This window comes from Anomaloglossus baeobatrachus, chromosome 6 (genome assembly GCF_048569485.1).
Source record: "Anomaloglossus baeobatrachus isolate aAnoBae1 chromosome 6, aAnoBae1.hap1, whole genome shotgun sequence".
Lineage (NCBI taxonomy): Eukaryota > Metazoa > Chordata > Amphibia > Anura > Aromobatidae > Anomaloglossus > Anomaloglossus baeobatrachus.
In genome coordinates, this window is record NC_134358.1 from 17,411,655 (window position 1) to 17,483,743 (window position 72,089).

General features: G+C 46.9%; 1 protein-coding gene across 2 annotated transcripts; it reads right to left on the reverse strand.

Annotated features, from left to right (window-relative positions):
- Positions 1–6,820: 6,820 nt before the first annotated feature.
- Positions 6,821–36,601, reverse strand: LOC142243886 (E3 SUMO-protein ligase ZBED1-like). 2 transcript variants are annotated; one of them, XM_075316086.1, is made up of 3 exons: positions 36,155–36,598; positions 30,580–31,858; positions 6,821–7,288 (listed from the first exon to the last, which is right to left on the reverse strand). In XM_075316086.1, the coding sequence occupies exons 1-3, from the start codon at positions 36,480–36,482 to the stop codon at positions 7,282–7,284; spliced, it is 1,614 nt and encodes a 537-aa protein (XP_075172201.1). In that variant the 5' UTR covers positions 36,483–36,598; the 3' UTR covers positions 6,821–7,281. The 2 variants fall into 2 exon arrangements, with proteins under 2 accessions (XP_075172201.1, XP_075172200.1); XM_075316085.1 differs by lacking the exon at positions 6,821–7,288 and adding an exon at positions 27,429–28,109 and having other exon boundaries at positions 36,155–36,601.
- Positions 36,602–72,089: the final 35,488 nt, after the last annotated feature.

Below are 72,089 nucleotides of genomic sequence, written 5' to 3' on the forward strand. Positions count from 1 at the left end.
TATAATACAGGAGGTAACTCAGGATCAGTAATGTATGTACACAGTGACTGCACCAGCAGAATAGTGAGTGCAGCTCTGGAGTATAATACAGGATGTAACTCAGGATCAGTAATGTATGTACACAGTGACTGCACCAGCAGAATAGTGAGTGCAGCTTTGGAGTATAATACAGGATGTAACTCAGGATCAGTAATGTATGTACACAGTGACTGCACCAGCAGAATAGCGAGTGCAGCTCTGGAGTATAATACAGGAGGTAACTCAGGATCAGTAATGTATGTACACAGTGACTGCACCAGCAGAATAGTGAGTGCAGCTCTGGAGTATAATACAGGAGGTAACTCAGGATCAGTAATGTATGTACACAGTGACTGCACCAGCAGAATAGTGAGTGCAGCTCTGGAGTATAATACAGGATGTAACTCAGGATCAGTAATGTATGTACACAGTGACTGCACCAGCAGAATAGTGAGTGCAGCTCTGGAGTATAATACAGGATGTAACTCAGGATCAGTAATGTATGTACACAGTGACTGCACCAGCAGAATAGCGAGTGCAGCTCTGGAGTATAATACAGGAGGTAACTCAGGATCAGTAATGTATGTACACAGTGACTGCACCAGCAGAATAGTGAGTGCAGCTCTGGAGTATAATACAGGAGGTAACTCAGGATCAGTAATGTATGTACACAGTGACTGCACCAGCAGAATAGTGAGTGCAGCTCTGGAGTATAATACAGGATGTAACTCAGGATCAGTAATGTATGTACACAGTGACTGCACCAGCAGAATAGTGAGTGCAGCTCTGGAGTATAATACAGGATGTAACTCAGGATCAGTAATGTATGTACACAGTGACTGCACCAGCAGAATAGTGAGTGCAGCTCTGGAGTATAATACAGGAGGTAACTCAGGATCAGTAATGTATGTACACAGTGACTGCACCAGCAGAATAGTGAGTGCAGCTCTGGATTATAATACAGGAGGTAACTCAGGATCAGTAATGTAATGTACACAGTGACTGCACCAGCAGAATAGTGAGTGCAGCTCTGGAGAATAATACAGGAGGTAACTCAGGATCAGTAATGTATGTACACAGTGACTGCACCAGCAGAATAGTGAGTGCAGCTCTGGGGTATAATACAGGAGGTAACTCAGGATCAGTAATGTAATATATGTACACAGTGACTGCACCAGCAGAATAGCGACTGCAGCTCTGGAGTATAATACAGGAGGTAACTCAGGATCAGTAATGTAATGTATGTACACAGTGACTGCACCAGCAGACTAGTGAGTGCAGCTCTGGAGTATAATACAGGATGTAACTCAGGATCAGTAATGTAATGTATTGTACACAGTGACTGCACCAGCAGAATAGTGAGTGCAGCTCTGGAGTATAATACAGGAGGTAACTCAGGATCAGTAATGTAATGTATGTACACAGTGACTGCACCAGCAGAATAGTGAGTGCAGCTCCGGAGTATAATACAGGAGGTAACTCAGGATCAGTAATGTATGTACACAGTGACTGCACCAGCAGAATAGTGAGTGCAGCTCTGGAGTATAATACAGGAGGTAACTCAGGATCAGTAATGTATGTACACAGTGACTGCACCAGCAGAATAGTGAGTGCAGCTCTGGAGTATAATACAGGAGGTAACTCAGGATCAGTAATGTATGTACACAGTGACTGCACCAGCAGAATAGTGAGTGCAGCTCTGGAGTATAATACAGGAGGTAACTCAGGATCAGTAATGTATGTACACAGTGACTGCACCAGCAGAATAGTGAGTGCAGCTCTGGAGTATAATACAGGAGGTAACTCAGGATCAGTAATGTATGTACATAGTGACTGCACCAGCAGAATAGTGAGTGCAGCTCTGGAGAATAATGCAGGAGGTAACTCAGGATCAGTAATGTAATGTATGTACACAGTGACTGCACCAGCAGAATAGTGAGTGCAGCTCTGGAGTATAATACAGGAGGTAACTCAGGATCAGTAATGTAATGCATGTACACAGTGACTGCACCAGCAGAATAGTGAGTGCAGCTCCGGAGTATAATACAGGAGGTAACTCAGGATCAGTAATGTATGTACACAGTGACTGCTCCAGCAGAATAGTGAGTGCAGCTCTGGAGTATAATTGGCCAATACTTGAAAGGGATGTGGAATTAAGAGATGTTGTGGGTCATCATTGTGAGTCTAGAATGTGGCTCCAATCAAGACCTGTAGGACGTTATACATGCAGTGACTGCGTGGCTTATCCCCATGGGACTTATAGAGGCTTTACACGCTATGATATCGTTAATGAATTATCGTCGGGGTCACGTTGTTTGTGACACACTTCCGGCGTCATTAATGATATCGCAGCGTGTGACCTTAAACGACCTCAAAAATGGTGAAAATCGTTCAGCATGGAGAGGTCGTCCCAAAACCAAAAATCGTTAATTGTTTATTATTGATGTTGTTCCTCGTTCCTGCGGCAGCAGACATCGCTGTGTGTGACACCGCAGGAACGTCTCCTTACCTGCCTCCACCGGCAATGCGGATGGTGAGAGATTGCAGGCGGGGGGCGAAGCCTCCGCTTGCGGTTACAGGGCGGGGGGCCGGCGTCCGCAGCGGTGAGGCTCCCGGAGGTGTCCGCAGCGGCGCCTGCGGGGCCTCCGTGCTTGTCGGCGGTCAGGCCCCCTGAGCTGTCTGTAGCCGTGCCTGAGCGTCCTCGGAGATCCCTGAGGCCCCCTGAGGTGTCCGGAGCAGTGCCCGCGGGTCCTCCGGTGGGAAGACTGGGGCGGCGCTGCCAGCCTACAGAGCGGAGGGGAGGCAGGGGCTGCGGGGCCACAGGTGCGGCCTAGCGGTAGCAGGTGCGGCGTCGCAGTCCCAGGGGATGGCTCCGCCCCCTCCATTCAGCGCTGGATTATCAGGAGTCTGGAGCAGTGCTTGCCCTGGGTTGGCATTACGTCACCAGGGCAAGGCACTTAAAACAGTGACCAGCGGTGGGAGCAGCAGGACAGGTCCAGCAACGGCCGGAGGGCTGGAGCCCCCGCAGGCCTCTGCAAACGCAGGCATCGACGACATCCAGAGGATGGATCGGAGGATGAGGGAGACACGACAGCGGATAAGGACGGACTTCCAGACGACGGTCCCCAGCTGCGATCCAGCGGCACGGCTGTTCCGGCATCGGTCCAGAGTCAGCCTGGTGTGAATCCCCATCTATGCTTGTCTTCGTCTTGTGTGTCTCCTGTGTCATCTCTGTTTTCTGGTTTGAATGAGAATAGGGTCATTCCGTGTCACGTGGACCAGTGGTCCCCACTCCACGTTCTCAGATTTTGCTGAAAATTTAAAAGGATGTACATGTATGTTTGAAAAGAGGTTCTGTAAATTTTTAGGGCCAGATCTCAAATAAATTGGGCAGTGTTGACCTTTCACTGGAGGCCCCCCCCGAGCCTGCGGCTTCAGCTAAGAGGATTGTGCACACTTTGGCACATAGCCATTAGAGTTCTATACTGGCTATGATGCTGATATTTGGCATACTTGCTCAACTTTTGCTGCTAAACGCGATAAAATTATTACCGGCTATGACAAAACAATATTTCGGCCGCAATTTTGTGTCAAAGTAGCTTGCAAAACGCCTCGCATAAAATTTATGCCAAACTTTGCCCATATATAACTCCAGACCAAAAACCAATAGGAACTGGTGCTTTACCCTGTACAACAAACATCTTCATGACTTTGCATTGCCGCAATATCACGGTCAAAGCATATGTATTTGTGGAAATATTCACACCCACATATGATGAAAAACTTAAAAACACCGAATTTTACCTATTTTTGGGTCAAATTTCCCAAAAAGGGTACCCCTGAGATATATTAATTCTGTTATCATTTGAAAGAGCACATTTTTCTCTACAAGGATCATTGGGGGTTTTTTGGAGTCTCTCCATTTAAGAAAAGAAAAATGCCACTGAACATAGATAGCATGTGAAATTATTATGGAGGCACAGTGTGGTTGGCACTGCCATGAGTCGCATGTGTGATTGGCACTGGTTTAGGTCACATGTGTGATTGGCACTGGTTTAGGTCACATGTGTGATTGGCACTGGTTTAGGTCACATGTGTGATTGGCACTGGTTTAGGTCGCATGTGTGGATGCCACTGTTATATGTGGCACATGTGATTGGCCCTATTATACGTGGCATGTGTGTACTGTGTAGGAGTAATAGTGGCATTCAGTGATTATATCACAGTGCCATAATGTGTATAAATAACAGTGCCATACAGTGTATAAATAACAGTGCTATCCAGTGTATAAATAACAGTGCCATAATGTGTATAAATAACAGTGCCATACAGTGTATAAATAGCAGTGCTATCCAGTGTATAAATAGCAGTGCTATCCAGTGTATAAATAACAGTGCCATACAGTGTATAAATAGCAGTGCTATCCAGTGTATAAATAGCAGTGCTATCCAGTGTATAAATAGCAGTGCTATCCAGTGTATAAATAGCAGTGCTATCCAGTGTAAGAATAGCAGTGCCATACAGTGTATAAATAGCAGTGCTATCCAGTGTATAAATAGCAGTGCTATCCAGTGTAAGAATAGCAGTGCCATACAGTGTATAAATAGCAGTGCTATCCAGTGTAAGAATAGCAGTGCCATACAGTGTATAAATAGCAGTGCTATCCAGTGTAAGAATAGCAGTGCCATACAGTGTATAAATAGCAGTGCTATCCAGTGTAAGAATAGCAGTGCCATACAGTGTATAAATAGCAGTGCCATACACTGTAGGAATATCAGTGCCATTCAGTGATTATATCACAGTGCCGTAGGGTATAGCAATAACAGTGCCATACAGTGTATAAATAACAGTGCCATACAGTGTATGAATAGCAGTGCCATACAGTGTATGAATAGCAGTGTCATATAGTGTAGAAATAGTAGTGCCATACAGTGTATAAATAACAGTGCCATACAGTGTATAAATAGCAGTGCCATACAGTGTATGAATAGCAGTGTCATATAGTGTAGAAATAGTAGTGCCATACAGTGTAGGAATAGCAGTGCCTGGATATTATTACACAGTGTATGAGGAATGACCCCAGAGTGCCGCGTCTGGTGTGATCTCCTCGGCTCAGTCGGTGTCATCTTTGGGCTCGGTCGGTGTCATCTTTGGGCTCGGTCGGTGACGTCGGTGTCTCTGCAGTGAGGTGAGACGAGCCGCTCCTTATTGAGCCTCACACAGCTCTGCCAGTGACCACATCAGCGCTTTAATCTGGACTTTCATGAGAACAATGCCGAGTTCTCGGAGCCGCGCCTGCCATAGATCCGGCCGCACATACTGCAGAAGAACAACAGCCTCAGAGGGACGGGACTGATCAATGCTGTAGTGCTGCGGACTGTCACCTGCAACATGGCTGCTGTTTAACACTAGAAGGCCCAGAAAATTCAAGCTCCCCCCTGAAGTCCCGAATGAGGGTCAAATGACTTAGTCCAAGCTATTATCGAATACAATAAACTGAATAGAACTAACTAGAAACTAAATGGTTAAACTCAATGGAAAACAACAACCTCCTGTGTGCGACAGTAATGGCCTTAATTACAGAACAAAAGACGGTGATTATAGGATGTAGCTAAAATCCTTCAGGTCATTCGACCCGACTCTGGGTTCCAAAGGTAGAAATGTTAAATGATCCCTCCATGGGACTTCTAGTGTTAATGCTGCTCCAAATAGTTCACTAATGCGGCCCCCTGATAACAGCCCGGAGCATCATCCTCCTCCTCCATCTGTACAGCGGCACAATGCAGTCAGGGGGTAACGTCCTCCATCACCAAACCCAGACTCCTCCATCAGACGCAGATAGAGCAGTGCGATCCATCCCTACATGGAACACATCTCCTCCAGAGCCCAGTGGTGGCGGCTTTACACTGCTCCATCTGACACTCAGCATTGTGCTTGGTGATGTACGGCTCGGCATTGTGCTTGGTGATGTACGGCTCAGCATTGTGCTTGGTGATGTACGGCTCAGCATTGTGCTTGGTGATGTACGGCTCGGCATTGTGCTTGGTGATGTACGGCTCAGCATTGTGCTTGGTGATGTATGGCTCGGCATTGTGCTTGGTGATGTACGGCTCGGCATTGTGCTTGGTGATGTACGGCTCAGCATTGTGCTTGGTGATGTACGGCTCGGCATTGTGCTTGGTGATGTACGGCTCGGCATTGTGCTTGGTGATGTATGGCTCGGCATTGTGCTTGGTGATGTATGGCTCGGCATTGTGCTTGGTGATGTATGGCTCGGTATTGTGCTTGGTGATGTACGGCTCGGCATTGTGCTTGGTGATGTACGGCTCAGCATTGTGCTTGGTGATGTACGGCTCGGCATTGTGCTTGGTGATGTACGGCTCAGCATTGTGCTTGGTGATGTACGGCTCGGCATTGTGCTTGGTGATGTACGGCTCGGCATTGTGCTTGGTGATGTACGGCTCGGCATTGTGCTTGGTGATGTACGGCTCGGCATTGTGCTTGGTGATGTACGGCTCTGCATTATGCTTGGTGATGTACGGCTCAGCATTGTGCTTGGTGATGTACGGCTCGGCATTGTGCTTGGTGATGTACGGCTCGGCATTGTGCTTGGTGATGTACGGCTCGGCATTGTGCTTGGTGATGTATGGCTCGGCATTGTGCTTGGTGATGTACGGCTGCTGCAGCTGCTCGGCCATGAAGCCCCCGGCGGGTACAGTGTGTGGATATAATATAACATAAAGCATTAGGAGGCAATGTGCTGTAATACTGTATGCAGTGATATAATTTATATACTATGATGTCGGATGATCAGATACATTTATTTAGTGATGTCAGTTACTACAATAAACCATAGAATGTAACACAAAATATACAATACAATATGATACAATGTAACACTCGCTATCATGTACAATAAAGCAATAAAGCACTGTACAGCGTTAGTAACGCTTTGCTGTAGCTTTTACCTTAGTCTTGTTTCTTTTATATTTTTTGTGTAAAATAAATATTTTTGCTCTATAAAAGTTGTCACTTTGTATAAATGTGATTATTCCAAACGCTATTTTCTAAAAGTCGCTTCATTTCTTGTTTCTGACGCTCAGTTTTGTGCCTCTAGCGCTGGCCGTGTGATGGTGGGCACCGATCGCCAGCGCTTTATTCTTGCTTTGTGCTGTATTTAGTGATGGTTGCAAAGAACTACAAAAATGTAACAAAAGGAACCCGTCAGGGGGATTTTTCAGGTAAAACTTGTGTTATGGCTTTTTAGGTCCTAGACAAAACCAAGAAAAATCTGTATAGTAAGTAAATAAGAAAACAATAGTGATACATGTAAATAATGTAGGGCACCAAAAAAAAAAACATTAAACTGCATTAGGGGGGCATTGTACGCAGAGTGCATGGACGCGCCCCTGCTGCACCCAATCTAATTTGTATCTACCTGACATCAGTGGGAGCCCACGAGCCGAGCGCTCCACTCATTCCATGGGCCACGTGTATTGTAAGGGGTACTTTGCACGTTGCGACATCGCTACTGCAATATCATCGGGGTCAAATCGAAAGTGACGCACATCCGGCGCCGGTAACGATGTCGCAACGTGTAAAGCCTAGATGTGCCGATAATCGATCGCAAAAGCGTCGTAAATCGGTGATCTGTGTAGTGTCGTTCATTTCCATAATGTCGGGTACGATGTTGTTTGTCGCTCCTGCAGCTGCACACACATCGCTGTGTGTGCAGCTGCAGGAGCGAGGAACCTCTCCTTACCTGCGTCCCGGCTGCAATGCGGAAGGAAAGAGGTGGGCGGGATGTTTACGTTCCGCTCATCTCCGCCCCTCCACTTCTATTTGCCGCGTGACGTTGCTGTGACGCCGCACGACCCTTAGGAAGGAGGTGGGTCGCCGGCCAGAGCGACGTCGCAGTGCAGGTGAGTGCATGTGAAGCTGCCGTAGCGATAATGTTCGCTACGGCAGCTATCACAAGATATCGCATGTGCGACGGGGGCGGGGACTATCGAACTCGACATCGCAAGCATCGGCTAGCGATGTCGCAACGTGCAAAGTACCCCTAAGACTCTTCATTTCAAATGGTGCATCTTTAGAGATTCAAAACCAAATGAGAAGTCACGATGGATTCTCAGAAATAAAGCATAAGGTGCAACAGTATAAAATTTTTTTTTATGAAAATCATATTAAAAATAAATACTACAAAAACAAGAAACAGGACCAATCACAGCCGAGGTATAAATAACAGTTGTATAAAATGTTGCCAAATCAAATAAATAGCATTTCAGAAATAAATATAATAAATAGTATACAGATTTATATCTATAAGTAAAAAATAGTGGTTTTGTAAAAGTCAATAAAATAACATTTCAAAGATATAATAAATAGTATACAAATATATATTTAAATGTGCAAAAAAGCAAGACACGCGTGAAACATACGTTGGGGCTGCACACGGTCTGCGGTCTGCAGGCACGGTGGATTGTTTTGTTGACGTAATATGGCTATCCTTGGTTATTTATCTATTTGATTTATGCCTTCATGCGCCCGGCGGTTTGTACTGCTTTGATTTTTTTTTTTAGGGTTCATGCGCACGTTGCCGAATTTCATGCATTTACGCTGCGTATTGCACTGCATGCATCCTGCGTCCCCTGCACAATCTATGTAGATTGTGCATGAGACGAGCGCACGTTGCGTTTGAGAGCGCAGCGATTTGGATGCCAAAATTTTGTTCCAAATTGCTGCGTTCTAAGAAGCAACATGTCACTTATTCCGTGCGCTTTGGATGCACGTCCCGCTCTGTCTATGGCCTGAACCACACATCCGTGAAAAACACGCACGTGTAATACGGGCCGTTTTTCAGGTCCGTGATCCGTTTTTATGTCCGTTTTCATTGTCCGTGTGGCATTCGTGTGAACGGCGTATGCTAACCGCGTGTGCGTGTGTAATGCCCGTGTGTGCGTGTCCGTGTGAAATGTTGCGTGTGTGATGCACAATGTCGTTGCTACATACCCGCTGACAGCAGACAGTCGCGCGCTGAGAATGAACTCGGGTGAACTTCACCCGACTTCATTGTCATCCCGCGGCTCTGTCTGTGTCGCGTACTGATTAGCGGTCACCCGTGAAGGACTCACCGGTGACCGCTAATCCCCTAAGTGACAGAAGTGAGCAGCGCGATTAGGGCTGCCGTCACTCAGGTTACCCGTGGCCAGCTGGAGTCCTCCACCTGAGACCGCAACTCACCTGTGTCTTCATCGCTGTCACTCGGGCGACTTGCTGTCACAGGTGGAGGATCCAGCGGTGGCCGCGAGTAACCTCAGTGAGAGCACAGCTGATCGCGCGGCTCACCTCAGTTGCTGTGTGGATCTGGCAGGAGCCTTCATGTAGGAGAGCTGAGAGCGACGTTGGACCTCCGTGGATTACGCTGGACATGGATGGGTATTTGGGGCTTAATAAATTGGTGAACGAGGGTATCTATTAGTGTTTATTATTGTAAATAAAGAATTTTTTGTTGTGTGTGTTTACTGTAACTTACAGATTAATCATGGAAGGTATCTCGGGGAGACGCCTGCCATGATTAATCTTGGACTTAGTGGCAGCTATGGGCTGCCATTAACTCTTTATTACTCCGATTGTCAATGCACCAGGGCAATTCGGGATGAGCCAGGTACAGTCCCGGGACTGTCGCATCTAATGGATGTGGCAATTCCGGGTGGCTGCTGGCTGATATTGTTAGGCTGGGGGGGCTCCCCATAACGTGGAGCTCCCCATCCTGAGAATACCAGCCTTCAGCCGTATGGCTTTATCTGGCTGGTATCAAAATGGGGGGGAACCGCACGTCGTTTTTTTAATTATTTATTTTTTTTTTTTTACTGCACAGTATAGACACACCCACCAGCGGCTGTGATTGGTTGCAGTGAGACAGCTGTCACTCAGTGTGGGGGCGTGTCTCACTGCAACCAATCATAGGCGCCGGTGGGCGGGGAAAGCAGGGAATACGAGATTGATTAATGAGCGGCCGGCTTTTTCAAAATAGTAAAAGCTGTTGGAGTTTATTTAACAGCCGTGCAGCGCAGCGCCGGTGATTGGGGAACGGTTAGTATGAGAGAGGGGGGAGACTGACAGACGGACAGAGAGAGGGACCGACCGACAGACAGAGAGAGGGACCGACAAGACAGAGAGACCGACCGACGGACTGAGGGAGACCGACCGACATACACAGAAAAAGAAAGAATGACCGACATCGCTAGAAAAACACACCAAAAGGACACGGAGCATACGGAGATGCATACGTGTTTACTAACGAGTGCGCACATAACCATTGACTTTCATTGGGTCCGTGTGTGCGTGCTCCGTGCAGAAAACGGACATGCTTCCGCGCAACACGGAAACACATACGGACATTATGAAATAACGCACGTGTGACCTCAAACATAGATTAACATTGGTGCATGTGTGTCCGTGTCTCCGGTATATACGGACACGGACCAAACACGCACGTGTTTAACAGACGTGTGTTTCAGGCCTATGGGAGAGGCTGCATCCAGAGCGCATGAAATCGGCTTTTTTTCTGCAGAAACACTGCATCCATTACGCAGTGTTTCTGCAGCGATTTGACGCGCACATGAGCTGTCAAATCCCAGCAGACATTTCTACAGGGACAGGACGCAACGTGCGCACATAGCCTTATAGTGCAATAATGCTCTGTGCTTCAGTTCAGTGGAGCTTTGCTGCCACCTTGTGGTTCCACATTGACACTGCAGGCTTATAACCGTTTATATTCTAATGACACCATTCGTATGTATTTAAATTCTATATTAATTACATGTTATACATATCCTGCAGAGTCTTTTTGGATCTTATGTAGGCTTTGTATTTACCTCACTGCCTTGCCCTTTTAAATATATATTTGTATACTATTTATTATATCTTTGAAATGGTATTTTATTGACTTTTACAAAACCGCCATTTTTTCCTTATAGATATATATCCGTATACTATTTATTATATTTATTTCTGTAATTTTAGTTATTTTGATTTTGCAGAACTTTATACACCTGTTATTTCTACCTCGGCTGTGATTGGTCCAGTTTCTTGTTTTTGTAGTATTTATTTTTAATATGATTTTCATAAAAAAATAGTTTTTCTACTGTTGCACCTTATGCTTTATTTCTGAGAATCCAGCGTGACTTCTCATTTGGTTTTGATTCTATCTATATCTTCCGATATATTCCCTTATGTAATGTACAGTCCTTCCAAGACATTGTCCTCTGCTCCACACTTCTATGTCCCTCGCCTAATTGTCTCTGAGACATCTCCTCAGTATCCTCCATCCTCTGGCATTCTGCGGCCCAAAAAGATTAATTATCTGCACCCATCTCTTCAGAAAAGCTACAGCCTGCAGTTACCCAGCTGCCTCCTCCCCACCACCAGAGCTGCCACCTCAGCACCACCGGAGCTTTCACCTCAGCACCACCGGAGCTTTCACCTCAGCACCACCACCAGAGCTTTCACCTCAGCACCGCCAGAGCTTTCACCTCAGCACCGCCGGAGCTTTCACCTCAGCACCACCGGAGCTTTCACCTCAGCACCACCGGAGCTTTCACCTCAGCACCACCGGAGCTTTCACCTCAGCACCACCGGAGCTGTAACCTCAGCACCACCGGAGCTGTAACCTCAGCACCACCGGAGCTGTAACCTCAGCACCACCGGAGCTTTCACCTCAGCACCACCGGAGCTTTCACCTCAGCACCACCGGAGCTTTCACCTCAGCACCACCGGAGCTGTAACCTCACCACCACCACAGCTTTCACCTCACCACCACCACAGCTTTCACCTCACCACCACCACAGCTTTCACCTCACCACCACCACAGCTTTCACCTCACCACCACGGGAGCTGTAACCTCACCACCACCACAGCTTTCACCTCACCACCACGGGAGCTGTTGCCTTACCATCACTGGAGCTGTCACCTCACAACCACTGGAGCTGTCACCTCACCACCACTGGAGCTGTCACCTCACCATCACTGGAGCGGTCCCCTCACCACCACTGGAGCTGTCTCCTCACCACCACTGGAGCTGTCTCCTCACCACCACTGGAGCTGTCTCCTCACCACCACTGGAGCTGCCACCTCACCACCACTGGAGCTGTCTCCTCACCACCACTGGAGCTGCCACCTCACCATCACTGGAGCTGTCATCTCACCACCACCTGAGCTGCCACCTCACCACCACCTGAGCTGCCACCTCACCACCAACACCATATATATGGGCCCATATCCTGCTCCTGCACAGGGGCCCATATACTACTCCTGCACAGGGGCCCCTCCTGTCTGTGTCCGCTCCTGGATCAGGTTATTATTGATCCCCTATGAGAATAGCTATATGTTATTTCAGGCTCATGCGGCGGTCACAGATCACTGAGCGTCCATAGATTTGTCTCTTTCTACCATCATCACAGGTGAAGGAATGTCACCTGTCACGTCCCCGATCAGACGTCTGCTCCCTGCGCTCACACTCCTCAGACTATCCTGCACACTACGGAGCATGGACCCTGGAAGGCAGCGGACACTTCTCTGGACCCTTCTTTCTGTCTTGGTTAATGGTATGTTCAGTTTATTCTGTAGATGCGGTAACTCCTCTGAAATGGCTGATAACAGAGAATATGACAATGGGCTCACTTTTGCTACAGTTAGCCTCTCCATTTCTAAAAGTACTGACATGTAACAAAAAACTGCATTCGCTGAAGAGCCTGCTATAACCTATATATGCAATATATATACACACCATAACAGGGGGCACAATGGCAGAAATAGAATAAAAGATGCCAGGAGATAAACTGTCATGTAGGAAATGTTCTATAATCTTAAATTGGCTGATAGCAGGGAATAGTAGATTGTATTTAAATGAATAATTTACACTAGAAAGACAAAGATAACATTCTACTACACAGATCACCGGTGTCATTGTGTGTACATATATATACACTGTATATAAATATATACATATCTATATATTTATATACAGTATATATATTACACATATATACATACATACATACATACATACATACATACATACACACACACACACACACATATACTACCTGTAGTACCCGGCGTTGCCCGGGATAATAACTGTCTCTGTCTCTCTCCCAGTCTCTGTCTGTCTCTGTCTGTCTCTTTCCCTGTCTGTGTGTCTGTCTCTATCCATGTGTGTCTGTTTCTGTCTATCTCTCTGTGTATCAGTCTCTCTGTCTCGATCTCTGTGTCTGTCAGTCTCTTTGCCTGAGTGTCTTGTTCAAGGTCTGTCTCATTTAAAGGTCTGTCTCTTTCCCCATCTGTCTGTCTCTTTTTGAGTCTCTTTCCCTGTTTCTATCTCTGTCCCCGTCTGTCTGTCTCTGTCCCAGTCTGTCTCTTTCCCGGTCTGTCTGTCTCTTTCCCGGTCTGTCTGTCTCTTTCCCGGTCTGTCTGCTTCTTTCCCTGTCTGTCTGCTTCTGTCTCTTTGACTGTCTGTCTGCTTCTGTCTCTTTGATTGTCTGTCTATCTCTCTATCTCCTTCCCTGTCTGTCTGTCTCTTTGACTGTTTGTCTCTTTCTGTCTCTCTCTATCCGTCTCTCCACCAACATCATATTACCTAACACAGAAGCTTCTTATACTATGAATGTCCTTTGTACCTACTGCAACCAATCACAACTCCTATTAATAGCCTGTAACTCGCAGCTCCATTGACTTTAATGGAGGCAGTTTTTTGGAGAGTAACTAAAGCGCGGGGTTAAATTTTCCCATCAAACAGTCTATGATGTTCCCTGAGTCACATGCAAAATTTTGTGATTGTAAATGCGACAGTGCGGATTCCTTTAGCGGACATACACACACACATACATACAGTACATACCATACACACATACATAAATACATACACTCATACATACACACAGCTTATATATATATATATATATATATATATATATATATATATATATATATATATATATATATATATATATATATATATATATATATATATATAGTTCTGTACAAAAGCGTTAGTGAAGGAAATGCTGCAGACTAAGAAGCTTTCAAAAATAAGTATTGAAACTTTATTTTCTATCAAATAACAATGTAAAATGAATGAACAAAAGAGGAATGTAAATCATCAGTAATTCTTCCAATGTAGAAATCGCCAGGACAAAACTCCTTAACAGTCCGGGTCCATCTCATCTGCCATAAAGCTTGGCATAGGGGAAAGCCGAACTTCACGTGTCTTGTTGTTATCCATTTTTCCTCTCTTGTGGAATAACAAGATCCCAGTCCCCCCAATGGTTCCACCTCTAGTTAATGGTATAGTTTCCCCGTGCTTGATGCGATAGGGGTGTATAGGGGGTGTGGCGCCCTGGACAAGCCAGGGGCCACAGAGCACAACACCTACACACCCCACACTCCCGGTCAGGCACATCGAAGTCAGACACAAAACCCTTGTTGCCTTCCTCCAGGGGCTGATGATCACACCAGGGGGTGGAGCCAGGCGGTTGGTCCTGCCCACCGAGGAGTTCACAGTCCTGGAGGCGGGAAAAGAAGTTAGTTTAGTTTTGGAGGTGAAAGTGGAAGGAGGAAAGTGTGGTAGTGGAGCAACTGACTGACAGCGTCCGGGTGTGTGGCCCGGGCGGTACAGCAAGGTTGGCAGACGGCGGTGACCGTCTGCAGGAGTGGCCTATCAGAGTTACCGTAAGGACCGTGGATGGGCGGTGGCCCGGCGGTACCGGACCGGTACACGAAGAGAAGTCAGCACCATCTGGCAGGGGCTTGCGGACCCCGGCAAGGCTAGGAGTCGCCGTGAATTTGCCGAATCCATTAGTGAAGGGGACCTCCTGGGTTTCCAAACAGCCAAGTCCCGACAGAAGGCAACCGTCCAACCAACAGAGGGAGACACCGCCAAGGCAACCGTTTCTCAGGGCCAGAGCCTGCGGGCAAAAAGGGGCTCCTCCAACCCACATCCAAGCTGGGGGAGTGGGTTACCGGTGGGAACCCATCAGAACCATCAACCGTACATAGGTGTAGGGAAAGGCAGTCACCAACAACCTGCCGGGAGAAACAACACCGCAGCCATCTGTGGGACCCGTCCATCCAGCCGAGTGTTTTACCGAGAACTGTGTCTTCATCATTGGGCTGAGTGAGTACCACCGTGCCGTACGGCACAGTGCTGCCCCCGCGACCCTGCACCTCACCAGGCCCTGTAACCCGCCTGCCATGCATCCCTACCCCATCACTGGGCCCCGGGACAACCAACCCCCCTACCCACGGAGGGGAGAAATAACAACAAAGCTGCTCCCTGTCACCGCTCCCGGGATCCCCGTCCAGGACAGCGGTGGTGTCACCAAAATCACCACAACCGTGGGTGGCGTCACGGACAATAAATCCCCACAATCAATCCCCTTTTCACTCACGGGCGAGGAGCGCCGCTCGAGTCCCCGGGATCCGGCCCACCGCTCGAGCCACCACCAAGCAGCGGCAGCCGCAGCAGCAGCGGCTGGACCCGAGCAGTGGGACAGCGCAGCGTCCCCTCCTCCGCCCGCGACAGAGGCTTTACACGCTACGATATTCCTAGCAATTGCTAGCGATGTCGAGCGCGATAGTCCCCGCCCCCGTCGTGCATGTGATAGTGTGTGATCGCTGCCGTAGCGATAATGTTCGCTACGGCAGCGTCACACGCACTTACCTGGTCGGCGTCGTCGCTGTGAGTGCCAAACAATCCCTCCCTCAAGGGGGAGGTGCGTTCGGCGTCACTGTGACGTCACTAAGCGGTCGGCCAATCAAAGCGGAGAGGAGCGGGACGTAACATCCTGCCCACCTCCTTCCTTCCGCATTAGTGATGGGCAGTCCGGCTCATTCGGCTCACCAAAAAGAAATCGGCTCAAAAACGGCTTTTTTAAAAAAAAAACCCCTCTGCTCCACCTTGTGATGATACAGAACCTCCCCTGTACATTGGGAACCTCATTCTACACCCTTGTATGTATCTAGTGAAGCAGTAAAAACAGTTTTTAGCATTATTGTTTCCGTTTCCTCAGATTGTCAGCTCTTCTGGACAGGGCCCTTGCTCCTCTTTTATGTGGTGTTTTTTGTACATGTCCTTTCTACATTAGTCAGTGCTCTGATATGTGTCGCTCCTACAAAAGATTATAATTCCTGACAATAAAGGCGAGTTGCAATTACTGTGCTGCCTGTCACTATATGTGCAACACACACACACTGTACATACTGAACACAAAGGACACACATACACACACATTGTACACACACACTGTACATACTGAACACAAAGGACACACATACATACACACATTGTACACACACTGTACATACTGAACACAAAAGACACACATACATACACACATTGTACACACACTGTACATACTGAACACAAAGGACACACATACATACACACATTGTACACACACACTGTACATACTGAACACAAAGGACACATACACACATACTGTACATACTGAACACAAAGGACACACATACATACACACATTGTACACACTGTACATACTGAACACAAAGGACACACATACACACTGTACATACTGAACACAAAGGACACACATACACACATTGTACACACATACTGTACGCACACCAACATATGGAAGCATAGGATACTGAACAACAAAATCAGTTTATTTCAACACAACCTGGAACAGAAATGTTTAAATGCTAACATAGCATGGGTCCACCTTCTGCTGGAGGTGCACAGCACTACAAATCCCAGCAAGTGGAACACAATATGGCAATGCAACACTAGTTACATACCGACTTTTGTAACAGTTAAGTGACAATAAATGTCATTGAGGTAGTATTGCACATAAAACAAATGTATAGAGGTTGTCCTAACATTGATGGCCTGGCCTTACTATAGGTAATCGATGTGTGATGGCTGGAGGGCGGATGTGCGGTATCTAGCCGCTGTCACTACATACAAGACCTGGCTAACATTAAGAACAGCTGATCATCCGAGGTGTCGGGTGCGGCCCTACAGCAATCACACATTGATCAACTAAAGCAGAGGTGAGGACCTCCAGGTCTGGAGGATTTCCTTATGGTACTGTCACACTGGTGGAGGATAGCCTCTGAACATGCCTGTAGTTCAGAGGCGATCCTCCAGGCGAGGCAGGGGCTATACTTTGTATGGCTCCCGTCGTGTGTCAGAGCACTATTGCTGCGTCACACGCGGCAATGTGTTCAGATCGCCTGCTCCTCATCGCCAGGTTTCCTCCGAATTCAGGAGATGAGCGGTGGCAGCGGGAAATTGCCCTGTCACACGAGGCGACACACTGGCGATGTCATTGTAACTTGACCATGCAAGTCGCTGGTGTGAAGGTGTCACATGCAGCGATGTCGCTAGATTGCAATTGCGTAGTTTTCGGTCCGGACCAAAAACCTCGCGACTGCGACCAGCGATAAATTGTGGGGCGATTTTGCCGGGTCACACGTGGCGATGCACTCACGATATGGCCGCTGTGGCGATATCGTGAGTCACATTAATGCGAGTGTGACAGGGGCTTAAGGCCAGGCCATCAATACTCACGGTCAACCTCTAACTATAAATATCAACATATAAGAAAACATTAAATTGTTAAACAAAATGCAACTAACACAAAGTGCAATTAAAACAAGGTTCAATTTAAATATTTGAGTCACAAGATGGCATCGCCACTAACAATTACACAGTACTTTTAGCAGCCTGCAGGAAAACAGTATACAATTACTGCAAACAGAGCAATTGTAGCAAATCACTCAGGTGGTATCGTCACCTTTAACAGGAGAAGGAAAAATGTTTTTTAAATAGGAAAACTATACCAAAAAAAAAAAAAAATATCTATCTTAACACTATCACATTAGGTGCCTTATTGCAAGAGAACTGAATAGGATAACTGAAGTGAGCACTAATATATATATATATATATATATATATATATATATATATATATATATATATATATATATATATATATATATATATGTGCAAGCCAAAAATACATACTATATATAAGAATAAGGCTGCACATCAAACTTAGATAATGGTATAATGCCTCATGCATATGGAAAAATATTGGAATATACAATGAAAAATGCTACTTGCTAATTTGAACATGTGAATAATGAATTGCATACCTGCCATGAATATTAGGAAAAAGGAGATATTTAGCAATCGCATTGATCAATGTAACTGAGCCCCAAGGCCTCGTCAAGGCATATCTCTATATTGGGGTCCCTAGCTCTGTGACCCTAACTGTGTGTCATCTCATTGCAATTAAAAACTGCTATGGGTGCAATTCATTATTCACATGTTCAAATTAGCAAGTAGCATTTTTCATTGTATATTCCAATATTTTTCCATATGCTTGAGGCATTATACCATTATCTAAGTTTGATGTGCAGCCTTATTCTTATATATAGTATGTATTTTTGGCTTGCACTCATATATATATATATATATATATATATATATATATATATATATATATATATATATATATATATATATATATATATATATTAACCCCTCTCCACCCATAGCAGTTTTTAATTGCAATGAGATGACACACAGTTAGGGTCACAGAGCTAGGGACCCCAATATAGAGATATGCCTTGACGAGGCCTTGGGGCTCAGTTACATTGATCAATGCGATTGCTAAATATCTCCTTTTTCCTAATATTCATGGCAGGTATGCAATTCATTATTCACATGTTCAAATTAGCAAGTAGCATTTTTCATTGTATATTCCAATATTTTTCCATATGTTTGAGGCATTATACCATTATCTAAGTTTGATGTGCAGCCTTATTCTTATATATATTATTGCAAGAGAAGGCTGAATAACACTATAAGGCTATGTGCCCACGCTGCGGAAAATGCGCGGATTTTGCCGCGGAAAAGCCACGGATTTTCCGAAAATCTGCAGCAGCGGCACTTCCAAGCCATTTCAATGGCATTTTGGAAATGCTGTGTCCATGCTGCGGATTTTTCCGCGGCGGATTTGCCGTGGATTTTGATCCGGAAAAATCTGCAGCATGTCAATTATTGTTGCAGATTTTGATCCGGATTTTGGCTATAGAATGGGGAAAAAAAAAAAAATCCGCATCAAAATCCGCGGCTAAAAAAGAGGTGCAGATTTGCTGCGAAAGTCGCGGTTTTTCATGCAGAAAAATCCACAGCAACATTCTACCGAGGACACATTAGGCTAACAGTCTAACGGGGTGCTATGTGACAATTCATAGCAACCAACAGGAAGGTTTTTGGAAACCAAAGTAATTAAATTAAAGGATTGTCTGGTGAAGGCATATTGATGACCTATACCTATAGAAGCAACAGGTCATCCATAACAAGGGGTCCAACGGCCACCTGACACCCACTGATCAGTTGTCATGTGCTTCAATGGCTGCTGAATATAACACTTTGAACTTAGCTGCAAAAACACACTTCAGTATGTAGTGACCACTGTTGGATACTGAAAAACAGCCTGCATTTAAAAGTAAATTACAGTAGTCCACAGCAGCCGCCATAAATTGAATAAATCTATTCTGCACTAAAGTATTTACATCAAGCAGTCACACAGGAGACAATAATAGCTGACGGGTGTAAGTGCTTGAGGCTGACCCCAATAATCTGACTGGACAGACCCTTTAATATAGTGCAAAAAAAAAAAAAAGAACAATAAAAGAAAAAAGGTGATCTTGCCACCTTACACATGATTATTTATTACCATTAAAAAATGTATGAAAACAGCATAAAAGTGCAAACAGTATTAAAGTAAATAATAATTTTCAAGGTATTAGGAGTCATTTTTTGTATTTGCTGATACTGGCCTCAAGTGAAGCTGTCACGTTAAATACGCAGTCTTCTCTGCAGGCAGCATGTTACATGGCAAGTACAGCTGTGCAAGTTAACATATGTTTTTGATGAGTAAGGTACAGTCACACATGGCGACCAGTCAGCCGACATCGCATGCGCATGCATGTCAGTTGCCGATTGCCAGAGAGGTGTCACATTGTGAGATCTCACCGGCGAATCTGGCCGCAATGTCACCTGCTGGTTAGGCGATTAGGAGGGCGACTCCTCGGAGCATACTGCGACATTACAGTTTCTCGTAGGAGTCGCCGCTCTTCTCGCTATCGCCGCGCCACACGCGGCAATGCGGTCGGTTGCCAGGTTTCCGAACATGTTCAGAAACCTGGTGACTGCGATTGGCGCCTGATCGCCTTTGAATTCGCCGCGTGTAACGTGGTGACACATTGGCAATATCACCGCAACTTGACCCCGGCGACTAAGTTGCAGCAACATCGCCGTGTGTGATGCTACCTTTAGTATAACTTAATTTTATCATTCTATATCCATACTCATTCTAGTATTACCAGCATAAGGATGTTTCTAAGAAGTGGCTGACCGCTATAGCTGTGCTTCAGAAACCCGACCACCAATACAGGGAATACACCGGCCTTTATAGAAAGACCAGGGCTTTACAGAATGAAAATACCAGATAATTATTCTGCTCAGTTAGGCTATGTGCGCACGTTGCGTCGGAGTACCTGCAGTTTATTCTGCACGTTTTCCTTCCCTTGGTTTTTGACCAAATGGCTTTTGACAATTTTTTAGCGCTAAAAACGCATGCGTTTTTACCGCGTTTTTAGCACTTTTTACCTGCGTTTTCACCTGCGTTTCTGCAGATGCGTTTTTGAGATCAAGACACTGAGAAATAAAGTTGAATTAGTCAAAAAGAATGAAAAAAAAGAGAAAAAAAAAAGTATAAAATTAACTTTTAATAAATTTATATGGGAAATTATCAATTTTAATGTAATAATAGTGGTTATGCACATTTTAACAGAAAAATAGCTAGTTTATTATTTTTTTTACATTTAAATTTTCGGTTATTGTGTGTGTGTGTAAAGGAACATTAGAACCCATTAATTTTTGCCCAGAAAAGCATGCGTTTTTGGAGCCAAAAACGCAGTTGAAAAGCAGGTAAAAAGCATGAAAAAAACGCAGGAATTGTGATTTTGGTTGCTTTTTGCCATTTCTCATTGACTCCAATGTTAAGGAAACGCTGCAGAAATGGCAAAAACAACTGACATGCTGCTTCTTTTTCAGCATGGTTTTTGACCACAAATATGCAAATTAAACGCTGCAGAAAAAAAAAGCAAAGTGCAGACAGGATTTCTGCTTTTCCCATAGACTTTGCTGGAAATCAAAAACGCTGCAGAAACGCGGTAAAAGAAGGGAATTTTGTTACTTACCGTAAATTCCTTTTCTTCTAGCTCTTATTGGGAGACCCAGACGATTGGGGTATAGCTACTGCCCTCCGGAGGCCACACAAAGCACTACACTAAAAAGTGCAAGGCCCCTCCCCTTCTGGCTATACCCCCCCGTGGTGTCACGGGTTCTCCAGTTTTAGTGCCAAAGCAAGAAGGAGGAAGCCAATAACTGGTTTAAACAAATTAACTCCGAATAACGTCGGAGAACTGAAAAACCGTTCAACATGAACAACATGTGTACCCGCAAACAACAAAAAAATCCCGAAGGACAACAGGGCGGGTGCTGGGTCTCCCAATAAGAGCTAGAAGAAAAGGAATTTACGGTAAGTAACAAAATTCCCTTCTTCTTCAGCGCTCTATTGGGAGACCCAGACGATTGGGACGTCCAAAAGCTGTCCCTGGGTGGGTAAAGAGAAACCTCATGTTAGAGCTGCAAAACAGCCCTCCCCTTAGGGGATGTCACTGCCGCCTGCAGGACTCTTCTACCTAAGCTGGCATCCGCCGAAGCATAGGTATGCACCTGATAATGCTTGGTGAAAGTGTGCAGATTGGACCAGGTAGCTGCCTGGCACACCTGTTGAGCCGAAGCCTGGTGTCGCAAAGCCCAGGACGCACCCACAGCTCTGGTTGAGTGGGCTTTCAGCCCTGAAGGAACCGGAAGCCCAGCAGAACGGTAGGCTTCCAGAATTGGTTCTTTGATCCATCGAGCCAGGGTGGCTTTAGAAGCCTGCGACCCCTTGCGCTGGCCAGCGACAAGGACAAAAAGTGCATCTGAACGGCGGATAGGCGCCGTGCGAGAAATATAGATTCTGAGTGCTCTCACCAGATCTAGCAAACGTAAGTCTTTCTCATACCGGTGAACCGGCTGAGGACAAAAGGAAGGCAAGGATATATCCTGATTAAGATGAAACGAGGATACGACCTTAGGGAGAAACTCCGGAATGGGGCGCAGCACTACCTTGTCCTGGTGGAACACCAGGAAGGGAGCCTTGGATGACAGAGCTGCCAGCTCAGACACTCGCCGAAGCGATGTGATCGCAACAAGAAACGCCACTTTCTGTGACAGGCGAGAAAAGGAAACGTCCTTTAGAGGCTCGAAGGGCGGCTTTTGCAGAGCAACTAGTACTCTGTTCAGATCCCATGGATCTAACGGCCGCTTGTACGGGGGCACAATATGACAGACCCCCTGTAGGAACGTGCGCACCTTAGGAAGACGTGCTAGACGCTTCTGAAAAAACACAGATAGTGCCGAGACTTGCCCTTTAAGGGAGCTGAGCGACAAGCCCTTTTCCAACCCCGATTGCAGGAAGGAAAGAAAGGTGGGCAATGCAAATGGCCAAGGGGATACTCTCTGTGCAGAGCACCAGGATAAGAAAATCTTCCACGTTCTGTGGTAGATCTTAGCAGACGTTGACTTCCTAGCTTGTCTCATTGTGGCTACGACTCCTTGAGATAATCCTGCGGACGCTAGGATCCAGGACTCAATGGCCACACAGTCAGGTTCAGGGCCGCAGAATTCTGATGGAAAAACGGCCCTTGGGACAGTAAGTCTGGTCGGTCTGGCAGTGACCACGGTCGACCGACCGTGAGATGCCACAGATCCGGATACCACGATCTCCTCGGCCAGTCTGGGGCGACGAGTATGACGCGGCTGCAATCGGATCTGATCTTGCGTAACACTCTGGGCAAGAGTGCCAGAGGTGGGAAGACGTATGGGAGCCGGAACTGCGACCAATCTTGAACTAATGCGTCTGCCGCCAGAGCTCTTTGATCGCGCGACCTCGCCATGAATGCCGGGACCTTGTTGTTGTGCCGGGACGCCATTAGGTCGACGTCCGGCACTCCCCATCGGCGACAGATTTCCTGAAACACGTCCGGGTGAAGGGACCACTCCCCTGCGTCCATGCCCTGGCGACTGAGGAAGTCTGCTTCCCAATTTTCTACGCCTGGGATGTGAACCGCGGATATGGTGGATGCTGTGTCCTCCACCCACATTAGAATGCGCCGGACTTCTTGGAATGCTTGCCGACTGCGCGTCCCTCCTTGGCGGTTGATGTATGCCACCGCTGTGGAGTTGTCCGACTGGATTCGGATCTGCTTTCCTTCCAGCCACTGTTGGAAGGCCAGTAGGGCAAGATACACTGCCCTGATTTCCAGAACATTGATCTGAAGGGTGGACTCCTGCGGAGTCCACGTCCCCTGGGCCCTGTGGTGGAGAAACACTGCTCCCCACCCTGACAGACTCGCATCTGTCGTGACCACTGCCCAGGATGGGGGCAGGAAGGATCTTCCCTGAGACAATGAGGTGGGAAGGAGCCACCATTGTAGAGAGTCCTTGGCCGTCTGGGAAAGAGAGACTTTCCTGTCCAGGGACGTTGACTTCCCGTCCCATTGGTGGAGAATGTCCCATTGAAGTGGGCGCAGATGAAACTGCGCAAAGGGAACTGCTTCCATGGCTGCCACCATCTTCCCGAGGAAGTGCATGAGGCGCCGTAAGGGGTGCGACTGGCCTTGAAGGAGGGATTGCACCCCTGTCTGTAGGGACCGCTGCTTGTTCAGCGGAAGCTTCACTCTCGCTGCTCGAGTATGAAACTCCATGCCAAGATACGTTAGCGACTGTGACTGTGACAGATTCGACTTTGGAAAGTTGATGATCCATCCGAACGTCTGTAGAGTCTCCAGCGTAGCATGTAGACTGAGTTGGCATGCCTCTTGAGAGGGTGCCTTGACAAGTAGATCGTCTAGGTAAGGGATCACCGAGTGTCCCTGAGAATGCAAGACTGCTACCACCGCCGCCATGACCTTGGTGAAGACCCGGGGGGCTGTCGCCAGACCGAATGGCAGAGCTACGAACTGAAGATGGTCGTTTCCTATCACAAAACGTAGAAAACGTTGATGTTCTGTAGCAATTGGCACGTGGAGATAAGCATCTTTGATGTCTATTGAGGCAAGGAAGTCTCCTTGAGACATTGAGGCAACGACAGAGCGGAGGGTTTCCATCCGGAACCGTCTGGCGTGCACATGTTTGTTGAGCAGCTTTAGATCCAGAACAGGACGGAACGAGCCGTCCTTTTTTGGAACCACAAAGAGATTGGAGTAAAACCCTCGCCCTTGTTCCTGAGGCGGTACAGGAACCACTACTCCTTCCGCTCTTAGGGAGTCCACCGCCTGCAGCAGGGCATCTGCTCGGTCTGGATGTGGGGAGGTTCTGAAGAACCGAGCTGGAGGACGAGAACTGAACTCGATTCTGTACCCGCGAGACAAAATGTTTGTCACCCACCGGTCTTTGACCTGTGACATCCAAATGTCGGAAAAGCGGGAGAGCCTGCCCCCGACCGGAGATGCGGAGGGGGGGGGGGCTGGAAGTCATGAGGTAGCCGCTTTGGAAGCGGTTCCTCCATTTGCTTTCTTGGGGCGTGCATGAGCCCGCCAGGAATCTGAGACTCTTTGCGTCCTCTGAGTCCCTTTGGACGAGGAGAATTGTGTCTTGCCCGAACCTCGAAAGGACTGAAACCTCTGCTGCCATTTTTTCTGCTGAGGTTTGCTTGATCTGGGCTGGGGTAAGGAAGAGTCTTTACCCTTGGACTGTTTAATGATGTCAGCCAATGGCTCGCCAAACAGTCTATCTCTAGATAAAGGCAAGCTGGTTAAACATTTTTTGGAACCAGCATCTGCTTTCCAGTCCTTTAACCACAAGGCTCTGCGCAAAACTACCGAATTGGCGGACGCCATTGAGGTGCGGCTGGTAGATTCTAGGACTGCATTGATAGCGTAAGACGCAAACGCAGACATCTGCGAGATAAGGGACGCCACTTGCGGCACCGCTGGATGTATGACAGCATCCACTTTTGCTAAACCAGCTTGGAGTGCCCATACGGCTGCGAATGCTGGAGCAAACGACGCGCCGATAGCTTCATAGACAGATTTTAACCAAAAGGTCCATCTGTCTGTCATTGGCATCCTTAAGTGAAGCGCCATCCTCCACTGCAACTATGGATCTAGCTGCAAGTTTGGAAATCGGGGGGTCTACTTTTGGACACTGGGTCCAGCGCTTGACCACATCAGGGGGGAAAGGAAAACGTGTATCCTTAGAACGTTTAGAGAAACGCCTTTCTGGATGAGCGTCGTGTTTCTGGATTGATTCTCTGAAGTCAGAGTGATCCAAGAAAGCACTCAATTTACGCTTGGGATAGAGGAAACGAAACTTCTCCTGCTCTGCAGCTGCCTCCTCTGCAGAAGGAGCTGGGGGAGAAATATCCAACAGTCTATTAATGGCTGAGATAAGATCGTTTACCATGGCGTCCCCATCCGGGGTATCCAGATTGAGAGGGGTTCCAGGATAAGACTCCTGATCACTCTCATCAGACGCATCACAGGGCGACTGATTGCGCTGAGACCCTGAGCAGTGTGATGACGTTGAGGGTCTTTCCCAGCGAGCTCGCTTAGGGTGGCTGGGGCTATCATCTGAGTCATAATACTCAGCCTGGGAAGCCGGGGACCCCCTTGTAGTCTGGATTAATTCCAACTGAGGGGGATTAGAGGACAGAGACCTCGCCGTGTCCATAGACTGAGCCCCAGTCATGGATTGCAAAGTTTCAAGGATTTTTGCCATAGTCACAGACATTCCATCAGCAAAAACTGCAAAGTCTGTCCCTGACACCGGGGCAGGACTTACAAGCGTCTCAGCCTGGGTCACTACCCCTCCGGACTCCGGCTGGCGAAGCAGCACCGGATCTGAGCATTGCACACAATGGGGGTCTTTGGAACCTGCTGGTAGAGCAGCCCCACATGCAGCACACGCAGTGTACACAGCCCTAGCCTTGGCAGCCTTGCGTTTTGTGGATGACATGTTGCTGCCTCCTCAGAGCGATCTGGGGTATCCAGCCAGGAAGCGACCTCACAGCGCAAGAAATAAATAAATATATATATCTGGTGACACAGTACACCAATACACACTGAGGCACTAGAGGGGCCAGCTGAAATGCCGCTTACCGCCCGCTTAAGAGCGGGTGTGTGGTCTCCAAAAGCCCCCTAGTCCAGGTCTCCCAGAGCCTTGCGTCCTTCCTCCAGCCAGACTGCATGTAATGGCTGCCGGCGTCCTGGGAGAGGAGGGGGGGCGGGCCCTGGGCGTTCCTGGCTAAGAGCGGGAAGCCTGCTTCCCTCTGTGCCTAGTGAGAGGGCTGGAGCATGTAAATCAGGCTCCAGCCCTCGTCGCTGCTGCGAAACAGCGTCTCTCCCCTACCCTGATTGACAGGGTGGGGGCGGGAACGAAGCGGAGCTAGGCCGCAAAAAACCGGGGACTGGATTTATAAACGCCGCCGCCGTAAAAGCGCGGTCGGCGTGTCCCCGGCGCACTACAAGTCACAGCAGCGCCGCCGGTCCAGTGGGGGTCGGCGCTGCGTTCCCACAACACAAAAGTCCCCCAGTAAACTGCAGGAACACCAACTCAATCGTTACGGTCCCCGGCGCACTACAACACCCAGCCAGCCCGGAGTGTGTCTGTGCCTGCCGGGGACACAGAGTACCTGTATGATGCAGGGCCTTGTCCCTGATTGTACTCCTGCTCCGTATCCATCAGGTGCTATGGGTCTGTGGATGGAGCCCGGCGTCAGAGCTTAGAGGCCGGCAGGATCCCACTTCCACAGAGCCCTACAAGGGGATGTGGAAGGAAAACAGCATGTGGGGCTCCAGCCCCTGTACCAGCAATAGGTACCTCAACCTTACAACACCATCCACGGGTGAGAAGGGAGCATGCTGGGGGCCCTACATGGGCCCTCTTTTCTTCCATCCGAAATAGTCAGCAGCTACTGCTGACTAAAATCTGTGGAGCTATGCGTGGATGTCTGACCTCCTTCGCACAAAGCTTGAAAACTGGAGAACCCGTGATACCACGGGGGGGTATAGCCAGAAGGGGAGGGGCCTTGCACTTTTTAGTGTAGTGCTTTGTGTGGCCTCCGGAGGGCAGTAGCTATACCCCAATCGTCTGGGTCTCCCAATAGAGCGCTGAAGAAAACGCAACGTGCGAACATAGCCTTACTCCTGCAAAATGACTTAATTTCTACAGACAAGGCTGCATTTTCAATGTGAGACGCTCACTAGAACACTAGATTTAGGGTAGATTGGCATTAAGAAAGACCAAGTACTTCAGTTTTTCTGAGCTGATCCGGTTTCTTCTCTCTGTTATTATCTGTCCTGTTTTTGAGAAAACTCTTTCAGAAGGTACAGATGTTGCAACAATACACAATCTTTCAGCCATCACCTTGTTAAGTCGGGGGTATATTGAAGCCTTGGACTGCCACCAGGTCAGTGGGTCTTCAGATCGTTGTATGAGGGGCTCTTCCACATAACCTCTTACTTCTATGACGGCAGCTGCGGTGGGATTCCTTCTTGCAGTGTCTCCTGTTGCCCTTTCATCAAAGAGCCGCCATACAGAAGACCCTTCTAGTGACGTTGCGTCACGCCCTTGATCTCCTGATAGAGCGGTTTGGCCACTGAAGCTACAATTGGCTGCTGCTGCTGTTATTCTTTTGAGTGCTTCATCAACAGCTCGACTATCATTAAAGGCCAACTTTTTGAATCTTGGATCCAATATGGTGGATTCAGATAGCAAAATGTTGTATTCCATTTTCTGGAACCTTCCGTCCATAGATGCAATAAGTGAGGTCACCAGCTCTGTTACCTTTGATGTGGTCACGGTTCCATCTGTCTGACGTTGGCTAGTGACTCTCTGCAGCCCCCTGCACAAAATGAGCATTTTGGAGGAGGTAACGTACCTTAGAAAGAGAAAACAGTAAATATTTTAATACAACTTAAACAGGACAATAAAAAAAAAAAAATATATATGTCACAATACTAATACACTGCATATAATGCCGCCACCTGAGGATAATGGGGGTGGCAACATGATTGCAAAATATTGATGGACACCACTCAAAAAGTGACTATTCATGGAGGGGGCTGCCTAATATTATAGATGCATGTATTGTTTTGCAAAAATATTTACTTTTACAGCTTTGTTTGTCACGACTCCACCACTTTTGTAAAATGTGAGTGCACTGGGAAGGACCAGGTGTTGTCATAGTAATCCAATAAATTACATCTACCTGGCATGGAATCAATGTCTATATTCACCGATAATATTAAGGGATTTTAAAGACTTCAGAATCTTCAGTGCGCAGACAGGATTCTCCAGTCATAGGAGCACGGATCTGCGATTTGCACACATGACGTCACATGCTCACTAGACGTGCACTGACTCGATCAATACATGACGTCACATGCTCACTAGACGTGCACTGACTCGATCAATACAAGTGAATTCAGAGAGTCCACTCACATCTAGTTAGAATATGGCCAGAGGTATACATATCACATACTTGTGTTAAAGGGGTTATCCGGCTTATTTTGCTTTTTTTTATTATTTACACTATTGGGCTACATTGGGGCAGGTAAGTAGATAGTGAGCACTTACCTGCCCTGCCGTCAGCCCCGCTCCCTGGCTCAGAGCGGTCATGTGACTGCTCCTGCTGTGATTTTGCTACTTCCGGTCATTTCATGTCAACATGGGCAGGACCATGTTGACATGCAAATCTGCCACTGCATGTTGCCGCCCTGCTGGGCGGGTACAGTGCGATGAGCCCCGCCCCCCCTCCCTGTGCGCTGCTATCTCTGCACTGTATGTGCTGGACAAACACAGGGATGCCCTCTCTGTCTAGGACACTGAGTGCTGTTTTCCCCAACAGTGTCCTCAGCTCATTATGTTGTATGGTGCCCGGGCAACTGTGACCCCCCCTCCCCCGTGCGCTGTCTCTGTGATGAATGCAGCCTCCCGTGCTCCTCGCTTCTGAATACAGTCAGAAGCAGGGATGTCACCTGACACCAGAGAACAACAGCACTGAACTCTGTATAGGACACTGCAATCATCACAGCACGGAGAAGAGACAGCATGCTGCATGGGTGAGAAGGGAGAGCGAGCGGGGGGGGGGGGGGCAGAGGAGAGCGTGCACGGCTGACAGAGTGGGGGGCTAGAGACGAGAGTTCATGGGGGACACAGCAGGGGGGCAGAGACGAGAGTTCATGGGGCTTAGAGGCAGGGGAGTGCTGGGGGGCAGAGGAGAGAAGAGAGTGCATGAGGGGGGATAATGTATATTATATAACTCTGTGTGTGTGATTATTATTATATATATATATATATATATTATATATATAATGTGTCCTATAGACTCACATTAGGGGCTATATATAATTTTCATTACATAGTACTCGTTTATCCATCAGGTGCTGGGGCAGTATACCGATAGGGAATGTGTGTGCAGAGGGCGGGGCAGAGGGCGGGGCTGGACACTGAGGCCGGGGGCGGTGCCAGCTGTGACTGTGGGTTTGGCAGTCAAACATGTCATGTTAGGTTGTGCTGAATGTAAACAAAGAGCTGCAGAGAATAAAGTGAAAAATCAAGAGAAACAAAAGTTAGAAAACAAAAAAAAATAATGTAGGGGTGTTTTATATGACAATACAGCGCAGATTAACTTATTTTTTTTGGGAGTTAATGTCGGACAACTCCTTTAATGGTTACATAGCCGCCCACTCCCAGTGCTAGAGAACTGACAGCGTTCACAATGCACACTGAGGATTCCCAAGTCTGCATTCACCAAGGCTGCTTTCACACATCCGGCTTGAGCTCTGCGGCTCAATCCGGCTGTGCAAGCTATGCAATGGATGCGGTGAACACACCGCATCCTTTGCATAAGTTTTTCCTTTGCGGCCAGTCCGGTTTTTGCCGCTTGCGGCATGCTACTGAGCATGCGCAGTGGCAAAAACCGCATGCGGCGGCCGGATGCGGTTATTGCCGCATCGCGCCGCATCCGGCCGCCATAGGCATGCATTGAAAAATGCGCCGCATCGGCCGAATGCGGCGCAATGCGGTTTTTTTTGCCGCACGAAAAAACGTGCCAGGCAACGTTCCATCCGGTCGCCGCATCGGCTAAATCTGCCGCATGCGGCAAAAACCGGATGGAACGCAAGGCCTTGCGGCACAATGCGGCACTAATTAAAGTCTATGCAGAAAAAACGCAACCGGCAGCAAAAAAAAAACAAAAAACGGTTGCGATTTTCCTGCAAAGTGCCGGATTGTGCCGCATTGCAGAAACCGGAGGTGTGAAAGCAGCCTAATAACGGAAGACATGTGCCCTAAGCCTGGGCAGCCACTTTAAACTTTAACTTTCAATCAATAAATGTCTATTGTACCTTTCTGCACTGATCTCCACAGTGACCTGTTGAAATGGCTCCAGCACAGCGCATGCCTCTCCCACTTCTTTCCATTCTTCTTGGTTTAGTGTTTCTACAGGTGCATATACAATGGCCAGGGTAGAGATGATTGCATCCTTTGACTCTAGAACTCGTTTAAGCATATAATATGTTGAATTCCATCGTGTTTCGCGATCTTGTTTGAGCTTCAGCTCTGGCATAGACATCTGTCGTTGAGTAGACTTCAGTTTTTCTGTGGCTATTGGGCTTCTATGGAAAAATTCCACTATTGACTTGACTTTGTCCAGAGTGGGCGTCATAACCTTCATGGAATCTCCCACTATTAGATTAATAGTATGTGCCAGACAGGGGTTGTGGGCCCAATTAAGAATTTGAATAGCTTTTGTTATGTTGGCTGCATCATCAGTAACACAGCAAATCACCTTGCTTTCTATTTGCCAGTTTTCTGCGATTCTTAACAGTTCTTCTGCCAAATTATCTGCAGTATGTCCTTCACACAACTCCACACATTCCAGGAGACTGGACACCATGTTATAGTTTTCGATGTAATGGCATGTAACAGAAATGAATGCAGTGCTGGTCCCGGATGTCCAGCAATCGGTCGTTAGGCACACTGCTGACGCTCTTTTAATCCTCTCTTGCAGTGAATCACGTTCTCGGTTATATATTCTTGGAAGGACTGTCTGGGAGAGGGTTTTCCTGCTTGGAATAATATACATGGGATTTAGAGAAGAAATGAGTTTTCTAAATCCCTTGTCCTCCACAATCGAAAGTGGTTGAAAATCTCTTGCAATCATTGCCGTCAATTCTTCATCAACTGAAGCTTGCGTTAATGGTGCCATGGATTCATTCATAAACTGTGTCATCGAGCTTTGCATTGTTGCCACAGGCTGGGGATCCATCGGAGCACGAGAGGTGGTTGATGCTGTAGACACTTCTGCTGAAACTGCTCCTGAAGTAGAAGCACCGACTCCGTGCTCAGCCACCAGCGGTGTGACATTGCCACTACCTTGCCTTTTCTCCTGACTCAGTGTTGTTGGATGCAACATTCTCATATGCCTGAGAAGGTTCGTAGTAGACCCTGCGCGGAAGGAAATTTGTCTTTTACAAGTGTTACATTCGGCTTTCATCTTGTTGATAGATTTGAAATGGATCCAAATGTCACTTCTTTTTCGAGACTCTGCCATTTTCTTATCTGTTTTTGGTAGACTCATTTGTACTCCTCGGTGTTTTAGCAGCCGTTGGTGTAAGTGGTGCACTGCAAGGACAAGAATTCCCTAGTTAAAGCACAGCATTTTAGGAGTTTGTTGTTTAAAGATGTTGCCCTTGACTTTAACATTGATGGCCTGGCCTTAGGCTATGTGCGCACGTTGCGTCGGAGTACCTGCAGTTTATTCTGCACGTTTTCCTTCCCTTGGTTTTTGACCAAATGGCTTTTGACCATTTTTTAGCGCTAAAACCGCATGCATTTTTAGTGCGTTTTTAGCGCTTTTTACCTGCATTTTCACCTGCGTTTCTGCAGATGGGTTTTTGAGATCAAGACACTGAGAAATAAAGTTGAATTAGTCAAAAAGAATGAAAAAAAGAAAAAAAAGTATAAAATTAACTTTTAATAAAACTATATGGGAAATTATCTTTTTTAATGAGAAAATAGCGGTTATGCACATTTTATCAGAAAAATAGGTGAAGTTTCTAATTTTTTAACATTTAAATTTTCGGTTATTGTGTGTGTAAAGGAACATTAAAACCCATTAATTTTTGGCCAGAAAAGCATGCGTTTTTGGAGCCAAAAACGCAGTGGAAAAGCAGGTAAAAAGCATGAAAAACGCAGGAATTGTGATTTTGGTTGCGTTTTGCCATTTCTCATTGACTCCAATGTTAAGGAAACGCTGCAGAAATGGCAAAAACAACTGACATGCTGCTTCTTTTTCAGCATGGTTTTTGACAACAAATATGCAAATTAAACGCTGCAGAAAAAAAAAAGCAAAGTGCGGACAGGATTTCTGCTTTTCCCATAGACTTTGCTGGCAATCAAAAACGCATGCATTTTAGCGCAAAAACGCTGCTGATAAAAACACTGCAGAAACGCGGAAAAAAACGCAACGTGCGAACATAGCCTTAGGATAGTTCATCACTACATGTTTGATTGGCGAGAGTGAAACACCTGGTGCCCTGAAGGATCATTGCTGACAGAAGAATACTGCTATACAGCTGCTCCGTCTACTGTAGTGGCTGCACACCGTACTGCACATGGGACTTTTACAGATTTGAATAGGGGGCAAATGTGCAGTAGATGGCTATAGCTACTAAATAGTATACCGGGCAGCTCGGTAAGGGCGGCTTCACACTGGCGTTCCCCTCCGCAGCGTTCTGTGGAGGGGAACTGCCATCTGACCGCAGGCACCGCAAGTGCCTATACTTATAATGGGAGCGCACTGTGCTGCGGAGGACTGCGCATGACCGGGCGCATCCATTCACTCCCATATGTGATTTGTACCCGCGCGCATGCCAGCGTACAAATCACACACTCTGGCCGCACCAGAAATGCAACATGATCCATCCCTGGGGCAGATCAGAGTGTGTGATTAGTACGCTGGCATGCGCGCGCATACAAATCACATATGGGAGTGAATGGATGCGCCCGGTCATGTGCAGTCCTCCGCAGCACAGTGCGCTCCCATTATAAGTATAGGCACTTGCGGTGCCTGCGGATAGATGGCAGTTCCCCTCCGCAGAACGCTGTGGAGGGGGAACGCCAATGTGAAGGCAGCCTAAGGCAGCAGTTCCAGTTGACTGTCAGGGGTGCTAGGTGTCGCACTCTGACTAATCAGACATTGCTGACCTAAACCAACACCCACTTCACAGCACTGCAGCACAATGCGTCAAGGAGCCTCCTACTCCTGCCCCCCTCCTCCGCACCGCCCCTCGCTTCCTCTTACCACGGTGGTAACTGCCTGCGTTCCATGGTGAATCGCATTCTCCACAAAAGGAGTAGGTGGCACTTCGTGCTTTATGCGTTCCAAAGTGGAACACAAGCAGTCACTACCTTCTCCTGTGTTTCAGTTTTGGCAAGAATGGAGCTGCGGGGAAACCAGGAGAGGCAAGTACAGATTTATTTTTTAATGAGTACACGCTCGCCAGAGAATTATGGGGGAGGAGGGGGGTGCATTAAGGTCTATGGCGAGTTGTGAGGCTGCATTATGCTATATGGAGGATAATGGGGGTGCATTATTATAATTGGATGACTATGGGGGACTATGGGATGCATTATCTATATATATATATATAATTGCCTTATTCTGTCTGTCTGTCTCCAAAATTGTGTCCTTACCGTGACACATGTCCTTACGGTGACACACAGCGGATTGGCCACTGGGCTCGCCATGGCCCCGCCCCCCGCACGGATTGGCCGCTCGCCTCGGTTCCTCCCCCCGCACGGATTGGCCGCTCACCTCACCTCGGGTCCCCCCCACCCCCCCGCACGGATTGGCCATGTCCTTACGGTGACAAACAGCGGATTGGCCGCTGGCGTAGCCATGGCCCCGCCCCCCGCACGGATTGGCCACTCTCCTCGCCTCGGCTGCACCCCCCCGCACGGATTGGCCGCTCGCCCAGGCTCCCCCCCCCCACGGAATGGCTTCTCGCCCCGAGGTGAGTGCATCAAGGTCCTGCAGCGGCGGAACACACACACACACGCACACACATAAGGACACACACACACATAAGGACACACACACACACACACACACATCAGATCGCATCCACACACTCACAACATCCCGTGATATCGCTTGCTTCTCGGCGGCGATACTGTGCAGTGACCTTCCAGGACCTGCCGGAGGATCACATGGCCGGAAGCATGTGGTATCTCCGGATGTTGTGAGTGTGTGAGCGCGTATCTGCGATATCGTCAGTGTGTGTGTGTGAGTGTATGCGATCGGATCTGTGAGTGTCGGCAGAGGATCACGGCGTGCAGCACAGCTGCTGGGACCGCCGACCGGTGGGCACAGGGAGAAGTGGGGGGGGTGTGTGTGAGTGTATGCGATCAGATGTGTGCGTGTTTACTGTCTGATGTGTGACTGTGGAGCACGATGGGGGGTGCGCAGCATGGGGGATGGAGCACGATGGGGGGTGCGCAGCATGGGGGATGGAGCACGATGGGGAGTGCGCAGCATGGGGGATGGAGCACGATGGGGAGTGCGCAGCATGGGGGATGGAGCACGATGGGGAGTGCACACCTCCCCCCAAAACACACGCACACACACTTGGAACCACAAACACTGCCCTACACAGACACACACAACGCATACACACACCCAACACACGAACACCGCGGCACACACAAATATACGCACATACCGCACAGACACACACATGCGCAGACACACACACAGCAGCTTCCACTAAACATTGAAGGAATGGAGACATGGCTTATTATCAATGATTTTCTCTTTTTTATGCCAGAAAGAAAACCTTACAGGGTTAAATGAACATGTCAGGGGTCCTCTGTGCTGTGCACACACTGGACACTGACTCTATACAATGATTGAAGCTGTATACACTTCTTTACATATGTTTGGTGTAAAATGACATTACCCAGCAACTGGTCAGGTGTTTACTGTAGTGGTCCTGAACCCTAATACCTAGAGAAGATGACCATTGTTATCAGCAAACAAGCTGAGCCCTCTCCTCCTACACATCACCATATGTGCCAGCCGAGGTCAGAAAACTTAACCCTAGCACATCATTCCCTGGTACTCAATTGTGCCCACTGAACTAAGGAAGAACCACTATGTGTGTATAGCTTTAAGTGGGGACCACGGGGGAACACTATTCTCCTTAAGGAGACTTTGCAAGCCAGTCTGGCTGCCAGGTAAGGGGACTTATAGCTGCAATGCCCCTAAAATTCCACGGGGGAACACTATTCTCCTTAAGGAGACTTTGCAAGCCAGTCTGGCTGCCAGGTAAGGGGACTTATAGCTGCAATGCCCCTAAAATTCCACGGGGGAACACTATTCTCCTTAAGGAGACTTTGCAAGCCAGTCTGGCTGCCAGGTAAGGGGACTTATAGCTGCAATGCCCCTCTGGGAAATATTCAAATTGTCTCTCCAGTAAAGGAGACAAACTCTAGCACAGCGCCACCTATTGGAAGTAGCGATCCTAAAAGTCACAAGTGGATTTTTGACAATCCTTTGCAATATGACTCAGGATATATAAGCCAGATCAGAATGGGATTCTGATCTGGCTTATATATCCTGAGTCATATTGCAAAGGATTGTCAAAAATCCACTTGTGACTTTTAGGATCGCTACTTCCAATAGGTGGCGCTGTGCTAGAGTTTGTCTCCTTTACTGGAGAGACAATTAGCTTTAAGTGGCAGCTCCTGCCCAGAGCTTGTGTTTACTTTACTCTTCCCCCTGAAGCAGAGAAAAAAAAAAAAAGCGGCTCGTTCACTTTGATGATTCGGCTCATATCGTTCACTTCAAAGAATCGGCTCGTTCGCGAACGACACATCACTAGCAGCCGGCTTCGCCCCCCGCCTGCAATCTCTCACCAGCCTGGTCCGGGTCCAGGAGGTCCACCAGAACGCGCGTCGCTGCTGCTCCTTCATCGCTGGAGGCGTCGCCATCCTCTGCTGCCGGAGGACCTCTGGCGGGCGCGGACGTCGGGTGGAGAATGGCTCCGGCTGCACGCTCCGTCCCATAGGCGAGTTCAGCGGCTTCTGCAGCCACTCGCAGCCTCTGTCCTCCATCGTCGTCCTCAGAGCCGACGCCATCGCTGGGTCCGTCGTTCACCGGTCCTGATGAACTGGATAGAACTGGTGATGTGAGGGGCTGGGGAACCGCCATCATGACGTCCTCGTTCACTGCTCCTGCATCCATGAGACAAGATGCCCGGCTTCTCTTCCTCTTCTTAATTCTTATCCTCTTTCATTTCCACACCCCTTCCTACAGGCTTCCAGCCAATCCTAACAGTCTCCCCAATCCATGTGACCCTCTGAAATCTATGACTCCCCCTTCATTTCCTGCTGTAAACGCTCCAAACGTCTATTAACCTTTTCCTGCTTAGGCTACTTTCACACATCAGTTTTCTGCATTCAGGCACAATCCTTTTTTTTCCTGATGCAAAGGATCCGGCAAAAACGGATGCAAGCCGTATCCACCGGATCCGGTTTTTAACGGATCCGTTATGCCGAATGCGTACAAAACCGGATCCGGTGGATACGGTTTGCATCCGTTTTTGCATCCGGTTTGTCCTTTTTTTTTGAAGGATCAGCTTTTTTAATTAATTTGGTGCATGCGCAGTTTACAAAAACGGATCCGGTAGCCGCATCCATTTTTTACCGCATTGCGCCGGATCCGGCGTCCATAGGCTTTCATTGTAAAACACGCCGTATCACGCCGGATCCGGCGCGATGCGGTTTTTTTGCCGGACAAAAAAACGTTGCAAGATACGTTGCCTCCGGCCGCCGCTTTGATAAATTTTGCCGCATCCGGAAAAAACCGGATGCAACGCAAAGCCATCAGGTACAATCCGGTTACAATGCAAGTCTATGGGGATAAAAAGGATGCGGTACCGGATCCGATTTACCCGTTTTTTTCCGGATTGTACCTGATGGCAAAAACCTGATGTGTGAAAGTAGCCTTAAACTCCCATTAACCCCTGTATGTGTCTTGTCCTTACAAACTCCTGTCATGTCCGGTCTTCCACTATGTCTGCGCCCCGTGCCAGCCCCTCTCTGGAGGTAACTCAGGATCAGTAATGTATGTACACAGTGGCTGCACCAGCAGAATAGTGAGTGCAGCTCTGGAGTATAATACAGGAGGTAACTCCGGATCAGTAATGTATGTACACAGTGACTGCACCAGCAGAATGGTGAGTGCAGCTCTGGGGTATAATACAGGAGGTAACTCCGGATCAGTAATGTATGTACACAGTGACTGCACCAGCAGAATAGTGAGTGCAGCTCTGGAGTATAATACAGGAGGTAACTCAGGATCAGTAATGTATGTACACAGTGACTGCACCAGCAGAATGGTGAGTGCAGCTCTGGGGTATAATACAGGAGGTAACTCCGGATCAGTAATGTAATGTATGTACACAGTGACTGCACCAGCAGAATAGTGAGTGCAGCTCTGGAGTATAATACAGGAGGTAACTCAGGATCACTAATGTATGTACACAGTGACTGCACCAGCAGAATAGTGAGTGCAGCTCTGGAGTATAATACAGGAGGTAACTCAGGATCACTAATGTAATGTATGTACACAGTTACTGCACCAGCAGAAGAGTGCAGCTCTGGAGTATAATACAGGAGGTAACTCAGGATCAGTAATGTATGTACACAGTGACTGCACCAGCAGAATAGTGAGTGCAGCTCTGGAGTATAATACAGGAGGTAACTCAGGATCAGTAATGTATGTACACAGTGACTACACCAGCAGAATAGTGAGTGCAGCTCTGGAGTATAATACAAGAGGTAACTCAGGATCACTAATGTAATGTATGCACACGGTGACTGCACCAGCAGAATAGTGAGTGCAGCTCTGGAGTATAATACAAGAGGTAACTCAGGATCACTAATGTAATGTAATGTATGCACACGGTGACTGCACCAGCAGAATAGTGAGTGCAGCTCTGGAGTATAATACATGAATAGGGTATTGTAAAGTGTCCAAGCACAAAAACTACACAAGGCTGATTGACGATGGAAATATATGGCCATAGCAGCCTTTATTAATTACAATTAAGAACATACTCAATATAATAACCATAATAACCATAACCTCTATTGAGGAGATCCTGGATGGCCTAAACCACTGGACAGCACCAGAATATCCTCCCCAATCGCACCACACCGACTCGGGGCTGACAAGTGTCACAGTGCTGTCCCATCTCCAAATTTTCACCTGTTCCCCGGGAACCGTCCCGGCCGGAACTTACCCATAACCAAACCATGAGGGGTCAGCATACCTCCGATGTGACCCCTTACTCCATTACCCAAGGCCATCCCTGACCTCCTCACCTCCACAGCGATCGGACGCGAAACCTTGCGCCCGAGAGTCCCGCCACACCTTTATAACTTTAATTATTTTTATTTTATTAAAACATATTCCACAAACCAAGCCCATATCCTTCCAGTGAAACCCCGTCCACTTATAGGAAAAATTGGGTCTGGTTCCACCAACTGTCTATGAAGCACGAATCTTCCAACATTTCAACCCACCAATTTTGAATTGGCTCAATACACTTTCCCCTTGGCTCTGTTAATTCTATCCACTGAGCGAGAGTTTCGCCAAGTAAGGCGTTCACTACTTCTGGTCATACCACGATAACTTTAAAATTAGTTCTAGAAGATTTCTGAAATCCAAATTTTTATATATCTGCTGGGGTCCTTGGCTAAGTGAACGCCCAGGTCATTTTCCCCAACCTTCAGTACCCCAACTCCCAGAGGGCGATCCAGTTGGCATAATAATGAAGTTGCGTTAAAAATCCAATGCATAACCTGCCCTATTCCCAAACATTGCACTCTTGCCTCTTCACACTTGAACTTAAAATTCTACCTTTAGTCCTTCTGTCCACTCACCGTGCCCCCCGTTAAATGAAAGAGTGCCCCATAATCCGTACTAAACATGTCTATATCTGTAAAGAAATAAACTAGATACACCAAGGGACAAGACATACATACCACTTTTTTTTTTCTTTACATGTATTAAACTCCCATCGTACGTACAACTTGCACCTTGTAGGTTCCCAACGACCAATCTGCTTCACCACTTCTCTGTTTGCCCCTACCAAACTGCTTCTCCTGCTGGTATTTTGAAAGAAAAATTAGGGCACACAGTCCACGGAATGCACAACTAATTTTTTTTTGTAAAAACATCCAAAAGACCACCAGAAACTGAAATCTTAAAAAGGAGGCCTACCATCCTCCTGAAGTAACGAATCATCCTCCTTCTTAAGCCTACGCTTCAAATACTCACCTACCCGATGTACTGGACACACTGCGTAACCAAATACTCCAACAAAATCAACTTCCTTCCCTTTCCTGCTTGATCCATTTTGGACCGTAACCATAAACAATTACCGTCTCCAAACAACAAACTTAGAAAGCCCAAAATGGGGTAAGAAAAATTACTGGAAACCCTTGTTCCCTATACCTATATTCCTTCCGTACTGCCATTTCCTTTTTTGGAATACTTGATCTTGACACTCTTGTGAAACATGACCTACAAAATATAACCACCATGGCAAAGTTCACCACTTGTCCAAAATTCCTAACATTCCGTCCAAGCCACATCATAAGCTGTCCTCGTCGCCGCTGCTACGAATTGTTTCATTCAAAAATTCCCCGCTACCTGGATAATAGACTCCATAGAGGAGTCAGGTGGTGGTGCGCTGATCCACTTCCAGAGCCAGCTAGTAGAATAACTGCCATTGAAACAACGAGAAATGGCATTTGCTAAGCCATTATGTACATTTGCCCCATGTTTCGCAGACAACAACGTGGTTGGCTCCGACCTATTAAGGCCAAAAGCAGATTTAGCATCCCCACCATACTGCACTATTCTAAGTCCTGTTGTGTATTTTTTACTGCACTATTCTATGTCCTGTTGTGTATAAATATGTGACTCTTCAGATTTTGTGTTATACCATGCCTGATGAAGAGACCTGAGTAGTCTCGAAAGCTTGCAATTATTACCATCTTTTCAGTTAACCATTAAAAAGGTATCAACCACTGAGGACTCAGTTCTTTTAAACAATTTTTTTATCTTTACTGGCTAACACGGTACAAAGATATATTTTACTTGCACCAAAAGAGAGGAAGCAAGCCCACCATTAATCGCCTGCACGACTGTTTAGCGATTGCAACAAAATACTCACCAATACTGAGCATGGGCACGAGGCCTTACACATACTGAGGTAATAACTCACCAATACTGAACATGTGCACGAGGCCTTACACATACTGAGGTAATAACTCACCAATACTGACCATGGGCACGAGGCCTTACATATACTAAGGTAATAACTCACCAATACTGACCATGGGCACGAGGCCTTACACATACTGAGGTAATAACTCACCAATACTGACCATGTGCACGAGGCCTTACATATACTGAGGTAAATACTCACCAATACTGACCATGTGCACGAGGCCTTACACATACTGAGGTAAATACTCACCAATACTGACCATGTGCACGAGGCCTTACATATACTGAGGTAAATACTCACCAATACTGACCATGTGCACGAGGCCTTACATATACTGAGGTAAATACTCACCAATACTGACCATGTGCACGAGGCCTTACATATACTGAGGTAAAAACTCACCAATACTGACCATGTGCACGAGGCCTTACATATACTGAGGTAAATACTCACCAATACTGACCATGTGCACGAGGCCTTACACATACTGAGGTAAAAACTCCCCAATACTTACCATGGGCACGAGGCCTTACACATACTGAGGTAATAACTCCCCAATACTGACCATGTGCACGAGGCCTTACACATACTGAGGTACAAACTCCCCAATACTGACCATGTGCACGAGGCCTTACACATACTGAGGTAAATACTCACCAATACTGACCATGGGCACGAGGCCTTACACATACTGAGGTAAATACTCACCAATACTGACCATGGGCACGAGGCCTTACACATACTGAGGTACAAACTCCCCAATACTGACCATGTGCACGAGGCCTTACACATACTGAGGTAATAACTCACCAATACTGAACATGTGCACGAGGCCTTACACATACTGAGGTACAAACTCCCCAATACTGACCATGTGCACGAGGCCTTACACATACTGAGGTAAAAACTCACCAATACTGACCATGGGCACGAGGCCTTACACATACTGAGGTAAAAACTCACCAATACTGACCATGGGCACGAGGCCTTACACATACTGAGGTAAATACTCACCAATACTGACCATGGGCACGAGGCCTTACACATACTGAGGTAAATACTCACCAATACTGACCATGGGCACGAGGCCTTACACATACTGAGGTAAATACTCACCAATACTGACCATGGGCACGAGGCCTTACACATACTGAGGTAATAACTCACCAATACTGACCATGTGCACGAGGCCTTACACATACTGAGGTACAAACTCCCCAATACTGACCATGGGCACGAGGCCTTACACATACTGAGGTAATAACTCACCAATACTGACCATGTGCACGAGGCCTTACACATACTGAGGTAATAACTCACCAATACTGACCATGTGCACGAGGCCTTACACATACTGAGGTACAAACTCACCAATACTGACCATGTGCACGAGGCCTTACACATACTGAGGTAATAACTCACCAACATCACCGTCCCTGCAGTCTGTGCCGCGGCTGTCACCTGCATCCAACCCCCAGTGAATTTGAACAACGCATCTTCTTCACTGGGGGCCGGAAGCAGTGTCAGCGGGGTGGGGCCTGTGCTGGGCGCTGTCATTCAGCACCGCAGACAGCTCCAGAAGAATCAGGTAAGGCGGGACTTTCCATTCTCCGTGTGTTATTATGTATAACACACGGAGAACACGCATGTGCCACAAACACGGCACACAAGAAGCAAACCACCCCTTTAATACGTCCGTGAAAAAACGTTTTTTTTTTCACGTGCGTGTGAAGGGGGCCTAAGGCAGAGTATTGAGCAGTCCAACTTTAATCTGTAAACAAGACTAGTGCAAAAAAAAAAAATGAAAAAACTGAGCAAAAACTCCCTGTGTGAACATAGTTTAACAAATACTGAAGTAAAAAACTCATCAAATTCTCAGTTTGCACGAGGCCTTACAAATACTGAGGTAAATACTCACCAATACTGACCATGTGCACGAGGCCTTACACATACTGAGGTAATAACTCACCAATACTGACCATGTGCACGAGGCCTTACGGTATGTGCGCACGTTGCTTTTTACCTGCTTTTTCTTCTGCGCTGTTTAATGCCAAAATGGATGTGTTCTTCTATTCAAGCAAAGTCTATGGGAATTTGGGTTTCTTGTTCACACTGTGTTGTTCAAAATGCTGCCTTTTTGTGGCAGAACTTTGGTCAAAAACTCAGCTTTGCAGTGCAAAACCCAAATGGCAAAAACAATTGACATGTTGCTTCTTTGAAAAGCTGAGTTTTTGACCAAAGTTCTGCCACAAAAAGGCAGCATTTTGAACAACATAGTGTGAACAAGAAACCCAAATTCCCATAGACTTTGCTTGAATAGAACACATCCATTTTGGCATTAAACAGCGCAGAAGAAAAAGCAGCAAAAAAGCAGGTAAAAAGCAACGTGCGCACATACCCTTACACATACTGAGGTAAAAACTCACCAATACTGACCATGTGCACGAGGCCTTACACATACTGAGGTAAAAACTCACCAATACTGACCATGTGCACGAGGCCTTACACATACTGAGGTAATAACTCACCAATACTGAACATGTGCACGAGGCCTTACAGATACTGAGGTAAAAACTCACCAATACTGAACATGTGCACGAGGCCTTACAGATACTGAGGTAAAAACTCACCAATACTGAACATATGCACGAGGCCTTACAGATACTGAGGTAAAAACTCACCAATACTGAACGTGTGCACGAGGCCTTACACATACTGAGGTAAAAACTCACCAATACTGAACATGTGCACGAGGCCTTACAGATACTGAGGTAAAAACTCACCAATACTGAACATGTGCACGAGGCCTTACATATACTGAGGTAAAAACTCACCAATACTGAACATGTGCATGAGGGCTTACAGATACTGAGGTAAAAACTCACCAATACTGAACGTGTGCACGAGGCCCAGGGCCGGCGCCAGCACCCGGCAAACCCGGTCAAATGCCGGGGCCCTGAGCTGCCGGGGGGCCCACTCGCGGTGGCAGGAGTGGCGCACCGCTACTCAGGGGGGCCCGGTGGCCGCGCTGTCACCGCCCCCCGCCGAGGATCGAGCTTTCAATTGCATCGGCATCGCAGGTGCCGATACAATTGAGAGCAATGATGAGAGAGTGAGTGGCGCGCTCCCTCTCTTATCATTCTCCCCGCTGTGACTGTCGGCGTTCTTCTAACAGCACTGCAGAGGTCCGCGGTGACGTCATCACTGCGCGACCGCTGAGAGGTCAGAGCGAGCGACAGCAATGGACGACGCGCCGAGGAGACCGGATCAGTGGGGGAACCAGACGTGAGCCGCCCCTCTACTGACACTGGGCTCCCCTGACTCACAGGCCGGCCACTACACAGCGGCACTAGTACACATAGGGGCCCGGCAGCCGCTCTGCAGAGCCGGCTGCCGGGCCCCTATGTGTAGTGCCGCTGTGTAGTGGCCGGCCTGTGAGTCAGGGGAGCCCAGTGTCAGTAGAGGGGCCCCTGACCTGGAGAGGCCACCAGCCGTGTCTGAGCTGCAGGAGTGCTAGTCCTGACCTGCACAGCAGACGGGATCTCCATCCTGCAGGACCTGCGATGATGTCACGCCCATGTGACTGTGGGAGGAGACACAGGAGGCCGGGCAGAAAGCAAGATACTGAATCCTGAAGGAGATAATGGACACATGATGACTGGTAATAAGAAAAGAGGGGACATGAGGGGAGGGGCTGCAGGGTGAGTGACATATGAGGGCTGCAGACTGACAGAAGGATGTGAAGGGGTGCACAGTGTTTGAGAGGGGTAAGTTGGGGTACAGGCAGGGTGTGTGTGATATGGGGGTGTATTGTGTGTGATATGGGGGGTGCAGGCTGTATGGGGAGCAGGGTATGTGACATATGGGGGTGTAGTGTGTGAGATCTGGGGGGGTGCAGGCTGTATGGGAAGCAGTGTGTGTGGCATATGGGGGGGTGCAGGCTGTATGGGGAGCAGTGTGTGTGTGATATGGGGGGTGCAGGCTGTATGGGGAGCAGTGTGTGGGATATGGGGGGTGCAGGCTGTATGGGGAGCAGTGTGTGTGATATGGGGGGTGCAGGCTGTATGGGGAGCAGTGTGTGTGGGATATGGGGGGGTGCAGGCTGTATGGGGAGCAGTGTGTGGGGGATATGGGGGGTGCAGGCTGTATGGGGAGCAGTGTGTGTGGGATATGGGGGGGTGCAGGCTGTATGGGGAGCAGTGTGTGTGGGATATGGGGGGGTGCAGGCTGTATGGGGAGCAGTGTGTGTGGGATATGGGGGGTGCAGGCTGTAACGGGAGCAGTGTGTGTGTGATATGGGGGGTGCAGGCTGTATGGGAAGCAGGGTGTGAGATATGGGGGTGTAGTGTGTGTGATATGGGGGTGCAGGCTGTATGGGAAGCAGGGTGTGAGAGATATGGGGGTGTAGTGTGTGTGATATGGGGGTGTAGTGTGTATGATATGGGGGTGCAGGCTGTATGGGAAGCAGGGTGTGTGAGATATGGGGGTGTAGTGTGTGTGATATGGGGGTGCAGGGTGTGTGACATTTGGGGGCAGGGGCATAACTACCGCAGTCGCAGGGGTCGGAAGGAGAAGAGAGGTACTTGTTTTTTTATTTTGCTGGCTGCATGATACATGGAGGTCTATGGGACTGCATAATAAACATGAAGGACACCTTATACATGGACTAGGGGTGCATTATACATGGAGGAGTATGGGGCTGCATAATACAAAATGAAGGACACCTTATACATGGACTAGGGGTGCATTATACATGGAGGAGTATGGGGCTGCATAATACAATATGATGATTTATGGCGCTACATTATAATACATATAGCACTATCGGGGCTACATTATAAAAAAAGGAGAAATATGGAGGCTACCTTACACATGGTCACACATGGGTGTGCGTTATAAAACATGGAGGACTGTGGTGCAGTATAATATATGGAGTACTATGGGGTGAATTATAATACATGGAGGACTATGGGGGTGCATTATAATATATGACGGGTTATGTGGGACCCTTTATATTATATGGAAGGCTATGTGGGGGCCATTATAGTATTTGGAGATCTATATACAAGGAGGACAAAGATACAAGTATGGGATGGGAATGTTTTGTGCTGAGGGAAAAAGGCTCTTTCCCTCAGCACCCAGCTTTCCCATGCTCTGCTATACATCTCTCAGCACCCAGCTTTACTCTGTTATGGGAAAGCTGGGTGCTGAGGGAAAGATGGATATCAGAACATGGGAAAGCAGGGTACTGATAGAGGGATTTCAGATCATGGGAAACCTGGGTGCTGAGGGTAAGAGCCAAGTGTCAGCATCATTATCCTGTACCCCGAGTGTCAGTGTCATTATCCCGCACCCTAAGTGTCGGTGTACGTGGAGGGGGGCCCCGGTCCAAATTTTGCACCAGGGCCCATCAAACTCTAGTTACGCCACTGAGTATTAATCACTGTATTCTACATAAGGGTGCCTACTGCTATCTGGCTCTGCACTGTGCTATATACAGGCTATGCTATATACAAGCTGTATGCTACATGAGAGTGCCTAATGCTATCTGGGTTTCCACTGTGCTGTCTGGGTCTGCACTGTACTATATAGGTCTGTGTACTACATGAGGATACCTAATGCTATCTGGCTCTGCACTGTGCTATATAGGTGCTGTGTACTACATGAGGGTGCCTAATGCTATCTGGCTCTGCACTGTGGTATTTAGGGGCTGTGTACTACATGAGGGTGCCTATTGCCATCTGGGTCTGCATTGTGCTATATGTGTGCTGTATACTACATGAAGGTGCCTAATGCTATCTGGGTCTGCATTGTGCTATATGGGGGCTGCATAGTGCATATGGGGGCTACATAATACTCTATGGAGGACAATGGGGGCTTCATAACACAATATGGGGCTGCATACTACTATACCCCCAGAGTTGTATGTCCCCTCCACCCAGGTGCTGTATGTCCCCCCCCACCCCAGAGCTGCATGTCAACCCCCCACCTCACAGCTGTCCCCCCCACCTCAGTCACTGCCCTCCTCTAGAGCTGTATACCCCTTTCCTCAGTAATATGTATTCCCCCCAGTAATGTGTTTGTCCCCAGCCTCTCTTGTGATGTATATACAGCAGTGTTAGTGTGCCCTATGTGCGGCCATGTCTGTTAGACAAGCCGGGAAGTGAATGAGGCTGTTGCCGGCTTCCCAATATTAGAAATATAGATACAGGATAAATATATAAAAATAATGTGTGTGTGTATGTATGATGTGTATCTATGTATGTCAGTGTATTTGACTGTGTCTAGATTTATGTCTATTTATGTGTTTTTGTGAATTTCTCTTTAAATAAGTATGTGTACGTGTGCCTGTATGTGTATGTATCTGTGCATGTCTATGTGTGGATGGGGCCCACTGAGACTCTTTCGCCCAGGGCCCACAAAAACCTGGAGCCGGCCCTGACGAGGCCTTACACATACTGAGGTAAAAACTCACCAATACTGAATATGTGCACGAGGCCTTACACATACTCAGGTAATAACTCACCAATACTGAACATGTGCACAAGGCCTTACACATACTGAGGTAAAAACTCACCAATACTGAACATGTGCACGAGGCCTTACACATACTGAGGTAAAAACTCACCAATACTGAACATGTGCACGAGGCCTTACACATACTGAGGTAATAACTCCCCAATACTGAACATGTGCACGAGGCCCTACACATACTCAGGTAATAACTCACCAATACTGAACATGTGCACAAGGCCTTACACATACTGAGGTAAAAACTCACCAATACTGAACATGTGCACGAGGCCTTACAGATACTAAGGTAAAAACTCACCAATACTGAACATGTGCACGAGGCCTTACACATACTGAGGTAAAAACTCACCAATACTGAACATGTGCACGAGGCCTTACAGATACTGAGGTAAAAACTCACCAATACTGAACATGTGCACGAGGCCTTACACATACTGAGGTAAAAACTCCCCAATACTGAACATGTGCACGAGGCCTTACACATACTGAGGTAATAACTCCCCAATACTGAACATGTGCACGAGGCCTTACACATACTGAGGTAATAACTCCCCAATACTGAACATGTGCACGAGGCCTTACACATACTGAGGTAAATACTCACCAATACTGAACATGTGCACGAGGCCTTACACATACTGAGGTAATAACTCACCAATACTGAACATGTGCACGAGGCCTTACACATACTGAGGTAAAAACTCACCAATACTGAACATGTGCACGAGGCCTTACACATACTGAGGTAATAACTCCCCAATACTGACCATGTGCACGAGGCCTTACACATACTGAGGTAAAAACTCACCAATACTGAACATGTGCACGAGGCCTTACACATACTCAGGTAATAACTCACCAATACTGAACATGTGCACGAGGCCTTACACATACTGAGGTAAAAACTCACCAATACTGAACATGTGCACGAGGCCTTACACATACTCAGGTAATAACTCACCAATACTGAACATGTGCACGAGGCCTTACACATACTGAGGTAAAAACTCACCAATACTGACCATGTGCACGAGGCCTTACACATACTGAGGTAAATACTCACCAATACTGACCATGTGCACGAGGCCTTACACATACTGAGGTAATAACTCACCAATACTGAGCATGTGCACGAGGCCTTACACATACTGAGGTAAAAACTCACCAATACTGAACATGTGCACGAGGCCTTACACATACTGAGGTAAAAACTCACCAATACTGAACATGTGCACGAGGCCTTACACATACTAAGGTAATAACTCACCAATTCTGAACATGTGCACGAGGCCTTACACATACTGAGGTAAATACTCACCAATACTGACCATGTGCACGAGGCCTTACACATACTAAGGTAATAACTCACCAATACTGACCATGTGCACGAGGCCTTACACATACTGAGGTAAATACTCACCAATACTGAACATGTGCACGAGGCCTTACAGATACTGAGGTAAAAAGTCACCAATACTGACCATGTGCACGAGGCCTTACACATACTAAGGTAATAACTCACCAATACTAAACACATACCTCCCAACCTTCCCGGATTCTGCGGGACTGCCACGATTTTTCAGGTCTGTCCCGCACTCCAGCTCACAACTGATGTCCCGACTCCTCCCCTCAGTGGAGTGAATAATAATTGACCGGGACTCGAACCCATGAAACTCATTGCTCCACAGGCAGCAGCTCTGCCTCTGAGCGACTGCTCATATTGAAACCCATGGGAAGATTTGGTTATCTTAACCTCTATAGTGCAGGATACAAAGCAGAAGATTATTTAGCTGCAAAGATTGATGGATGGATGATAGAGGGATCTATCCATATGTCTATCTATTTTTCTGTCATGTGTGTGTGTGTATGTATATGTATATATATATATATGTATATATATATATATATATATATATATATATATATACACATGACAGATAATAGATACATACATGATAGATAAATAGATAGACATATGGATAGATACGTGATAGATAGATAGATAGATAGATACTGCATCTCTTTGTATGTGAAGGAGTCAGATTCATTTGTACCCATAAAACTACTATAAAGAAATGTGGAAAAAATACAAAATAAATTTTTTATTTTTACCAACTTGGATTTGAACCAGCAACTTTCAAACATGTCTCCAGCAGCCTCCTAGCTTTCCTAGCTGCTCAAGCTGTTGAGCCACTAGGAATTGATGACATCAGACAGAGGATTTTATATGAATAAACCTACAATGCAGCCTCTTACACGGCAGATTACACAGGACACAGCTCCATTGTACAGAGCAGCGTCTCTATGTCCTGTATTCTAGAGGGAGAGGAAAAGAGATTTTTTTTTCTTTTAATAAAATTACTAAAAATAACAAGAAAATAGAATAATGTAATTTTATTGTACTTTTTTCTAAAATAATAAACATCACAAATCAGCAAATAACATGGACATATTTGGTGTTCCTGTAATCGTAACGACCCGAACAACACAGCGATCAGTTTATTGATGGGGATCGGTAAATGGCGGGAAAAAAATGGCGCAATTTATTATTTTTCTTTATTAAAACCCATAAAAAATGTAATAAAAATGTATCACTGAGGCCATGTTCACACGTATCAGAAATGCTGCATTTTTTTCTGCAGGTGTCCGGGCCATGAGCGCAATAACAATCTCCTCTGATTATTGCGTGTCTGCGGTATTTTTTATGCATTGTCCCTTATTTGATACATGTTTGGTGCAAATAAGCAATGCCATATAGTGACACATAGAAATATAAGAAAATTCTGACTGCTATGACTATTAACGAACAGTCTGGGGCATCTGCTGAATGACCCTTACTGACGAATGGGTGTGGCTAGGGGCGTGGTCAAATTAGTCCTTACACATACTGAGGTAAATACTCACCAATACTGAACATGTGCACGAGGCCTTAAGCCTGCTTTACACGAGATGATAGATTGTGCGATAGCACAATCGATCGTACCCGCCCCCCTCGTTTTTGCGTCACGGGCAATTAGTTGCCCATGGCGCACAAACTCGTTTACCCCCCGTCACACATACTTACATTCCGGACGACCTCGCTGTGGGCGACGAACGTCCACTTCCTGGAGTGGGCGGGACGTTCGGCGTCACAGCGACGTCACACGGCAGGCGGCCAATAGAAGCGGAGGGGCGGAGATGAGCGGGATGTAAACATCCCGCCCACCTCCTTCCTTCCATTAAGCCGTCGGGTGCCGCGGGAGGCAGGTAAAGCTGCTGTTCATCGTTCCCGTGGTGTCACACGGAGCAACGTGTGATGCCACGGAAACGATGAACAACCGCCGCCATTTTAATTAAACAATTTTATGAAACCTAGCGACGAGTACATGACTCACGATTTGTGAGCGATACTGCGTCGCTAGGAGGTGTCACACGAGACGACGTCGTGCGGTATGCCGGATGTGCGTCACGAAAACCGTGACCCCGACGACATATCGCACAATCTATCGCCTCGTGTAAAGTCCGCTTTACACATACTGAGGTAATAACTCACCAATACTGACCATGTGCACGAGGCCTTACACATACTGAGGTAAATACTCACCAATACTGACCATGTGCACGAGGCCTTACACATACTGAGGTAAATACTCACCAATACTGAACCTGTGCACGAGGCCTTACACATACTGAGGTAAAACCTCACCAATACTGAACCTGTGCACGAGGCCTTACACATACTGAGGTAAAACCTCACCAATACTGAACCTGTGCACGAGGCCTTACACATACTGAGGTAAATACTCACCATTACTGAACATGTGCACGAGGCCTTACACATACTGAGGTAAATACTCACCAATACTGAACATGTGCACGAGGCCTTACACATACTGAGGTAATAACTCACCAATACTGAACATGTGCACGAGGCCTTACACATACTGAGGTAAATACCAATACTGAACATGTGCACGAGGCCTTACACATACTGAGGTAATAACTCATCAATACTGAACATGTGCACGAGGCCTTACACATACTGAGGTAATAACTCACCAATACTGAGCATGTGCACAAGGCCTTACACATACTGAGGTAAAAACTCACCAATACTGAACATGTGCACGAGGCCTTAGGCCAGAATCACACTTGCTAGTGCCTTGCGTGTTTCTCGCACGAGTCTCTCATGGTAGAACCCGGCTTGGCCGCACACTCCCCTGACAGGAGCGGGTCGGTTGCATGTATCTCTATGCAGCTCAGACGCTCCTGTATGCATAGTGTGCGGCCATGCCGGGTTCTACCATGAGAAACACGCGAGGCACTAGCAAGTGTGATTCTGGCCTTACACATACTGAGGTAAATACTCACCAATACTGAACATGTGCACGAGGCCTTACACATACTGAGGTAAAAACTCACCAATACTGAACATGTGCACGAGGCCTTACACATACTGAGGTAAAAACTCCCCAATACTAAACATGTGCACGAGGCCTTACACATACTGAGGTAATAACTCACCAATACTGAACATGTGCACGAGACCTTACACATACTGAGGTAATAACTCACCAATACTGAACATGTGCACGAGGCCTTACAAATACTGAGGTAAAAACTCACCAATACTGAACATGTGCACGGGGCCTTACACATACTGAGGTAAAAACTCACCAATACTGAGCATGTGCACGAGGCCTTACACATACTGAGGTAAATACTCACCAATACTGACCATGTGCACGGGGCCTTACACATACTGAGGTAAAAACTCACCAATACTGAGCATGTGCACGAGGCCTTACACATACTGAGGTAAAAACTCACCAATACTGAACATGTGCACGAGGCCTTACACATACTGAGGTAATAACTCACCAATACTGAGCATGTGCACGAGGCCTTACACATACTGAGGCAAAAACTCACCAATACTGAACATGTGCACGAGGCCTTACACATACTGAGGTAATAACTCACCAATACTGAACATGTGCACGAGGCCTTACACATACTGAGGTAATAACTCACCAATACTGAACATGTGCACGAGGCCTTACACATACTGAGGTAATAACTCCCCAATACTGAACATGTGCACGAGGCCTTACACATACTGAGGTAATAACTCCCCAATACTGAACATGTGCACGAGGCCTTACATATACTGAGGTAAATACTCACCAATACTGAACATGTGCACGAGGCCTTACACATACTGAGGTAATAACTCACCAATACTGAACATGTGCACGAGGCCTTACACATACTGAGGTAATAACTCACCAATACTGAGCATGTGCACGAGGCCTTACACATACTGAGGTAATAACTCACCAATACTGAGCATGTGCACGAGGCCTTACACATACTGAGGTAAAACTCACCAATACTGAACGTGTGCACGAGGCCTTAGGCCCCCTTCACACGCACGTGTAAAAAACGAACAGTTTTTACACGTACGTATTAAAGGGATGGTTTCCTCCCTGTGTGCCGTGTTTGTGGCGCATGCGTGTTTTCTGTGTGTTATATGTAATAACACACGGAGAACTGAAAGTCCCGCCTTACTTGTTTCTTCCGGAGCTGTCTGTGGTGCTGAATGACAGTGTCGGCACAGGCCATGCCCCGCTGACGCTGCTTCTGGCCCCCAGTGAAGAAGATGCGTTGTTCAAATTCACTGGGGGTCGGATGCAGGTGACAGCCGCGGCAGAGACTGCAGGGCTCGTGGAGGTGAGTATGTGTTCTTTTTCATTTTAAAATGACACATGTGTTTCTCCAGCGCGTGTCACGTGGGCCCCCATCCACACTACATCCATGTGGTACGTGTGCGGGCCGCGTGACACCCGTGCTGCCGGAGAAAAACAGACATGCCTCCATATGGAGCACACGGGCTCACATCTGCTCCACACGGAGGCACAGGCCAATGGCTGAACACGTGCGTGCACATAAACCCAATGATTTTAATGGGTGCCCGTGTCTCTGGTACATGCGGGCACGGACCTAGCACTACCGGAGACATGTGCATGTGAAGGGGGTCTAACAGATAGTGAGGTAAAAGCTCACCAATACTGAACGTATGCACGAGGCCTTAGAAATACTGAGGTAAAAACTCACCAATACTGAACATGTGTGAGTTACTTCCTGTATTATACTCCAGAGCTGCACTCACCATTCTGATGATGGAGTCACTGTGTACATACATTACATTACTGATCCTGAGTTACATCCTGTATTATACTCCAGAGCTGCAGTCACTATTCTGATGATGGAGTCACTGTGTACATACATTACATTACTGATCCTGTACTGATCCTTAGTTACATCCTGTATTATACTCCAGAGCTGCATTCACTATTCTGCTGGTGCAGTCACTACATTACATGACTAATCTTGTACTTGTTTTTGCAGTTATTGCTCCGTTATTTGCTCAGACGTCTCTCAGCTTTGTTACCGCTTCTTCTGAATCTGCTGCTTTATCCTTATCCACATCCCATAAACAACAGGAAACCAGCATCTCATCATTATTGGTCACTGGTGACATTATTTCAGTTAGTGGGACTAAGGATATTGAGACAATAACAACCAATATTGATCCCTCGTCATCTGATAACATTGGCTCCAGTGATGGAATCGATGCCGGATCCACAAGTGCATTGTACAAAGAAGTCAGAACAACAAATACTGGTTCTAGTCCCAACGATGAAAGTGACACAACTAATTCTGGACTTCACTCTACAGCTACTATGAGAGGAGACACTGCAGGTGCGACGTCTATCATGAGAAGCGACACACTGGACTCTACAGCTACTATGAGAGGAGACACTGCAGGTGCGACGTCTATCATGAGAAGCGACACACTGGACTCTACAGCTACTATGAGAGGAGACACTGCAGGTGCGACGTCTATCATGAGAAGCGACACACTGGACTCTACAGCTACTATGAGAGGAGACACTGCAGGTGCGACGTCTATCATGAGAAGCGACACACTGGACTCTACAGCTACTATGACAGGAGACACTGCAGGTGCTACGTCTACCATGAGAAGTGACACACTGGACTCTACAGCTACTATGACAGGAGACACTGCAGGTGCGACGTCTATCATGAGAAGCGACACACTGGACTCTACAGCTACTATGACAGGAAACACTACAGGTGCTACGTCTACCATGAGAAGTGACACACTGGACTCTACAGCTACTATGACAGGAAACACTACAGGTGCTACGTCTACCATGAGAAGTGACACACTGGACTCTACAGCGGCTATTACAGGAGACACTACAGGTGCTACGTCTACCATGAGAAGCGACACACTGGACTCTACAGCTACTATGACAGGAGACACTACAGGCGCGACGTCTACCATGAGAAGCGACACACTGGACTCTACAGCTACTATGACAGGAGACACTACAGGCGCGACGTCTACCATGAGAAGCGACACACTGGACTCTACAGCTACTATGAGAGGAGACACTGCAGGTGCTACGTCTACCATGAGAAGTGACACACTGGACTCTACAGCTACTATGACAGGAGACACTACAGGTGCTACGTCTACCATGAGAAGCGACACACTGGACTCTACAGCTACTATGACAGGAGATATTACAGGTGCTACGTCTACCATGAGAAGCGACACACTGGACTCTACAGCTACTATGACAGGAGACACTACCGGAGCTACATCTACCATGAGCAGCGACACACTGGACTCCAGAGATAATATGAGTGATACAATAGACACAACTGTTACTACATCTACTATAATGAGTGATACAGTGGACATTACTGCTACTATAGCAAGTGACACAATGGACTCTACTGCTACAATGAAAAGTGAAACAATGGACTCTACTGCTACTATGACAAGTGACACAATGGACTCTACTGCTACAATAACAAGTGACACAATGGACTCTACTACTACTATAACAAGTGATACAATGGACTCTACTGCTACTATGACAAGTGATACAATGGACTCTACTGCTACTATTACAAGTGATACAATCGACTCTACTGCTACTATGACACGTGATACAATGGACTGTACTACTACTATGACACGTGATACAATGGACTCTACTGCTACAATAACAAGTGACACAATGGACACTACTGCTTCTATGACAAGTGACACAATGAACTCTACTGCTACTATGACAAGTGAAATAATGGACTCTACTGCTACTATGGCAAGTAATTCAATGGACTCTACTGCTACTATGACAAGAGAAATAATGGACTCTACTGCTACTATGACAAGTGACACAATAGACTCTACTGCTTCTATGACAAGTGACACAATGGACTCTACTGCTACAATAACAAGTGACACAATGAACTCTACTGATTCTGTGACAAGTGACACAATGGACTCTACTGCTTCTATGACAAGTGACACAATGGACTCTACTGCTTCTATGATAAGTGATACAATGGACTCCACTGCTACTATGACAAGTGACACAATGGACTCTACTGCTACTATGACAAGTGATACAATGGACTCTACTGCTACTATGACAAGTGATACAATGGACTCTACTGCTACTATGACAAGTGAAAGAATGAACCCTACTGCTACTATGACAAGTGACACAATGGACTACACTGCTCCTAGAAGTGAAACAATAGGTTCTACTACTGCTATGATAAGTGACACAATTGACTCTACTGCTGCTAAGATGAGTGATTTAATGGGCTTTACTGCTACTATGAGAAATGGCACAATAACCTCTACTGCTACTATGACAAGTTATACAATGGATCATACTGCTATTGTGATAAGTGAAACAATGGACTCTATTGTTACTATGACAAGTGACACAATGGGCTCTTCTACTATTAAGCTAAGTGGTATAATGGACTCTGCTGCTTCTATGAGAATTGTTACAATGGACTCTTTGAGTAGTATAATAAGTGACACTATAGACTCTATTGCTACTATAACAAATAGTACAATGGACCATACTGCCACCATACTCAATACTGCTACTATGATAAGTGATACAACGGACATTGCTGCTACTATGAGAAATGATACATTGTATGCTACCTCTAATATGATAAGCGATATTATAGACCCAGCTGCTAATATGACGCCTGATATGACTTCTCCAGATACATCAATATCAACACAACTCTCAATGGTGGATCATGTGACCTCATTATCCCTATGGGACTTGATACAACAGATAATACAACAAAAACTTAATAACAGTGCAGGACAGGCTACCACCCACAGTGCCCCTGTGACTACAGCAGGAGCTGTGACCTACCCTAGCGGAACAATGACAGAAGCCACTAATGGCATCAGGACATATGCTCCTACGTCTGATTCCAAGAGTGCTGCGCCAACTGCTGCTACATCTGATACTGCTGTGCCAACTGCTGCTACATCTGATACTGCTGCACCAACTGCTGCTACGTCTGATACTGCTGTGCCAACTGCTGCTACATCTGAAACTGCTGCACCAACTGCTGCTACGTCTGATACTGCTGCGCCAACTGCTGCTACGTCTGATACTGCTGTGCCAACTGCTGCTACATCTGATACTGCTGCACCAACTGCTGCTACGTCTGATACTGCTGCACCAACTGCTGCTACATCTGATACTGCTGTGTCAACTGCTGCTACGTCTGATACTGCTGCACCAACTGCTGCTACATCTGATATTGCTGCACCAACTGCTGCTACATCTGATACTGCTGCGCCAACTGCTGCTACGTCTGATACTGCTGCACCAACTGCTGCGACATCTGATATTGCTGCACCAACTGCTGCTACATCTGATACTGCTGCACCAACTGCTGCTACATCTGATACTGCTGCGCCAACTGCTGCTACATCTGATACTGCTGCACCAACTGCTGCTACATCTGATACTGCTGCACCAACTGCTGCTACGTCTGATACTGCTGCACCAACTGCTGCTACATCTGATACTGCTGCGCCAACTGCTGCTACATCTGATACTGCTGCACCAACTGCTCCTACATCTGATACTGCTGCACCAACTGCTCCTACATCTGATACTGCTGCACCAACTGCTGCTACATCTGATACTGCTGCGTCAACTACTGCTACATCTGATACTGCTGCACCAACTGCTGCTACGTCTGATACTGCTGCACCAACTGCTGCTACGTCTGATACTACTGCGCCAACTGCTGCTACATCTGATACTGCTGCACCAAATGTTCCTACAACTGATACTGCTGCACCAACTGCTGCTACATCTGATACTGCTGCACCAACTGCTGCTACATCTGATACTGCTGTGCCAACTGCTGCTACATCTGATACTGCTGCACCAACTGCTCCTACATCTGATACTGCTGCACCAACTGCTGCTACATCTGATACTGCTGCACCAACTGTTCCTACAACTGATACTGCTGCGCCAACTGCTGCTACATCTGATACTGCTGCACCAACTGCTCCTACATCTGATTCTGCTGCAACAACTGCTGCTACATCTGATACTGCTGCACCAACTGCTGCTACATCTGATACTGCTGCGCCAACTGCTGCTACATCTGATACTGCTGCACCAACTGCTGCTACATCTGATACTGCTGCACCAACTGCTGCTACATCTGATACTGCTGCACCAACTGCTGCTACATCTGATACTGATACTACCACATCTGAGACCACAGCCAGTCTACCATCTATAACAACAACTGAGGCCACAGCCAGTCTACCATCTATAACCACAAATGAGACCACATCCAGTCTACCATCTATAACAACAACTGAGACCACTGCCAGTCTACCATCTATAACCACAACTAAGACCACAGCCAGTCTACCATCTATAACAATATTATAGACCCAGCTGCTAATATGACGCCTGATATGACTTCTCCAGATACATCAATATCAACACAACTCTCAATGGTGGATCATGTGACCTCATTATCCCTATGGGACTTGATACAACAGATAATACAACAAAAACTTAATAACAGTGCAGGACAGGCTACCACCCACAGTGCCCCTGTGACTACAGCAGGAGCTGTGACCTACCCTAGCGGAACAATGACAGAAGCCACTAATGGCATCAGGACATATGCTCCTACGTCTGATTCCAAGAGTGCTGCGCCAACTGCTGCTACATCTGATACTGCTGTGCCAACTGCTGCTACATCTGATACTGCTGCACCAACTGCTGCTACGTCTGATACTGCTGTGCCAACTGCTGCTACATCTGAAACTGCTGCACCAACTGCTGCTACGTCTGATACTGCTGCGCCAACTGCTGCTACGTCTGATACTGCTGTGCCAACTGCTGCTACATCTGATACTGCTGCACCAACTGCTGCTACGTCTGATACTGCTGCACCAACTGCTGCTACATCTGATACTGCTGCGTCAACTGCTGCTACGTCTGATACTGCTGCACCAACTGCTGCTACATCTGATATTGCTGCACCAACTGCTGCTACATCTGATACTGCTGCGCCAACTGCTGCTACGTCTGATACTGCTGCACCAACTGCTGCGACATCTGATATTGCTGCACCAACTGCTGCTACATCTGATACTGCTGCACCAACTGCTGCTACATCTGATACTGCTGCGCCAACTGCTGCTACATCTGATACTGCTGCACCAACTGCTGCTACATCTGATACTGCTGCACCAACTGCTGCTACGTCTGATACTGCTGCACCAACTGCTGCTACATCTGATACTGCTGCGCCAACTGCTGCTACATCTGATACTGCTGCACCAACTGCTCCTACATCTGATACTGCTGCACCAACTGCTCCTACATCTGATACTGCTGCACCAACTGCTGCTACATCTGATACTGCTGCGTCAACTACTGCTACATCTGATACTGCTGCACCAACTGCTGCTACGTCTGATACTGCTGCACCAACTGCTGCTACGTCTGATACTACTGCGCCAACTGCTGCTACATCTGATACTGCTGCACCAAATGTTCCTACAACTGATACTGCTGCACCAACTGCTGCTACATCTGATACTGCTGCACCAACTGCTGCTACATCTGATACTGCTGTGCCAACTGCTGCTACATCTGATACTGCTGCACCAACTGCTCCTACATCTGATACTGCTGCACCAACTGCTGCTACATCTGATACTGCTGCACCAACTGTTCCTACAACTGATACTGCTGCGCCAACTGCTGCTACATCTGATACTGCTGCACCAACTGCTCCTACATCTGATTCTGCTGCAACAACTGCTGCTACATCTGATACTGCTGCACCAACTGCTGCTACATCTGATACTGCTGCGCCAACTGCTGCTACGTCTGATACTGCTGCACCAACTGCTGCTACATCTGATACTGCTGCACCAACTGCTGCTACATCTGATACAGCTGCACCAACTGCTGCTACATCTGATATTGCTGCACCAACTGCTGCTACATCTGATACTGCTGCACCAACTGCTGCTACATCTGATACTGCTGCACCAACTGCTGCTACATCTGATACTGCTGCGCCAAATGCTGCTACATCTGATACTGCTGCGCCAACTGCTGCTACATCTGATACTGCTGCACCAACTGCTGCTACATCTGATATTGCTGCACCAACTGCTGCTACATCTGATACTGCTGCACCAACTGCTGCTACATCTGATACAGCTGCACCAACTGCTGCTACATCTGATATTGCTGCACCAACTGCTGCTACATCTGATACTGCTGCACCAACTGCTGCTACATCTGATATTGCTGCGCCATCTGCTGATACATCAGGAGCCAAGACTATAATATTAGCCACTATCTCAGATATTACAGAGGCTGCATCAGTCAATACTAGTATATTAGTTATAACCAGAGATGGAGCCAGGCCACCATCTTATTCCACAGTGGAAACTGGAGTCAGCGCAACCTCTGGTGACACAAATGAGAGCAGAACCAGTTTATCTTCTGCAAGCAGATCCGACACCAATGCTGGTCTGCCTTCTTCATCCATAGCTGAGACTAGACCAGGGCCGATTTCTACAACAGCTGAGGTTAGAGCCAGTGAACTACCTATTACCACAACTGAGACCACAGCCAGTCTACCATCTATAACCACAACTGAGGCCACAGCCAGTCTACCATCTATAACCACAACTGAGGCCACAGCCAGTCTACCATCTATAACCACAACTGAGACCACAGCCAGTCTACCATCTATAACCACAACTAAGACCACAGCCAGTCTACCATCTATAACCACAACTGAGGCCACAGCCAGTCTACCATCTATAACCACAACTGAGACCACAGCCAGTCTACCATCTATAACCACAACTGAGGCCACAGCCAGTCTACCATCTATAACCACAACTGAGGCCACAGCCAGTCTACCATCTATAACCACAACTGAGGCCACAGCCAGTCTACCATCTATAACCACAACTGAGGCCACAGCCAGTCTACCATCTATAACCACAACTGAGACCACAGCCAGTCTACCATCTGTAACCACAACTGAGGCCAAAGCCAGTCTACCATCTATAACCACAACTGAGGCCAAAGCCAGTCTACCATCTATAACCACAACTGAGGCCACAGCCAGTCTACCATCTATAACCACAACTGAGGCCACAGCCAGTCTACCATCTATAACCACAACTGAGGCCACAGCCAGTCTACCATCTACTACCACATCTGAGACCACAGCCAGTCTACCATCTATAACAACAACTGAGGCCACAGCCAGTCTACCATCTATAACCACAACTGAGACCACATCCAGTCTACCATCTATAACAACAACTGAGACCACTGCCAGTCTACCATCTATAACAACAACTGAGACCACTGCCAGTCTACCATCTATAACAACAACTGAGACCACTGCCAGTCTACCATCTATAACAACAACTGAGACCACTGCCAGTCTACCATCTATAACAACAACTGAGACCACAGCCAGTCTACCATCTACTACCACATCTGAAACCACAACCAGTCTACCATCTATAACCACAACTGAGACCACAGCCAGTCTACCATCTATAACCACAACTGAGGCCACAGCCAGTCTACCATCTATAACCACAACTGAGGCCACAGCCAGTCTACCATCTATAACCACAACTGAGACCACAGCCAGTCTACCATCTATAACCACAACTGAGGCCACAGCCAGTCTACCATCTATAACCACAACTGAGGCCACAGCCAGTCTACCATCTATAACCACAACTGAGGCCACAGCCAGTCTACCATCTACTACCACATCTGAGACCACAGCCAGTCTACCATCTATAACCACAACTGAGGCCACAGCCAGTCTACCATCTATAACCACAACTGAGGCCACAGCCAGTCTACCATCTACTACCACATCTGAGACCACAGCCAGTCTACCATCTATAACAACAACTGAGGCCACAGCCAGTCTACCATCTATAACCACAACTGAGACCACAGCCAGTCTACCATCTATAACAACAACTGAGACCACTGCCAGTCTACCATCTATAACCACAACTGAGACTACTGCCAGTCTACCATCTATAACCACAACTGAGGCCACAGCCAGTCTACCATCTATAATCACAACTGAGACCACAGCCAGTCTACCATCTACTACCACATCTGAGACCACAGCCAGTCTACCATCTATAACCACAACTGAGACCACAGCCAGTCTACCATCTATAACAACAACTGAGACCACTGCCAGTCTACCATCTATAACAACAACTGAGACCACAGCCAGTCTACCATCTACTACCACATCTGAAACCACAACCAGTCTACCATCTATAACCACAACTGAGACCACAGCCAGTCTATCATCTACTACCACAACTGAGACCACATCCAGTCTACCATCTATTACCACAACTGAGGCCACAGCCAGTCTACCATCTATAACCACAACTGAGGCCGCAGCCAGTCTACCATCTGTAATCACATCTGAGACCACAGCCAGTCTACCATCTACTACCACATCTGAAACCACAACCAGTCTACCATCTATAACTACAACTGAGGCTACAGCCAGTCTACCATCTATAACCACAACTGAGGCCACAGCCAGTCTACCATCTATAACCACAACTGAGGCCGCAGCCAGTCTACCATCTATAACCACAACTGAGCCCACAGCCAGTCTACCATCTACTACCACATCTGAAACCACAGCCAGTCTACCATCTATAACCACAACTGAGGCCACAGCCAGTCTACCATCTATAACCACAACTGAGGCCGCAGCCAGTCTACGATCTATAACCACAACTGAGACCACAGCCAGTCTACCTTCTACTTCCACATCTGAAACCACAACCAGTCTACCATCTATAACCACAACTGAGACCACAGCCAGTCTACCATCTATAACCACAACTGAGGCCACAGCCAGTCTACCATCTATAACCACAAGTGAGACCACAGCCAGTCCACCATCTATAACCACAACTGAGACCGCTGCCAGTCTACCATGTATAACCACAACTGAGACCGCTGCCAGTCTATCATCTACTACCACAACTGACACCACAGCCAGTCTACCATCTACTACCACAACTGAGGCCACAGCCAGTCTACCATCTACTACCACATCTGACACCACAGCCAGTCTACCATCTACTACCACAACTGAGGCCACAGCCAGTCTACCATCTATAACCACAACTGAGACCACAGCCAGTCTACCATCTATAACCACAACTGAGACCACAGCCAGTCTACCATCTGTAACCACAACTGAGACCACAGCCAGTCTACCATCTATAACCACAACTGAGACCACAGCCAGTCTACCATCTACTACCACAACTGAGACCGCAGCCAGTCTACCATCTATAACAACAACTGAGACCACAGCCAGTCTACCATCTATAACCACAACTGAGACCACAGCCAGTCTACCATCTATAACAACAACTGAGACCACAGCCAGTCTACCATCTATAACAACAACTGAGACCACAACCAGTCTACCATCTATAACAACAACTGAGACCGCAGCCAGTCTACCATCTATAACCACAACTGAGACCACAACCAGTCTACCATCTATAACAACAACTGAGACTACTGCCAGTCTACCATCTATAACAACAACTGAGACCACAGCCAGTCTACCATCTATAACCACAACTGAGGCCACAGACAGTCTACCATCTATAACCACAACTGAGACCACAGCCAGTCTACCATCTATAACAAAAACTGAGACCACAGCCAGTCTACCATCTACTACCACAACTGAGACCACAACCAGTCTACCATCTATAACAACAACTGAGACTACAGCCAGTCTACCATCTATAACCACAACTGAGACTACATCCAGTCTACCATCTATAACCACAACTGAGACCGCTGCCAGTCTATCATCCACTACCACAACTGAGACCACAGCCAGTCTACCATCTATAACAACAACTGAGACTACAGCCAGTCTACCATCTATAACCACAACTGAGACTACATCCAGTCTACCATCTATAACCACAACTGAGACCGCTGCCAGTCTATCATCCACTACCACAACTGACACCACAGCCAGTCTTCCATCTACTACCACAATTGAGGCTACAGCCAGTCTACCATCTATAACCACAACTGAGGCCACAGCCAGTCCACCATCCACTACAACAACTGAGGCCACAGCCAGTCTATCTTCCACTACCACAACTGAGGCAACTACCAGTCTATCATCCACTACCACATCTGAGACCACTGCCAGTATACCATCTACTACCACAACTGACACCACAGCCAGTCTTCCATCTACTACCACAATTGAGGCCATAGCCAGTCTACCATCTATGACCACAACTGAGACAGCAGCCGGTCCACCATCCATTACAACAATTGAGGCCACAGCCAGTCTACCATCCATTACTACATCTGAGACCACAGCCAGTCTACCATCCACTACCACAACTGAGACCACTGCCAGTCTATCATCCACTATCACAGCTGAGATTACAGCTAGTTTACCATCCATTACTACAACTGACCCTGCAGCTGGTTTATCATCCACTATGACAACTGAGACCACAGCCAGTCCACCGTCTGCTACCACAATTGAGACTACTGCCAGTCTCCCATCTACTGCCACAGCAGAGACCATAACTAGTTTACCATCTACCACTACAACTGACACCACAGCCAGCCTACAATTCACTTCCACAACTGTGACAACAGCCAGTCCACCATCTACTAGCACAATTGAGGCCACAGCCAGTTTCCCATATACTACTACAACTGACATCACAGCCAGTCTGCCATCTACAAGTTCAACGGAGGTCATAACCAGTCTCTCAACTACTACTACAACTGAAAACACAAGAAGTCAAAAATTTACTACTACAACTGAGACCACAACCAGTCTACCTTCCATAACTGAGACCACAGCTAGTCCATCATCCACTACCACAATTGAGACCACAGACAGTCTACCATCCACTACCACAACTGAAATCACAGCCAGTCTAAGATCTACTACCATGACTGAGACAGCATCCAGTCTTCGATTCACTACCACGACTGAACCCACAGGCAGTCTACCATCTACTACTACAACTGAGGCCACAACCAGTCTACCATCAACTACCACAACAGAGGCCACAGCCAGTTTACCATCTAAAAGTACGATGGGGGCCACAACCAGTCTCTCATCTACTACCACAACTGAGACAACAGCCAGTCTGTCATCCACTACCACATCTGAGACCACAGCCAGTCTACCATCCATATCTGAGACCACAGCCAGTCTACCATCCATATCTGAGACCACAGCCATTCCACCATCCACTACTACAATTGAGACCACAGCCAGTCTACCATCTACTACTGCAACTGACACCACAGCCAGTCCACCATCCAGTAGCACAATTGAGACAACTGCCAGTCCATCATCCACTACCAAAACTGAGGACGCAGCAAGTCTACCATCTACTAGTACAACGGAGGCCACAGCCAGTCTTCCATTTACTACTGCAACTGAAAATACAGCCAGTCTAAGATCTACTACCATGACTGAGACAACATACACTACCACGACTGAGCCCACAGTCAGTCTAACTTTTACCACAACTGAGACCACAACCAGACTACCATCCATAACTGAGACCACAGCCAGTCTACCATCCATTACTACAACTGACATTACAGCCAGTTTACCATACACTATGACAACTGAGACCACAGCTAGTCCACCATCCACTACCACAATCAAGTCTACTGCCAGTCTACCATCTACTACTACATCTGACACCACAGCCAGTCTACCATTCACTTCCACAACTGAGACAATAGCCAGTCCACCATCCACTACCACAATTGAGACCATTGCCAGTCTACCATCTACTACTAAAACTGACACCACAGCCAGTCTACCATCTACTACTAAAACTGACACCACAGCCAGTCTACCATCTGCTACTAAACTGACACCACAGCCAGTCTACCATCTGCTACTAAAACTGACACCACAGCCAGTCTACCATCTGCTACTAAAACGGACACCACAGCCAGTCTACCATCTATTACTAAAACTGACACCACAGCCAGTCTCCCATCTATAACCACAACTGAGACAACAGCCAGTCTACAATCCACTACCACAAATGAGGCCACAGCCAGTATACCATCTACAAGTACAACGGAGGCCACAGCCTGTCTACCATCCACTACCGCAACTGAAAAGAGAGCCAGTCTACCATCCACTACCACAACTGAGACCACAGCCAGTCTACCTTCTACTATCGCAACTGAGACCATAACCAGTCTAACATCCATCGCTGAGACCACAGCTGGTCCACCATCCACTACCACAAATGAGACCATTGTCAGTCTACCATCTACTACTACAACGGACACCACAGCCAGTCTACCATCTATTACCACAACAGAGACAACAGCCAGTCTAAAATCTACTACTATGACTGAGACAACATCTAGTCTTCCATTCACTACCACAATTGAGACCACAGCCAGTCTACCATCCACTGCCACAATGGAGACCACAGCCAGTCTAACTTCTACCACAAGTGAAACCACAGCCAGTCTACCATCAACTACTACAACGGACACCACTGCCAGTCTACCATCTATTACCACAACTGAGACAACAGCCAGTCTAAAATCTACTACTTTGACTGAGACAACATCTAGTCTTCCATTCACTACCACAATTGAGACCACAGTCAGTCTACCATCCACTGCCACAATGGAGCCCACAGCCAGTCTAACTTCTACCACAACTGAAACCACAGCCAGCCTACCATCAACTACTACAACTGAGACCACAGCTAGTCCACCATCCACTACCACAATTGAGACAACTGCCAATCTATTATCTGCTACCAAAACGAAGGCCACAGCCAGTCTACCATCTATTATTATAACGGACACCACAGCTAGTCTACCATCTATTTCCACAACTGAGACAACAGCCAGTCTACCATCTATGTCCACAACTAAGACAACAGCCAGTCTCCAATCTCCTACCATAACTGAAATCAAAGGCAGTGTACCATCCATAACTGAGACCACAGCCAGTCTACCATTTACTACCATAACTGAGACCACAGCCAGTCTACCATCCACTACCACAATTGAGACTACTGCCAGTCTATCATCTGCTACCACAACTGAGACCACAGCCAGTCTACCATCCATAACTGAGACCAAAGCCAGTCTACAATTTACTACCACAACTGAGAAAACAGCCAGTCTACCATCTACTACCACAATTGAGACCACAGCCAGTCAACCATCCATAACTGACACCACAGCCAGTCTAACTTCTACCACAACTGAGACCACAGCCAGTCTACCATCCACTACCACAACTGAGACCACAACCAGTCTACCATCCATAACTGACACCACAGCCAGTCTACCATTTACTACCATAACTGAGACCACAGATAGTCTACCATCCATTACTACAACTGACACCACAGCCAGTTTACCATCCACTATAACAACTGAGATCACAGCTAGTCCACCACCCATTACCACAATTGAGACTACTGCCAGTTTATCATCTGCTACCACAAATAAAACCACAGCCAGTCTACCATCTACTACTACAACTAAAGCCACAACCAGTCTCCCATTTACTACCACAACAGAAACCATAGCTAGTCCACTATCTACTACCACAACTGAGACCACAGCCAGTTTACCATCTACTACTACAGCCAGTTTACCATCCACTATGACAACTGATACCACAGCTAGTCCACCATCCACTACCACATTTGAGATTACAGCCAGTCTACCATCTACCACCACAACTGAAGCCACAACCAGTCTCCCATTTACTACTACAACAGAGACCATAGATAGTCTACTATCTACTACCACAACTGAGACCACAGCCAGTCTTCCATCTACTACTACAACTGACACCACAGCCAGTCTACTATCCACTACTACAGCTGACACCACAGCCAGTCCACCATCCACTACCATAATTGAGACAACTGCTAGTCTACCATTTCATACCATAAAAAAGGCCACAGCCAGTCTACCATCTACTACTACAACGGATACCACAGCCAGTCTACCATCAACTACCACAACTGAGGCCGCAGCCAGTCTACCATCTACTACCGGAACTGAAAACACAACCAGTCTAACATCTACTACCATGACTGAGACAGCATCCAGTCTTTCATTCACTACCACGACGGAGCCCATAGCTAGTCTAACATCTACCACACCTGTGACCACAGCCAGTCTAACATCCATAACTGAGACCACAGCCAGTCTACTATCTACTACCATAGCTGAGGCCATAGAAAGTCTGTCATCTACTTCCACAACTGAGACCACAGCCAGTTTACCACTTATTATTACAACTGAGACAACAGCCAGTCTAACATCTACTACCAAAACTGACACCACTGTCAGTCTCCGATCTACTATCGCAACCGAGACCACAGCCAGTCTTCCATCTACTATCGCTATCGAGACCACAGCCAGTCTTCCATCTACCATCACATCTGAGATCCAACCCAGTCTCCCATCTGCTATCACAACTGAAACCACAGCCAGTCTTCCATCTACTACAACAACTGAAAACAGAATCGTTTTTTTATCTACTGCCACAATTGAAACCACTGCCAAACCACCATCTACTACCACAGCTCAGACTACAAAAAGTCTACCATCTACTACTACAACTGACACCACAGCCACTCTATTATCTACTAACACAACTGAGGCTAAAGTCAATCCACTATCTATTTCCACAACTGAGACCACATCCAGTCTCACATCTAAAACTACAACTGAGACCAGAACCAGTCTGTCATCTACTACCAAAAATCAGGTCACAGGAAATCTACCATCTGGTAATAGAACTCAGACCACAGCCAGTCTACCATCTACTACCACAACTCAGACCACAGCCAGTCTACCATCTACTACCACAACTCAGACCACAGCCAGTCTACCATCTATTATTATGACTGAGACCACAGCCAGTCTACCATTTACTTCCGTAAGTGAGACCACAGCCAGTCTACCATCTACCAATACAACAGAGATGACTTCCAGCGTACCATCTAGTACTACTGAGACCACAGCCAGTCTACCATTTACTTCCGTAAGTGAGACCACAGCCAGTCTACCATCTACCAATACAACAGAGATGACTTCCAGCGTGCCATCTAGTACTACTGAGACCACAGCCAGTCTACCATTTACTATTACGGCTGAGACCACAGCCAGCTTATCATCTACAAGTACAACTGAGACCACAGCCAGTCTACCATCCACTATCACAACTCAGACAACAGCCAGTCAGCCATCTAATACAAATGAGACAACTGTCAGGCTACCATCTACTACTACAACAGAAATCACAACCCATCTACTATTAGCTAGTACAATGGAATCCACAGTCAGTCTACCATCTACTAATACAACTGAGATGACTACCAGTCTGCTATCTACTACTACAACTAAGACCATAGCCCATCTAACATTTGCTACCACAACAGAGACCACGGCCCAACTACCATCTACTACTACAACTGAGGCCACAGCCAGTCCGCCATCAAATATTACATCTGATACAACAGCCAGTCTGCCATCTACTAATACAACCATGACCAAAGCGAATCTACCATCTACTACTACATTGAAGACCACAGCCAGTCCGCCCTCTACTACCACAATTATGACCACAACCAGTCTTCTATCTGCTACTTTAACTGGGATCACAACCAGTCAACCATCTACTACCACATCTGAGACCAGAGTCACTCTACCATCTTCAACAACTGAGATCACAGCCAGTGAGTCATCTACTAGTACAACTAAGACCACAGCCAGTGTACCATCTACTACCACAATTGAGACCAAAGCTAGTCTACCATCTACTACTAGAACTGAGACCACAGCCAGCTTACAATCTACTATCATAAATGAGATCCCAACCAGTCTGCCATCTACTACCACTTCTGAGACCACAGCCAGGCTACCATCTACTACCACAACTGAGACAACAGCCAGTCTACCATCTCCCACCACAACTGAAACCATAGCTAGTCTACCATCTACTACCAGAACTGAGATTACAGCCAGTCTACCCTCTTCTACAACAACTGAGACCACAGCCAGGCAACCGTCTACCACCACAACTGAGACCACAGCCAGTCTACCATCTACCACCACAACTGAGACCACAGCCAGTCTACCATCTACCACCACAACTCAAACCGCAACTATTCTACCATCTACTACCACAACTGAGACCACAACTAGGCTACCATCTCTTACTATACCAGATACCAATGCCAGCCTACCATATATTACCATAGCTGAGACAAGTCTTAGTTTATTTTCTACTTTTACAGCTGAGGCTACAGTTAGTCCACCATCTACTACAATAGCTGAAACCAAAGAAAGTCTACCACTTGCTACCCCAGCTATGGCCATACCCAGTTTGTCATCTGCTATACCAGTGGCCAGCACCACCAGTTTACTACATTCTACTACAACTAAAACAATTAGCAATCACCCACCAGCTACTACATCTCAAACCCTTAAAAATCTAAAATTGACTACAAGTTCTGAAGTGGTCAACTCAACCCCCAGCTCTTCTAGAATGAATGATAACATTACGACTTTTGGTAACGACATAACAAGGAACACCAATGCCAATAACTTGGCAACTAGTAGTATTCGACCTACTACGAGCCCAGTGACCCCTGCCATGGCCACTAAACTCATAAACTTGATCAACAATGCATCTGATGCCTCTATTAATCTCAATCCAACAACGATAATGAGTATTGACTCGGCTGATAGAGAATCCATCCTCTCCATAGTCAACACTACAAGTCAGGGTGGTGGCAATGCATCTTATGGCCCACAACCATCTTCAGCACCTGTGCAGCCCTCATCCATTGGTAAGCGACCTCATACTTGATATACAGTGAGACAAGGAGATCTTCATGTGTTGTCTGGAGGTCTAACGATTGTATTGTTATTAGGGAACATGGTGCTGAAAGTTAGAATTTCAAGACCTGGCACTGGAAGTCCCGAAGACTTGATAAATGTGCTTCTTCTTAAGGTAATGGGGCTTCTTCTTTGATCAATCTTGTGGGCATGGACACCATGTTGGATCTCCATGTTTTATCGTGATATGGTAGTTTATTCAAACCAGCACATCCACCACCATGGTGGACACTTGTTGTTTCTTTCATTGATCAGTCTTGACTACCTGTGGTCTATATTGATGTTGCAGCTTTAAAAAGGTGGCCCATGATATCAAAACCTTCTCGATCGCATGCTCCTCTGCTCAGCTTGACCAAATAGTTATATGATCTTCAACTTGATACCAATTCTGGGTATAGTAGAAGACACTGCCCATAATAACACCTGATTTATGGGGAATATAATGACTACTTCCTCAATCTGGCCAACATCTATCATACCCAGGAGGACAAGTCACATCAGGTTATGTCTTCTCCATAACTCACTAATGTCTTCTCTTTGTCTTTTCTCACCAGACCTGCTACATCTTGAATTTGAAGTTTAATATCGCGGATATCCAGCTGACCGGGGGGCAAAACCGGACAACTATGAACTGCCGATACCTTCCATCGGTTAATTAGGAGATTTATCTTTAGTTATTAGCTTCAGAAGCATAATGGAGGACTATATCATGGAACAGGACCATGGGGTCATTACTTGGGGGAAGTCAAATGCGATATAAATAGTCAAGACTTGGGTTGATGATCCTCCGATATGTGTTGCCAAGAAGAAATTGAGTGGTGATTCCAATAGAGCCAAGCTCATTACTCCCTACTGTTATACAATCATTATATAAAGGAACAGCACATACATAATAGACACAAAAAGAGGATATTTATATGAATGCTTTTTAGTTTTTACCCTCCTAGCCAAAAAAATATCAGGTAACAATCATTTAACTGCAAGTAGCAGCAAACAGTACACATTGTATTTACTGTACAATGCACTGCACCTCTGTTCTGCACAGACTTGTTTAAGGTTCCTGAATCTTAGCTGTTATCAAACCACAAAGTGTGCCTGGTATGCCCTCACACTAAAATATAACATAGCGTCAAGGGAGGAATTTGGGTGAAGACTGCTAATGGAGTCTTCGTTTGGGATATTCAGAGACGGTGCCGTATTAGCTGTATACCAGTGCCGATATATCAATGTATCAGACAATGAACACACAGACATGTTCTCCTTGAGCCAGCGTCATCAACTGAAGTCGTGTATTTCAAGACACCCAATTATACAATCTGCATTTCTATCCTTGAAGCTAGAACAAGGGAGTAAGGAGTATTCAACTCCCTATTTTCTCCCAACATATCTTTGTTCATTAAAACATTCTTTCTGTGTAAACATTACTGATTAGACGTTTACTCATCATTAAAAGACTTCCATCATTTGTACATCTGTTCACTCATTCTTGGTAACCCCTTCATGACTATACAACTTTGAATTATACTATGGGTCTATGCGATGGCTACATAGACACACAGATAATTATGCAAGTACATCTATATTTTGATT

What these genes read in the sequence shown, in the direction of transcription:
- LOC142243886 (XM_075316085.1), bottom strand. Translation starts at nt 36,482, where the DNA reads ATGGATGCAGGAGCAGTGAACGAGGACGTCATGATGGCGGTTCCCCAG. An exon ending in CCTGGACCCGGACCAGGCTG is followed by an intron (nt 31,859 to 36,154) that starts GTGAGAGATTGC and finishes TTGTCCTTGCAG; the next exon opens with TGCACCACTTACACCAACGG. An exon ending in GTGGAGATCAGTGCAGAAAG is followed by an intron (nt 28,110 to 30,579) that starts GTACAATAGACA and finishes TCTCTTTCTAAG; the next exon opens with GTACGTTACCTCCTCCAAAA.